Source organism: Triticum aestivum, chromosome 5D, assembly GCF_018294505.1.
Source record: "Triticum aestivum cultivar Chinese Spring chromosome 5D, IWGSC CS RefSeq v2.1, whole genome shotgun sequence".
NCBI classification, from domain to species: domain Eukaryota; kingdom Viridiplantae; phylum Streptophyta; class Magnoliopsida; order Poales; family Poaceae; genus Triticum; species Triticum aestivum.
The window spans coordinates 490,673,030-490,735,298 of NC_057808.1; the positions used below are offsets into that span (position 1 = coordinate 490,673,030).

At 44.8% G+C, this 62,269-nt stretch overlaps 3 protein-coding genes across 11 annotated transcripts; 1 reads left to right on the forward strand and 2 right to left on the reverse strand.

Annotated features, from left to right (window-relative positions):
• Positions 1 to 13,676: 13,676 nt before the first annotated feature.
• Positions 13,677 to 17,855, reverse strand: LOC123123093 (protein ARV 2). 8 transcript variants are annotated; one of them, XM_044543528.1, is made up of 11 exons: positions 17,693 to 17,855; positions 17,453 to 17,588; positions 17,311 to 17,358; positions 16,832 to 16,999; positions 15,961 to 16,006; positions 15,797 to 15,879; positions 15,616 to 15,710; positions 15,152 to 15,218; positions 14,994 to 15,069; positions 14,185 to 14,321; positions 13,677 to 14,051 (listed from the first exon to the last, which is right to left on the reverse strand). In XM_044543528.1, exons 2-10 carry the CDS (start codon positions 17,561 to 17,563, stop codon positions 14,224 to 14,226), a joined length of 792 nt encoding a protein of 263 aa, XP_044399463.1. In that variant the 5' UTR covers positions 17,564 to 17,588; positions 17,693 to 17,855; the 3' UTR covers positions 13,677 to 14,051; positions 14,185 to 14,223. The 8 variants fall into 8 exon arrangements, with proteins under 8 accessions (XP_044399463.1, XP_044399464.1, XP_044399462.1 ...); XM_044543529.1 differs by having other exon boundaries at positions 13,677 to 14,062; positions 16,910 to 16,999; positions 17,693 to 17,852; XM_044543527.1 differs by having other exon boundaries at positions 13,677 to 14,062; positions 17,693 to 17,852.
• Positions 17,856 to 18,001: 146 nt separating this feature from the next.
• Positions 18,002 to 23,276, forward strand: LOC123123094 (endoplasmic reticulum-Golgi intermediate compartment protein 3). Of its 2 annotated transcripts, none has more exons than XM_044543536.1 (12): positions 18,002 to 18,160; positions 18,475 to 18,570; positions 18,674 to 18,756; positions 19,163 to 19,238; positions 19,358 to 19,425; positions 19,829 to 19,913; positions 20,741 to 20,853; positions 20,962 to 21,045; positions 21,831 to 21,977; positions 22,312 to 22,420; positions 22,497 to 22,616; positions 22,812 to 23,276. In XM_044543536.1, exons 2-12 carry the CDS (start codon positions 18,483 to 18,485, stop codon positions 22,883 to 22,885), a joined length of 1,047 nt encoding a protein of 348 aa, XP_044399471.1. In that variant the 5' UTR covers positions 18,002 to 18,160; positions 18,475 to 18,482; the 3' UTR covers positions 22,886 to 23,276. The 2 variants fall into 2 exon arrangements, with proteins under 2 accessions (XP_044399471.1, XP_044399472.1); XM_044543537.1 differs by having other exon boundaries at positions 18,036 to 18,324.
• A 22,647-nt stretch (positions 23,277 to 45,923) lies between these two features.
• LOC123123095 (WPP domain-associated protein) lies at positions 45,924 to 50,617 on the reverse strand. Its single transcript, XM_044543538.1, has 6 exons — positions 50,116 to 50,617; positions 47,437 to 49,256; positions 47,105 to 47,231; positions 46,786 to 46,887; positions 46,515 to 46,606; positions 45,924 to 46,254 (listed from the first exon to the last, which is right to left on the reverse strand). The coding sequence occupies exons 1-5, from the start codon at positions 50,152 to 50,154 to the stop codon at positions 46,529 to 46,531; spliced, it is 2,166 nt and encodes a 721-aa protein (XP_044399473.1). The 5' UTR covers positions 50,155 to 50,617; the 3' UTR covers positions 45,924 to 46,254; positions 46,515 to 46,528.
• Between the last annotated feature and the right edge of the window lie 11,652 nt (positions 50,618 to 62,269).

Sequence of the window (62,269 nt, forward strand, 5' to 3'; positions counted from 1 at the left end):
GAGACGCCGCCACCGCCGCCATGCCCGCGCGAGAGAGGAGAGAGATAGACGGCTAGGGATGGGAGAGAGCGATGGGAGTGAGGGCCGGCCCAATCACTTCGGACACGGCCGTTAGTGCCTTGTCGTCACCGCTGTCAGCCCGCGAGTGATCGGCCATGTCAAAACGCTCTCAGAAAACGAATCAGTGTTTTTTGCCACTGTCAATTCTTCGCTGCGGTGCAAAGTGTCACATTTTGTAAAGTGGTGATTTCCCGAGAGCTATGACGCTAATGTGGTGGTTCTGTGCATTTTACTCAGATTCACTGCGCCTCCATGGCCCTAAGGCCACAAAAGACGAGATAGATCGACGGCGGCGCTGACGGGAGGCAAATAAACCCTACTCACCCTCACGAGAAGCAGAGGCGGAGACTTCGATTCTGTTGTGTTCAGAAAAAGGTGGTGTGATACTGGCGGCAGAGTTTCTCAGCCCGAGCTCAAATGAGTTCGAGTGAACAGTAAAATTGAAAAATAATCAAAAACAATTCAAAAAAATCTGAAATATTTTGTGAAAAGATTGACAAATGTTTCTAGTGCTTGCAAAGATTTGTCATGGAGTACCTAAAGGCGTGGCAAAAAAATTGATGATCCGAAAATGCTAATTTCGAAAGCATTTCAGAGCACTGATTTTACTTTTTTGCCATGACTTTCATAAATGTGATTTCATAATGAAATTTTGCAAGTTCTTAGACCATTTGTCAAAGTTTGCCAACCAAAAAAATTTAGATTTTTTTGAACTTTTTTCAATGTTTTTCGATTTACTGTTCACCCCGAGTTCATTTGAGCTCGGGTGTAGAAGAGAACTTTCGTGCAATGCTTTCATGCTTTGCTTTCTAGCATTTCGACACCATCTATTCAGCTAGCACGTGTGTGCAAGGGAAGGGTGATTAATTTTGTTGATTCCATTCATGTCACGTTGCCACTTTGCTTAACCTCTCTTTGCCATCAACTTTTTTATGATGGAAAATAGAATCAGGAACCTAGTTTAATTTTTTGTTGGTAGCTTACCAAGCAATCAGGAACCTAGTTAACATATGCATGTGCACCTCGCTTCAAACAAGGTCATGTGTTGGTAATTTGTGACCGCGATAGATAGCCATACCAATTTTTCCATCACAAAAAACTCGAACTGGGTCATTTGATGGTACTTCTAATCGACATGGGCTATCCATTTCAGTGGAACAATGGACCAGATCAACCAATAGTAGAGGAGTAAAACACATCTCTTTAGTATTTAGACTCGAAACAAATCTTGCGACCCTGAAGGGTATTATGGGGAGCAAAAAACATGGAGTTGGTACTACGAATGAAGGACAGTTGAGAGTCCAGCGAATTGCCAGATAATTTTCCTAACTAGACACCAACTCCACTAGTTGCGTAGCCGAGAGATAGGCAACATTTGGTTTCGTCATGGTGATGACATGGTGCCCATCTTCTTTGCGCCCATTGTCCTCCGTCTGGCTGAGACCGTCCCGTCCCGCATGCGCGGCTGGCTTGGCTCCTAGACCTCCAATGGCGAGAGCATACCAATATTTGGATCCAACAACATGAGTTCATAAGTAGAAGGAAGCTGATCTATAAAGACAAAGATCATTGCTTCACATTCACACATTCAAAGGAGACAAGAAACCTCATCCACATGAATCATTGAATCATGCTTGAAACAACTGAATCAAACCGGTTAATGGTGCTTCAAGAATATACTGATTCAAGCTACAACCTTCTTTTAGCACCGCAACAAATAAAAATAAATTGTGTGATTTAAATTATGTGAAATATCGACCAAGTTGAGGAAGGCAAACCATTGGCCGCATATGTAGATGGAGGTGAAGTAGAAAGTGGGGGAGCGCGATTGCAGCCAACGAACACAAGGAAGGATCAAATAAAAGAGCTCCAAACACCGATGGAAAAATTACCCCGACTGAACCAAACATAAATACCTAAACCTCTCGACAAAATCAACCGTTATACCAAACTAATAGTACACACTGATTTAGTAATAAGATGTACAGTAAAATATTCTCTTTTTGGATGGTTTGCCAAATTTCTGGTATGGACGCACCCTATTGCATACTAGTTTAGTTTTCTTGCAAAATATTGGCCCGACCATGGACCGACAAATCCTTCATTAAAATTCCGGTTGGCCACATGTCCTAGTCATTTGACTCAAACTAGACTCACCTTGAAATATAAATGTGTACTTCAAAATTAACCTTCTGTGTATGTATAGGCGGTTGGCTAGAAAAAGGCTGATCTCTATGTATATGTGGAAATGGAAACATAAAGCAGTGGTCCTTGAAGTTTGAGTGGTCCATGCAAGGATTGCTAGATTCCACCGTCTATTCAGCGAGGTGTGCATACGAGTGATTAATTTTGTTTATTCCATTCATGTCACATTTCCATTTTTCTTAACCTCTCTTTGCCATCAACGTTTTGTTATGGAAAACAGAACTAGGAACCTGGTTAACATATGTGTGTGCTTATCGCTTCAATGAGGGTTACGTGTTCGTAGTTGTGACTTTAATAGACTACCATACAAAAAATTCGGTCACAAAAAAATTAGGATCCTTTTACGGTACATCTAATTTGCATGGGCAATCCATTTCAGTGGACGAACGAACCAGAATAACCAATACTAAAACACATTTTGCGTAGTATCTTCACTCTTAAAAAAATTCTGTTACCCTAAAGGGAGAAGAACGTGGAGTTGGGAGACTCAAGACTCAAGACTCAGCGAATTGCCAGATCAATTTTTGAACTAGATACCAGCTCCACTAGTTGTGTAGGCAAGGGATATGCCACGCTTGGTTTCGTCACGGTGATGATGTGGCGGCCATCTCTTTTGCACCCTTTGTCCTCTGTTTGTCTAAGACCCTGCCATCCCTTGTCGTCCCTTGCTTTGCCCCTAGTCCTCCAGCGTCGAGAGCATACCAATATTTGAATCTGGAAACATAAGTTCTTATGTAGAAGGAGGCTGATATACAAATACAAAGACCATCACTTCGCCTCCACACATTCAGAGGACGAGAAGCCTCATCTACATGATTGATTCGCTTGGATAGTTCATACATCAAGTATGAATGAATCATGCTTGAAAAGACTGAATCAAACCAGTCATGCTTTAATAATATAATGATTCAAGCTGCAACCTTCTGTTAACACCGCAACTAGCAGGAAGACACTGCATTATTTCAATTATGTGAAATATTTTCCAAGAGTTGCGAAAGGCAAATGAGTGGCCGCGTATGCAGATAGAGGCGAAGTAGAAAATTGGGGAGCATGATTGCGGCCTACGAGCACAAGGAAGGGTCAATAAAAAAAACATCAAACACCAATGGACAAATTACCCCTACTAAACCAAACAGGAAATACCTAAACTGCACTACAAAATCAACCGTTATATCAAACAGATACTACACACTTATTCAGTAGTAAGATGTACCGTAAAAAATCGTGTTTGGATGGTTTGCAAATTTCAAGTATGCTCGCGCCTTTTTAATACTAGTTTATTTTTCTTGCAAAATATTGGGCCTACCATGGACTGACAAAACGTACACCAAAATTCTGCCTGGCCAGGCATCCCAGTCATTTGACTCAAATCATACACACCCTAAAATCAAAATATATACTTCTTAATTTAGCCTTTTGTGTATGTACGACCAATATATAGGCGGTTGGCTAGAAAAAGCTTGATCTCTATGTATATGTGGAAGTGGTCCTTGAAGTTTGAGTCGCCTGCGTAAGGATTGCTAGATTCCATGATGCTCCTACAATGTGCTACATGATAGGACAAGGATTTTTCTTTCAATATTTAGTATATTCGCGAGGCAATCATGCACAAGGAAGAACTCTTTGAAGCTAAGGTTGCGTGCTCTACACAATCATGGCCGTTGATCATGTAATTCGATGACTAAGAGCAAGATGCGTGAAATTCATGGTTAGGGAATTTCCCTCTTGCTTTATAGCAAAACGAAGAGATGCTTTAGTTCCATTTAGCTAGGCAATAGACAAGCACACACCAACTAGTCTAGTGATCCTAACACACCCTCCATCATCCCGATACTAAAAGAGATCAACTCAATGTTGTACCTCCATTTGTTGGGATATGACCGAAGGTGACAACACTTGTTAGAGGATAAGAAAGTTAGACAGCACAAGGGTCATTACTTTGGTGGATAATATAATACTCCATCCGTCCTTTCAAAGAGTGTACTTACAACTTTGCTGGAGGGTCAAACTATCCCAAAGTTTGATCGAGTTTGTGCAATCAATGTTTGTGAAACCAAATAGGTATATATGATGAAAATATATTTATCATGAATCTAATGCTACTAACTTGATGGCATAAATGTTGGTGTACTACTGTATAAATATAGTCAAACATAAAATAGTTTGACTTTTTAATAAAGTTAAAAGTACACTCTTTTAAGAACGAAGGGAGTATGTCCCTGCAACAAGAACCTTTTGAGAAAGTTATGGCCGGGTAGGCTAAGATTGATGTATCCATTTTGCATAATGACATGCACGATTCATGACCAGGTATTCATTGCATGTAAAACTAGTGGCGCAAGAGTTGTACCTGTGCGGATATAGAGAAACTGATGTGATAATAATCCAACCAAAGGCTGACAAGACTCTGCTGTAACTCCTCTAGTTCGTTCGCTCGCATAGGAAATTGCAGTTAATCTCTTATGAGGAGACCAGGGTTGGTGTGAGTAGGGTTCACCAACAGTACTGTAGACCGGTTGCAAGGACAGTGTGCACGGGCGGATGACTAATACAGTACAGTTGCAGCGTCCAAGTCAGTCTATGATTATCGTCCAAATTAACAAAGTGCGCACGGGTGGAAGAACCGGGCACTAGCTCTAGATCGGTCTTCTAAATTTTGGCCAGTTTAATTAATTACTAGGATATAATCTGTTGAAAAAAACGAAAAGGGAGAAACCAACAAAGGAATGCGCACGTACGCCAGCAAGAGTTGTTAATTGCGGTGGTGGTGCCGCGATGATCACGAGCACACGACACGACCACTCAATAATGCATGCGACCTCCGGCCACACGTACGTGCACTCGAGAGAAGATGAGCGAGAATTGCGTACGTCCGAAAGTGCGAACGTTCGTTAACAAATCGGAGCTGTCCCCCGTCTACCTGATCACGGTTCATGTATATGATTTTTTTATAGAAAGCAAAGCTTTATAGATTAACGATGCTCGGGCATATCGCCCGACACGCAAGCAGCCACTTTGGGCAGTACACTAGTGTCCCACTTCACACACTCGTTTGGTGAACAAGTACAACCAATTTGGCTTAACTCATGCGCAGCAGAGTTCATGTTGCGTCTACACGCAGTAACACTCCATTTGGAGAACCACATTTTGAGTTGAAACTTCAAATCTTCAATGATTGCTGCATATGGCGAGGAATCTACACGCCGGACGTCCATCGCCTCTGCCAGAAGTTCAGAGTCTGTCTCAAAGGACACCCTGACCATGCCAAGCTCTGTTCCTGTTGATATCGCCGCCGCCAGCGCATTGACCTCTGCTCCAAAGGCATCATAAACCTGTTCTTGCCGTCCCGCCCTAGCGATGATGACGTGCCCTGTGCTGTCACGAGCCACCACTCCCCATCCGCTGAAAGAATTTCCCGGTGTGAAGGCGCCATCAAGATTAACCTTGATGGTCTCATTCGCAGGCGGCTGCCATCTCTGAGCGGGCTGTTTAGACTTCACCTGCAACAAAACCTGCTCGTACTCGAGAGCATCACATCGCGCTCGTCTTGCTACCTCTGCAGCTGGCACAGGGTGTTCTCCTTCTCTGACCTTATTCCGGTTGTTCCACCAATGCCACCAAAAGGTTATGATCAGCACCCTCTTTTTTCATCCAGCCCCCATAAAGAGTCAAGCATTGCATGCACACTCCTGATACCTTCAAGGCGGCTTCGTTCCAACTCCAAGCCCAGATGTCTCCATACTTCCTTTGCAGCTTTGCATTTTATGAACAAGTGCCCTCCATCCTCCTCCCCTCTCCCATGTAGAAAGCAGTGCGACGACTCAAGCTGCATGCCGCGCCTCATCAAGTTGGTGCACAAGGCGAGGGACTCGTGGCGTATACGCCAGATGAACATCTGCAATTTTGGTGGGCAGAGTATTTTCCATATTCGTTTCCAGCTCTGGTCCGGCCATCTTTCCAGTTGGCCCGCTTCCTCTGTGCTCGTACTTGGGGCCCCATTCCTTCCCTGCTTGTTCAACTCCATAAGCAACTTGTAGGCACTTTTGACCGAATGATTACCCGTTGAGTCAAAGTGCCATGCGATGAAATCCTCCTCCCCTTCTCTTAGTGGAATCTGCAGTATGTGGCGGGCGTCCTCCGCACAAAAGGTGTCTCCAACTAGGCCTTCGTCCCATCCGCCCGTGATCGGACTGATTAGTTCATGCACATAATTCAGCAGACTGGAGCCCTTGGGTGTTATCACCTGTCTCGACCAGGGCCTAGGGAGCCATGGGTCTTGCCAGATATTGATCCTCGTACCGTCTCCCACCCGCCAGATGTAGCCCTTCTTCACTACTTCCAGCCCCTCAAGAATACTGTGCCATGAGTATGAGATTCCATCGTGTTCGACAGCCTATAGAGCAGAGCAGTTAGGAAAGTAGCGAGCCTTCAGGATTCGGGCGCACAAACTCAAGGGGTTCTGCACAATTCTCCATCCTTGCCGCGACAGCATCACTAGATTAAAGGTGTGCATGTCCCGGAACCCTAACCCACCCATAGCTTTAGGCTGTGAGAGCTTCTCCCAGCTAATCCAATGCATAGTGTTTTGTTTATCTTACTGGCTCCACCAAAACTTTCCCAACAGCGTATTCAACTCCGCACAAAACGTTTTTGTTCCTTAGCTAGCAATCTCTCCTGCCATCCATATACACGCCCACACATGTTCCTTTTGATGTACTGGAACACTTTCTTCCTGGACCGGCCCACATGGACTGGTAATCCGAGATACTTATCATTCCAGTCCTCGCTTTGTATCCCCAACTCAGTTTTCACAAAGTGCCTTTCGTTATCGCATGTGTTGGGGCTGCAGATTTTTCAATATTGATGCACTGCCCGGAACAAGCCTCATATAGTTGTAGTATCTCATGCAAGGCCGCTGCTTCCTGCCGTTCGGCTTTGATCAGGAGCATGGAATCATCAGCGAACAACAGATGTGAAACAGACGGTGCCCCCGGGCAAACCTTTACTCCGTGCGTGATCCCTCTTTCCTCCGCATCCAACAATAGTGCCGACAACCCTTCTGCACAAATGACAAATAGGTAGGGGAGATTGGATCCCCTTGCCTGAGTCCACGTGATGGGTTGAACTGATGGGTCAACTCCCCATTGACTTTAATCTGGTATCGGACAGTGCGGACACACTTCATGACAAGGTCAATCCAGCCCCTATTGAAACCCAATTTGGTTAGCATGGCCTCCAAAAAGCCCCATTCCACTCTATCGTATGCTTTGCTCATATCCGCCTTAATTGCCGCAACTCCATTCTTTCCCTTCCTCTTATTCATCAGATAGTGAGAAATCTCATAGGCTGTGATAACGTTATCTGTAATGAGCCTCCCGGGCACAAACGCACTCTGGTTTTCCGAGATCACCTCGGGGAGAATCAGCTTGAGTATATTGGCAATCACCTTGGAGATCAATTTGTAGACAACATTGCACAAGCTTATGGGGCGTAGGTCCTTGATCCTTTTAGGGTTTTTAACCTTGGGTATAAGCACCACCATTGTGTCATTCCACCCCTCCGGGATTTCTCCTCCATTCAACACATTCAGTACTTCCTCCACAAAACGGTCTCCCATGAAATGCCAATGCCGCTTGAACACAATCGCCGGCACCCCATCTGGCCCCGGAGCCTTGAGATCATCTATGTGGTCAAGTGCCGCTTTTACCTCTTCTCTGGTATACTCCGCCTCCAGCACTGCATTCATGGCATTTGAGACGCGCGGCTTCACCTTATCAATTAGCTCATTAAGCCGGTGAGGGTTAGAAGAGGTGAAAAGGTCCTGAAAAAATGAACGCACATAGTTAGTTAAAGCCTCCCCTTCTTCTACCACCGTCCCGTCCTCCCTCCTAATCTCCTTTAATCTGTTAGAGCGCTTTCTCCCAGATGCCACAGATTGCAAATACTTGATGTTTTTGTTTCCTCCTCGCAGCCACCACATATGTGCCCTCTGTTTTAGTTGTGTATACTTCTTTTCTTTCAGCTCCTCTAACTCGCACCTCAGCCTAGCCTCTTCCCTGGTTTTTTTGCTTCAGAGACTGGGTCCTTCATGCACCTCTCCAGGGCCCCGCGTGCTTTCTTAATCCTTCCATCTAGATCCCCCACTACTTCTCTACTCCAAATACTCATATCTCTAGCGACATTTTGTAAGGACTGACCAACACTTCTCCCTTCGCTTCTATTATTCTTCTCCCATGCTTCTCTCACAATATCTTCGCACCCTTCCTCCTGTAGCCACCTAGCTTCGAATCGGAAGCTTCTGTCTCCCCTCTTCCATCCTTTATCTATGCCCTCTAGATGAACCACCACCAGTCTATGGTCTGAATGCCGCGGCTCCCCATTCACTACCACATGGTTCGGAAAAGCATCACACCATTCCTTGTTGGCTGTGGCCCGATCCAATCTTTCACATATATAGTTCCACAGTTCTTTGCTGTGATTCCGCCATGTGTACTTGTCACCTTCAAATCCTATATCCCCAAGTTCACACACATCTAATGCCTGCCGAAAGGCATCAAGATAATGTTGTGGGCGATCTGCACCTCCCAGCTTCTCATCACTCGACAGAACTTCGTTGAAATCACCAAGGCATAGCCACGGTCGCCCATTCTGATGCTGCTGTTTCAAAATCCTTAGCATCTTCCACGTCTTCTTTTTCCTCTCCATAGCCGATTCACCATACACCCCTATGAGACGCCAAACCACTCCGTCCTCTCTAGTGATATCTACATCGACGTGTCTCCGTCCATATGACCGCAACGAAACGTCCAATCCTCTTCGCCAGAACAAAGCTATTCCCCTTCCACTGCTCTCATCCTTCCACGCTAACATGTTGGCGAGCCCCAACGACCACTGAAACCTCCCCAAATGCTTCTCCTTCATCCTTGTCTCACATAAGAAAAGAACATCGGGATCCTCCACTCTTCCCAGTTCGAGAAGAGACCGAACTGCCGGGCCATTCCCGAGGCCCCGGCAGTTCCAACTGATGATTTTCATTGTTCCCAGCGGGGCTGCTCCGACAGTCCGACCGATATGTTTGAAGAAGCAGCTTGCGCACCTACTTCTGCATCATCTCCCACCCGTTTCTCCTGTACTATCATCTGACCATCACCTCCCTCCCCACGACCCTTTTTTGCACTATATCCTTCTTCCACATCCATCTCTTCCCCTCCTCTCTTTCCCAGCTTCACCTCCAGACTCTCTTGCTTGCCCTGCCTCTCTGGGCGGTTCTTCCATTTGAACTTATTGCCACTCTTCCCCTTCACCAAGTTATTGTCCACTTCTCCTCCTCCATCTGCCCGTACTACACCTTCTCCCTCCTGTTTTCCTTTTATCACCTCTTCCTCATTCGCAGACACTGCCACAGTAACCTTCTCTCCCCCATCGGTTCCCACAGGTACTTGATCCACATCCATTTTGTTCTGCTCCGGGTCTTGTTGTATAGCCACTGGTTCAGTGAATTGTATGCTTTTTGTTGCTTTACTGCCTGCTATGTCTCCCCCCGGGCTTGAATCTTAAGGGGGCTTGTTACTTCCTTCTCTTCTCGGTTCTTGTCCTTACCACTGCTTTTTGACGCCGAATCATCCTTCCTCCATGATGCTCCATTACTATCTAATCCCCTCGACCCCCTACCCCAGCCATAGATTCTTCTTCTTTCTTGGCTATTTTCACTACCGCTCAGACTCCTGCTACCAAAGCCTTTCCCATGAGCGACGCCGTCCATCCTTCTGTGGTTCGTCTCCTCCGCCCTCAGCCATGGCCCATATTGCGGCGCCTCTCCCCTTGGAGGTTTCATCCTGCACTCTTTCTCTCCGTGCCCGATAACGGCACAGCTGTAACAAAAATCGGGCATATATTCATATTCAAAGCGGCACCATAGCAGCCCCTTCTTCTTCTTCTTCTGGCAGTCCTCCCTTTCTCCACCCTCAGCCTCTTCCACCATTTTCCCCTCCTCCTTTTTATCCCGATCTAACACAAAGCCCCTCGTCAAGGGTTCTCTGATGTTCAGTTTGACCTTCACCCTTAGGTATTTCCCAATGGCCTTCCCATCAGGTCCGACATCCACATCTATTAGTTCATGAAAGTCAGCGCCGATTCTTTCTCCCGTAGATCTATTCATTTGGCCCAGTGGTAGACCTAGGACACGGATCCACATCGGGATTAGCTTAAACTCGTACTCATCCACCGTTTTGTCCAGATCAAACTCCTCCATTACCAACAATTCCTTGTCAAACCACCATGGCCCCTCCTCCAAAGCTCGCCGCCAAACAGATGCCTGCCGGAACGTGAACAAGAAAATGTTTGTCTCCAACTCCTTGCACTCCAGACCTTTGATCGGGCACCAGATCTTCCCCAGCGTTTGACCTATTACTCCTGCATGCACCGGTTTCTCTGAGAATAGCTTCCCCACCGCCTGCGGACCCTCCTCTGCCCATCCACCATTCTTCTCCTTCTCTGCTTCCCCGATCTTGAGTACCCTCCTCTCCGCCGCCGACAGCTTCAAACCCCGCATCAGCCCCTCCACATCCTCCATCACTCCTAACCCCCTCCGATCTCCGAATAGGACCAGAACCCTAGGGTATGACCTTGGTGTACGACCACGATCCCTAGCTCGCGGAAGGCTTATGGTGGATTGGGATGGTTCGGTTGTTGTGGTGTTCCTCCAATCCCCACAGAGAACGAGGGACGGTGCAAGATCGGCAGGAGACGTCGACCACGGGCAGGAACCCTAGCGCGACCGTGATCGCCCTGAGATCGCCTCTCCGTAACTTACGCTAACCGCCACCGCTAAGGGGCGGACAATTGGGGGAGAGGTGTCGGGGTAAGGCGGAAAGGTTAGTTTAAAGCGGAATAGTTTGACCATGATAAAAAGTGTGGAGCAATCGCAACCATGGTCGATAAAAGTATGGAGCGTAGCAAAGGAGACGCAAAGTGCAGGTGCGTTGGAAGCAGCTTGGAATATATCATCTGGTAGAGGTGTCGGGGGAAGGAAGGCAGGGACGCGGCGGAACAGGGAAAAGAGGGGACAAAGAGCCGATGGGGTAGACCACAACAGAGCATCTACAGCCGGACATAGCAAATATGACCCCTTAAATGCCCGCGGACGCGCCCGGACAGTGATCAGACGTGTCCGATTTGAGCCCCTATTTATCCGTCCGCGCAGCCATACTCCTCATTTTCTGTGTCATATGCCCGATAACTTGCACGTGATTGGTGGAGATGAAGAGAGAGAAATAAAAGAATGAATAAGAACGAGAAAAGGTGGTCCGGGATGGGACCGTGTCCTACGTGACGGAATGTCCGGGCGTCCCCGGGGACGTCCGCGAGCCCTCATATCCTTTCCATATTTGAGATGGATATAAGGATTCGCGGACAGCCCAGACGTGTAGGGATGATATGAGGGGTCCGGTTGGATCACGTATTTTCTTCTCTCTTGTCCGATCACTGACCGGACGTGTCCGCGGGCGTACAAAGGATGATTTGAGGAGTCCGGCTGTACATGGTCTTAGCTCTTCCACGAAATATCTTAGGACAGCTCGTCGAGTGGCTGCAGACAGACGGTACTCCCGGTCGCATCTACATTTGTTCTCTGGGTGTACGCCGATGCCTGGGTGGATGAAACTCGAGGGATACCAATTTTTTTTAAAAAAAAAATCACAGCACTTTTAGAAATCCTAGTTCATTTGATGGAGCCAAGTAGGGTCAGAGCCTCAGAGGACAATCAATCAAGCATCGGTCGGCCTGTCAAGGACGAATCAAAGGCGAAAGCGAGCGTGGACGAAGAGACTGACTGATCAACCGCCTAGACGCTCGCGAGCAAAAATCAGTCAATGGAGGAGAAGGCCATATAAGGCTAAGCTGAGTTCCAGTAAGCCATCGCTTCACGGGAATCAATCTTCTCGACCAGAAACGACAGGCGAAAACGGCGACACCGAGCCCCGGCTCGGCCGTGCGGATGGACACGCGCGCGTGGCCCCAGCCATGGCGACGTTGCTACTGCCGCTGTGCCAGTGGCGCTGGGATTCACCGCCTTCATGGCGCCGATGTAGATCGATGGCGTGCGTGCGTGCGTTCGTTCATGTACAGTGCTGGCTCATCAAGAGTTCCCTTCCAAAGCCGTACGGTAAGCCTTCCAAAGCTATGAGCAGGGCACAAAAAGAGAGTGTACAGTGCTTGCTTGTCAACGGCGTGCGCATAAAAACGGCAATGTGCCGACAGACATACCAGATACCGCCGTCTCCTACCCACAACACTCGACTCAAATATACATATGCATTGACCCTGGACGCTCGACTCAAAAATACATATGCATCCACGGAAACGCTAAGGACGTGTTTGGTTCACATCTCTGTTTTAGCGCATTTTGCATACTTGTCTCAGTTGGGCCTGGTTGAGCAAATGCAGGCCAAAAACCAGCATCTGATGTAGTTCAGATTCGCTATCCTCTCTTGATCCCGGATCAACATCGGACCTTACGGATGCGAGGTCTCTCATTCCAACGAACAACTCTCTTATGGACCAACAGGATCCAGGCCTGTACCACAGCTATCAGCGCTGCCTGAACCAGAAGCTTCGCCTATTCATCCACAACCTAAGCGACATCCATGATGCGGTCAGCGATGGCGCTACCGACCCTAAACACTCCTATCGAACGACCTAACACATAACAGAAGAGGTGGAGGGGGGTAGCTTACCAGCTTCGAGGTCGTTGGAGACATGGCGGAGACGAGGAGGGCTGGACGGAGACGAAGAAGAAAGGGAGAAGCAGTTGCTGCCGCCGGGGAGTGCGCTTGCCGCCTCTTGCCGTTGCAGGGGAGTGTGGCAACCGCAGATCTCAGTCGCCGCCGCCGTCCCAGCCGCAGATCAGAGTTGCCGCCGCCGCCACCGGTACCAACAACAGAGGGTTTGTCCTACGGCTAGAGGCAAGTGAGGAAATTGGGTGGTGAGGGTATATTTGGCGCCACCACGCCTCGGCTGATTTTCCCCTCCCGCCATCTCCGCCCGCATCCTCCTGCACCGCGCCATATGCCGCGTCTTCGTTTTCTGCCCCACTCAGTCTGGCTCGTTGGAAACGACCGATTCGAGCTTTCCCTGCAAGCCAGGCTAAGGGGTGCTTTAAGGTCCGTGCAGATGCGAGCCAAGCCGGCCTGCAGGCAACCAAACGGCCCAAATTCATCCTGCTCGGCCCTGATTAGGCTGTATGCAGCCTACCAAACGCACCGTAAGCGACTATACGAACGCACACCTGATTGGGCTGTATGCAGCCTACCAAACGCACCGTAAGCAACTATACGAACGCACATACGTCAGTAGAGAAAGTAACCCGTGGAAACCCAGAAACCAAATTTTGTTGCTGGAAAAGGCTCAGGAACTCTGCGGAAGTGCGTCGCGTCGACCCGGAAGCTCTTTTTTTCTTTTCCACAACGGGTGTAAATAAAACCAGACTGAAAAAGAACGGAGACATGCAAACATACAGACACTGGAGTTGTGCGTTTTGCACGTGTGGTCGCAAGGTAGAGAGGCCCTGTCGGCTGACGCACTTCCGGGCGTGAACGGACAGGGCAAATACCTACTCCTACTTGGGCCATAAGTAGGCGAAAGGGACAGCCCATCTCCCCAGACCGCCTGCCTCTTCACTCTCTCAGGCGTACGCTCACCGGAGACGATCGCTCAACCTGTGGCGTCTCAGTACAGAGGCCAGCAGGACAGCTCCCCGCTCTCCAGTTCCGGCGTGGTCCAGATCGACTCTGCACGAACACTGAAAGGACGGTCAATCAGATCGTCAGAAATGAGTACATCCGCTGCGATAGGAGCGAGATCACAAACGCTGCACAGTATGCCTAGATGGAGTGAAACAGGGTAAATCTGGAGGCTACCTACCTTGGAGTAAGATGGCGGCAAGTCTTGATGAATTCATGTTCATGGTGTCCACATGAGCCACCGTTCCGTCAAGTGCTTTGCCGCGTGCGCCATGAAGCAGACACCAACGCAGTGGGCTTTTGGGAACCGCGTCACCACTGAAAAAACAGCAGGGATGCTCAGGTTTCACAGCATTGTGATCGGTTAGAAAAGAAAGTTGGTTCGGGTCCTTTTCAGTTTTATACAGTAGGCATGGGAAGAAATCTCAACTACAAACAATGAAAGGAAATTAACCAGTTTCAGTTTCAGCACAATCCGTCGTCTCTCGACACATTCAGTATTGAAAGCTAGGGCAAACCAACAGATGTAGAACACCTGCGTGCCCATATACCGAGGAATGTATTGACAGGCGCTCTGCATTGAAGGTGACGCTTTGGGAAATTCTAGAAGTTGGGCATGATCAAGCCGAGGCCTAGATCTACCAATCAATTCTGTAGGATACAATGAGAATGTGACACAACTCAATCATGTGCTGCAGAGCCTGGGGCATCTGTCTGGTCCAGTCGCAGGAGATGGTCACCACATAGATGCTTCTTTCACACAACCATCTTATAAATGTTCAAATACTGCCACGGCTACTTATTACCAGTCGATGCCATACAGGGCCATGGCATAACTATATGTTTATTTATAAGTTGATTTGTGCTCAACAACCATGAATCTTGTATTCTTATTGATGTGGAAGAAACCTAACAGCTAGAAATTATGAGGACTAAGAAAATACACATAGAAGGGTAAAAAAACTCATGACAGAAATAAGCAGTGCTTACCTCTCAGGGCTACAACATTTGATGAGAGAACAAATGCTTCGACAATGAATATAGCAGATGATGGAAACTCCCAAACCTGCAAATTCGGTAATCAGCTAGAAAGAAAATATTTGATAAATACATTCACAGGAAATTGTCGACATAAGATTCTTCTATACCATCATTGTCAGAAGAAATAACTTGAAATAGCTTGAAATGATGATGGCTAACAGAATCTGTCGATACCTGAGTAATGGAGAATGCAACAGTGAGCCAAGTATAACACACAGATGTAGAACTATGACATGATTTAACCCTCTTTTTATCATAGGAAAACTGTAGGGGAGGCCCCGACAGTAAACTCGTATATTATCTCATCCTCTTCGAAGATAGAAATATACTACTACAGAATTCCTACTGGATAACTACCTCTGTACCAAAATATCATTTTTGCAGTTCAAAGAACTGCAAAAACGTCTTATATTTTAGTACCGAGGGAGTACATTGACAACACTTCACACAGAATGAGATAACAACAGGTGTACTTACTAGGAACGATAATTTCATTATGAGAACTGAAAAATACTACTTCAGAGGTATTCAGATATTTTCTTTTAAAAAGGATACAAGCATGCAACGATACCTTGTAATGTCAAAAGAAAATTTGAGGATATATCGTACTCCCAGGAGTAACATGGCCGTAAATATGATGTTCCCTAACAATGCATCACCCAGAACCTGAAGAAAGGCAGGCCACCCAATACACTGCTTAGGTGACGAGAAGTGGAAACATTTGTTATCTGAATGCAGTCAACTTTAATCACCTCGCTGCAATTGCAAATTGTGGACAATGTGCTCCTGGACGAATCCCCATCAGCTTTGTTGTTTTTTGAAACTGATATTCTGACTACATAGTTATGGGCAGCTTAGGTTGAATGTTGGAAACTACCAGAATTAAAATAAAAAAATTATAAATGAAAATGGATACAAGCATCAAGAACGATATGCATCAGAATGAACTGGCACAGTATTCCCTGCAAAACAAAACCGCAACCAGGCACATAAGAGAAAAGGAATATTTGGACTTAGCCACTAAATAATTGTTGAAGGCAAAAAGCAACATATTATGACTTATGAGTAAGGAAAAAGTATACAAAGTCAGAAAATATTACAACATGAGTGCCAAAATGCAGTCTGAACTTAAACGAATTATGAATAGATAGCTATATTTTCCATGTCATCAGCTTATATATGCTCTTGTTGGATGGACTGCCAAGGCATAAAAGACTGAAGGTGTCATATGATACAGGCACAATATGAACAAGAAAAATGGAAGGCAGATCTAGGACAGATGAAACTTCAAATTCTGAAGCATTGGGACTCATAGGAAGTAGTGGGTAAATCGTGAAACTAGGAAAGTATTGATGATGCTAAATTGTAATTGTTATCGCCCTTTATTGCTTGAGTAAAACGAGTAAAGTAGATATGGCAAATGAAGTACTTGTGATGTTAATGCAAAGGAGGAGCAGATCCAGGACAGATGAAACTTCAAGTTCTCAAGCATCAGGACTCATAGCAAGTATTGATGATGCTAAATTGCTAATTGTTATCAGCCTTTGTTGCTTGAATAAAAGTAGATATGGTAAATGAAGTACTTGTGTTATTAATGCAAAAGAGGAGCATCCACAGCAATTCAGCTTCCATATTTAGATAGAGTACACACTGAGTAAATTGTATATTTTAACTCCAATGATCATGGTAGCAACAAAAAGCATCACATCTATAAATTAACTGCTCTGCATGCTTAGAGCGTTATTATTAAAAGCTCAGCAAAAAAAAAGTGGCGAAGAACGTTTTACAAGCTGAGTCGGCGTTAGGGAGTTTGAAAAGGTGGAACAGCATTTGCGTGAGGTTGCATGGTATCTTATGGTTCCAACCTTGTCAAGAGATGAACCAATGTGCAGCTTATTGAACAGTAGATGCCGGTAAGCCCTGGTCTTGTGTAGAATCAGATCGATCAAGATAATCTACAGTGGTGAAAGAAGAGTAAGCGTTAAGGCCACACAGCGCATCAGGCATGCAATAAATAGGTGCCCCGGACACAGACAAACGGTCGAATAAGGTGCAAGCGGCGCACCCGCATAAGCCCGCCAAATCGACCAGCCAGCATAAAGTGAACTAACTCCATGTCTCCATCACACTAAAGTTGCAACCGATTTGGCCGATTTAGGACTACAAAGCAGGCGTAAGCGGCGCGCCACTTGCACCCCTACGGTCAAATCACACATATGGCAACAGTTTAAACCCATGCATCATTGATCATCATACCATACCATACCATGAATTCACACTCGATGTAGGGATCGGCGACAGCCTTGCAGACATCCTACACACGAACAGCATCCAGGGTTAAAACGAGCTTGCTCGGATAAGCCAAATGGTGACGCAGACGATGCGGCGGGAGTGGGCTGGGCTCTTACGCATTTCATCAAACGGATGTTGCCCGGGGAGTACTGCACGAAGAGCGTCCTCACGCGCCGGCCGCAGCCGACGCAGCGCGGCGCCTCCCCTTCCGCCCCGTCGTCCCCCATCGCGCCGAACCCGTCCGCGCGAGCTCTGGAGACATCCAATCACAATTACAGCGAGAGCCGGGGACGACGGGAGTGGAGGCGGATCTAGGACGAGGATAAAGTCGCCGGGGGTAAAACAGCGTGGCGTACCTGCAGCGCGCAGTGGGGGCAGGAGCCGCAGCTCGTAGGCGGCGGCGGCGGCGGCGGCGAGCAGGGCGGCGCTCGGAGGGGGAGAGGCGTGGCCGGCGGCGTCAGTGAGAAGCAGAGTGTGCTGCCGTCGTCCAACTGCGGAATGCAATCGATGAGCGGCCGGTGGCGATGCCAAGCGGCCTGGTGGGCTGGCCAGCAACAGAGCCCGATTTGCTTCTCAAGATGGGCCTACGGGCCTGGATCTAGGGCTGGGCTGGGCCGGCCGGCCGACGGGACGGGTCCTACCTGGCACGCGGAGAAGATACTAGTCTCGGGTCGTTGGGTTTCGGTTCTGGTATCTCCGACCTGCTCCGCCTCCGCCTCCGCCTCCGGCATCGGCACGGTGTCCTAAGGCGACGAGATCGCCGCGAGATCCAGAGCCACCGCCGCATCTGCTAGCGCCTCACTCCCTTCCGGCCCCCCTTCCCGGTGAGCAACTCATCTCGCCCGCCCGTACCTTCCGTCCGATCTGGGGGAGGGTTGCCGTCACGGCCGGCTCGAATCCGACGGAGCTCGCCTCTTCCCCTCGCGCTTCGCGGCGGAGTCGCCGGGGCCTCTCCGCCGGACGCTTCGTAGGGGAGAATTTCGTGCTGGTCTGTTGCATACTTGAAGAATCGCCTTCTTCTTAGGACTAGGAGCGCTTGTTAATGGAGAATTCCCGTCAAATCTAGAGTCTTCCGCTAGATTTTGTGCTGCCGCTTGCTGTGGCGTCTGACTGAGGTTGGTATTCCTTTGTGCCGCAGCTGCAAAGATGGGGAGGATACCGTCTCTGAAGAACTTCAATGCGTTCCCGCACGCCGAAGATCACCTGCTGAAGAAGACTTACTCGGGTGCTATAGGTACATAGACTATGCTGCTTCGTGAACTGTTGTTCTCTGCTAATGGATGCTTGTGTTTTTGGAGATTTATGTTTAATTCGTGTCATCGTTGGTATGTTTGCAGTGACGATTCTTGGGCTGATTGTTATGGTTACACTTTTCGCGCATGAGCTCACGTTTTACCTTACAACCTATACGATGCATCAGGTAAGTTTCGTTCTTGTTGACCTTTTCTTGTAGTATTACTAGCATATGCAGCATGTCTATGCTGTTCTGTTCATTCTTCCCCAACGTTATGGTTATAGTTTGTGTTGGGAATATGCCTGTAAATGATAGAAATTTCTGCTGTTTAAGTTTATTAACTTCGACATAGAAACCAATCTGGCCAAGGAATTTGCATGATGGCAAAAGGATGCCTATGAATCGAACCAATCAACTACAGTTATATAAAATATTTTGCCCTTTTGGTAATCTGTTAGCTGTAAATATTTGCTAGTTGTTATTTTCATATCATGGAAAACTCATTTGAACTTGATAGCTTTATTTGCCTTGTTTTGGCTGCCAGCATTAAGATCATGGACCTGTCTCAAGTTTTTCTTTTCAACGTCTGCAGATGTCTGTAGATCTGAAACGAGGAGAAACTCTACCAATTCATATAAATGTATCATTTCCATCTTTACCATGTGAAGGTCAGTTATTGATTAAATATATCCAGTATCAGTTTTTGCACAAGGTTCCATTTGGACATCCCTTTGCTTAAGGTTCATGCTTTTTGATATTTATTTCACCATCTTCTGTTGTCATGCAGTCTTGAGTGTGGATGCAATCGACATGTCCGGCAAACATGAGGTTGACTTGCATACAAATATCTGGAAGGTACCATCTGATATCAAAAGTTTGTTAATTTCAGTGTATGCAATTCAATATGGTATCGGATGCATATGCATGTATGCTCTACTATGACACTAGCTGCAGTAATAATTAATAATTATCTCTATTGCTTGTGATTGAGAAACATTATGTAAATGCACATTCCTGGTTTCCTACCATCCGTGAAGCAGGCCCATACGCTAGCTTATTTTGGCCAGTTGTTTTCCTAGGTTAGTGTAGGTTGCAGGGAACATGCACTTTAAGCTGTGGTTCATGTCTTCATACTTCCAAATATATTTTGTCAGTAAAGTTGCATTGTAGTTTCTTTAAATGGTGCATTTTTTAACTATTCAGTATATGTCTGTCATGTCTAATTATACTTTGCATCCTCCTTTTCTGTTGTATGCAGCTTCGTTTGGATAAGTATGGCCACATCATTGGTACTGAGTACTTGTCTGATCTAGTTGAAAAGGAGCATGGAACTCATGATCAGGGTATATTCTGTTTCCTCTATAAAAGGAAAACCAAACGTAGCACTAGTACTAAGTTGTCATACAAAAGAGTCTCCTTTTCAATCCATATTATGCATCCTTTTTCCTCACTATATAGAAACCGTGGCTGCATACTAATCGTTATTTTCTGTTATAGTTATTATCCTTTGGAAGTACTACCTCTGTAAAGAAATATAAGACTTTTTAGGTCACTAAAGTATATAATTGAAATGGAAGAATGGATTATCGCTCACCAGTCTTGTTTATGATGAAAAAATGTCAATATAACAACATTGATTAATTTGATGGACGAACATGTTGTGTAGTTAGAAATTTTATTTGTTGCCAAGACATGCTTTAACTAGAAGCCTAGAATATTCGATGCGTGCTGGAATAAACCCACACATGGGAATATTAGTATCTCTGTATAGTTCTGGGCTTTGCCGCTATACTGTACACATGACCATGTACTGGAAAGATCAAAGATGTACCAACGAATAGAGAAATGATTGCTGCAATGATCTTTCTCTCAGGTTAGCATTGGTAGAACTAGGGCATCAGACATAGTTCCAGACAAGGCCAAAATGAGCAGTCAACTGAGTCCTGTATTTAGTAGTTGCAGCTTGTCGGCTTACTTCTTTGTTCATTCATAAAATCACAAAGCTAATTGCTTTCATAGATTATGGAATAAGTACTTCCTGGGTTTTATTTCGTTCTCAATGTGGTATCTGTTGTTCTTTTTTCCTTCTGGAAAATTGGCTTGTTGTAAGATTATATTGGTGTTTAGTTCTTCTGCATGTAATATGCTGATGCATTAAAGTTTAAATCAGACCATGGCCATGAGCATGATGTAGAAAAGAAGCCCGAGCACACCTTCAACGAAGATGCAGATAAAATGATTAAGAGTGTCAAACTTGCAATGGAAAATGGCGAAGGATGCCGAGTAAGTTTTTTCTCCAGCAGTATTAGTCATTTTACTAATGATATTAGTGCTGTGGTCATCAAGTATATTCTGGTGTTTTTAATGAGTTTATGGCTTCAAACTTCACAGGTGTATGGTGCTTTGGACGTGCAGAGGGTTGCTGGCAACTTCCATATATCGGTGCATGGTTTAAATATTTTTGTTGCAAATCAGGTTATTCATCTAAAACTGCAGATACTTTAGTGCTGTTCTTCAAACTGTATAATTTTCTGTTGTGAAGTATTTAAGCTTTTAGGAAACTAGCTAATTCGTAATGTATGAAACTGAGACAATTACTTACATTTTCTTCATAAGGTATCATTTAAAGTTTTTAGTTGAGCATATATCCGAGCTGTGGCTAGGTATAGTCGTATAGGGAATTAGGCATCTAAATCCCTACAGAAATCACTGAAACAGGGCGTTCTCAATCTCATGGTAATTTTGCCAGCTTGGTTCAGTATTTGTAAAATGGACGTCTTAAGGGGTCTTATTGTGTGCTATTTAAAAAGATGATAAGAGAGGAATGTAGGATGAATTGGCCGGAGAATAACCAAAACCGGTTTCAGGCACACCAGAATGGATGTGATTGGAATGACAAAGGAAATATTATTATATATCTGTAGCTAATTATCTGCCTATGGTGGCATGGCATCATATGGTATTTCCCATGGGCCTTTCATTGGCATATTCTGATGATAAGTTGGAATGGATCGATTTTCTTTGAGGTCTGTTTACATTTCTTTATGTAAGTGATTTCTTCTAATGAAACAAATCATTGTTGTTCATTTTGATCTTTAAAATGTTCACACGCGGTCTTTGTTTTCTTCTCTTAAGTCTTGGTGCTGAGAGGGCTCTCCCTGTGCTTTCTGTATATATTCTTGAAACTTTTCATTGCACCGTCCTTCAGTTTCCAGCTGATCATTTCCTATAGATGATTTTTATTCATCTGGTGCATGCAGATTTTTGATGGGTCAAGCCATGTCAATGTTAGCCATGTTATCCATCGACTGTCCTTTGGTCCAGAATACCCTGGAATTCATAATCCACTTGATGATACTTCAAGGATACTGCATGACACAAGTGGGACATTCAAATACTATATCAAGGTTAGTAGCCATTCATTCAGTAGTTTCCCCATTGTTGTTAATAATGTTCAGACAGCCGCTTGTAGTTGCAACATTTAGGGGAAATAATAAATAAGGCCCCTGCCGAAGAGAATATCCATGAAATAAAATTGTACAAATATCCTTTATACGCGAAGTCATAAGCATTCGTGACAACCTATATGAAGTTGGTTGACTGGATCTGATTTGTACACCAGATCAACGAAACATCATCTGCACCCCAGATGGAAATCTAACACTTGATATTCTCTGCAATCAGTTGCTTTTCGTGGGAGACAATGTTGCCATCTGTTATTCAAATTTGATTGATATGCAGGTTGTTCCAACCGAGTACAGATACCTCTCAAAGGGAGTGTTGCCAACAAATCAGTTTTCCGTAACAGAGTATTTTGTTCCCATTCGCCCAACTGATAGGTCCTGGCCAGGTAACCCCTCCCCATCTTGCTCTCGAAGTATGGAATGCTCATCTGGTTTTAGGTCTAATCTGTTTTCCTTTTGCAGCCGTTTACTTCCTGTATGATCTCTCACCAATCACAGTCACCATCAGAGAAGAAAGACGGAACTTCCTACATTTCATAACTCGCCTTTGTGCAGTTCTTGGGGGTACATTTGCAATGACAGGTTTGCATCCAGCACTACAAGATTTTGCTTTTTATCTTATGCTGGTGTTAGGATTGGCTTCAGTAATACTTCTGTCGTATGATTTTCCGAATTGCACACACGACGATCTGCATCTTACATGAACAAGCAGTAATTTATTTTCTACGGTTTAACGTTCTTCTAATTGACATCGACTTTTCTGCCTTCGTGGTACAGGAATGCTTGACCGGTGGATGTACAGGATCATCGAGTCTATCTCAAGCTCAAAACCTAGAAGTGGAATGCGGTAACCGGGCATCCCATGCCGAGCGAAGGAGGCTACTACGCCTGTGGCCAGTCAAGTCAGTCGTCGACGATGTTGTTGTCTCAACCAAGTGATCAAAGCACGGTCACCCCCCTGCGGGCTTTCATGTTTTGTCCAGTCCATGCATCTATAACTTAAAAGATATGGTTTTAGTCTTATGATTAATCATGTTAGATTGGTACTAGTGGCAAGTATACAGTTTTGTTATCAATGATGCAACTGGAGGGTACAACAATGTCGTGTGGCCGAGGAACATGCTATGTGATACTTTTAGTTTGTATACCATGGAAAAAAAGCATATCCTCAGTATGACAGTATGACAAATAGCATTAAGTCAACTTTGAAAGGGAATTAAAAGCGTAAACGTTCGAGCTGTATTGCTGTGTGACTGGATAATCTGTTAGCATTGGTCTCGTAATGTTTTTATTGCTTGGGTCACTCACATCCCCCTCTGTTACTTGGGGTGCGCTTGGTGGTTGGTCTAGGATAGGTTTTATTTTTCATTGTGTAAGAGCATCTACAATCGGACCTCTCAAACCCTCCTCATACGGCAAGGCGGGCCGCCCGGTCATGATTTGTTGACTTGGACGGGCCTCTCAAACGGCCCTCAAACACCCGGGTTGACCGACACCCTCATATCCAGCCCAAATATGGGGACACCTGGGCATGCCCGCCACGTTGGACCTGACAGCCTGAACTCACTCTAAATTGCAGCAAATCCACCAAACCCTTCCTCCTCCCACCGCACCCAAGGAAAAGGGCGGAGAAGAAGCTGGAAATTGAGAGGGAGAAGATCGAGTCGGAGAAGCAACAAGCAGCGATCAAAGAGCAATGCTACACAGATGACGATTGACGGACGATTTCAGCACGACACTCCATATCGCACCATCCATTCAAAACGCTAATGTACACGAAGTCGTTGGATTAGGCATCGGCCCAGGATCGTGCAAGCACATGTCGCCCGTGAAGTAGTTTCGGCGATCAAAATGGGAGCTTGAGAAGGCCAAGACATTTGGTCACATAGAGCTTGAGAAGGAGAGGTTGCAACTCGCACGGGACGCGGAAGATGGGAAGATCATGTTGGCGGACGAGACTGTCTTGGATGAGCATGCGAAGAAGTGGCTTGCGAACAAGAAGAAGGAGATCAACGACCGGAGGGACTACGAGGCGGCTGCGGCTCGGATGCAGTTGGAGTAGGCAGCCCGGATGCAGGCGGAGCAGGACGAGCAGGACACATTCTGCATGGAGCAGGACGCATTCCGCTCTGAGCAGGCGCCCAGCCAGTGATCCGAGGCCATCCGTCACACTTGGAAATTGAATTCATTTTGTCATGTCCGGTTTGTTGAACTATGATTTGCTTTGCTTTGTTCCGAACTTTGGTATTCGAACAGTTTGTATCGTATGATCGACGTACATGGATTGCATGGATTTGAGGATCAGAATTTACGGTATATGGACATGCGGCTCAACACTTGAAGGGTGCTTGGTCAATGTCCACGGACGCGTCCGGGCGCGTCCGCAGACGTTAAAGGGGCTGAATTTGTCAAGTCCGACTGTAGATGCTCTAACACCCTGGCCTAAATCCGCTTGATGCCCAACCCATCCGAGCGAATACCACATGGTACACCATGTCTTCATTTGCTCAAAGTCCAACCCATCTGTGGGGTGGGCCCACGTGTACATAGTATCTGTGTTAAACTTTCGTTTTCGCTTCATGTAGAAGGGTCGACTGGGGATCCTACTCCCTCTAATTTGGTTTATAAGTTTGACACACGATTGTAGGTCTTCAATTTGAGTAAAAAACATGTTTTATTTTATAGAAAATACTTAGATTCATTGTCAAATGAAATTTTTAGCAATAGATATTTTTGGGCTTATTATACTTGTTTTATTAGTCAAATAGGAGACCTAAAACCCGTTGCCTGACCTATAAACCCAACCGAAGGGACTATGTTTCGATCTCAAGGGCATATATACACTGGTAAAACTCACTTCCTCTGACGTGGGACCAAACCCATCGCACAACTCCACTTGAGCCAGGTGGGCTTCTGCACACCCCCACCTTGATGGTTAGCGACTCAACAGATTAAATAATAAAGGGATAATTAATTTGGTGCCCTTAGTTGTGTCCCCCTCGGCAGGTTTGCCGCTAGTTTCCGAAAACCATCGTTCTTGCCCGAACCAGTTTGGCAATCTTATGCTTTTGCCCTTCCGTCACGGTTCCGTCCAGTCAGCGCCGTTTGACCACTACCGCCGCTAGTTCATGGACAAGGCTTGCCCCCGGTCGACCTAACCAACTCATTCCCACTCTCACTCTTCGTTCCCCATTCTCACTCTCTTTCCCCCATCAGAAACCCTAGTCACCATTGGCGGCTCACCAGCAGATCCACAAACCATTCCTCGCACCACATCCATTTCCAGGCGATGGGGGAGGATGGAGAAACCCTAGGTGGCGGCCGCCACAAGAAGGGCACCACATCGGCACGGGAGGGCGACACATCGCAAAGCAAGGGACGTGGCTGCGCGCACGGCCAGACGGTGTCCCCATCACCACTGGATGGCGGAAATGGCGGCGGTGGCATCGTCCACGGTGGCAAGAGCACCGCATCGGCCCGGGGGAGCGTTGAAGGCGGATGTGGTGGCAGTCATGGCGGCGAGGGCACCACATCTGCACGTCAGATCCCGGCGGGGTAAGTTTCAGTCTCAGATCTGCTCATGCTTAGTATCGTAGGATGGATTCAGAGAAGTTTTAGGCTAGCTTTGGTTCAATTGCTCATGGGAGATGGTATGCTCATTATTGTAGGATGGATCCAGAGGTTGCATTCTTTCTGTCTGTTAGAATGGAGACGACAGTTATAATTTATGCTGGTACGAAAGGAAAGGAAAGCGGATTCACATTTCCATTAGTTGTGGATAGCAGCAGTAGGTTATTTAATGACTTTAGGGCTGCTATTTGTGCCAAGTATCCATGGGGATTGTTTGATGCTGTTGAAATGAGATATTGGGATAGTTTAAAGGAGTGTTGGAACCCTCTACAGTGTGATGATGAGTTAGGTGTGATGTTTGCAAGTAATGCAGAGACAAGGTCATGCAATCTGGAAATAACAGTAATTCAGAGAAAGAGAGGACAAAGGTGTGAAAAAACTGCTGGAGGGACAAGGGGTAGAAGAAGGGTAGGCCATGTGCATCCAGGACAGCTGCTGCAGTACTCCTAGTGCTCCTGGAACTAGTGCAGCAAGTACAAGTACCACTCCAACTGCTCAATGTGGCACTAATAGACCAGAGGATCAACCTGATCCAGTTGTGGAGGAGGCACTGCCTAATGCACCTATTTTATCTGATGAGGAGGATGAGAAACTTTATCCAGGTTATGTCCAGCACAACAATGATGAACATACAACACATGAAGAGTACATTCCTGCAGAGTTTTCAGATATTGCTGATGATGAGAGGCAAGAGGATAATGACATGGGAGCTTTTGAGGATGCAGATGAGGACAGACCTCTAATGATGTATGATAGAGATAATCCATCTATTGAGGAAGGTGTGGTCTTTCCTAATGCAGTTGATTGCAAGAATGCAGTTGGAACATTCTCAATCAAGTCTGAAACTGAGTACATTACACTTAAGAGTGACCCATCTAGGTTTACTGTAAAATGTGCCTATGAGAGGTGTAAGTGGAGGTTGCATGCATCTTTGATGAGAAGGAGCACTCTGTTTCAGGTACTAGCTATTGTTTTAGTAATGTTTTTTTAATAAAATGTGACCTTTTGTTTTACTAATGTTGTTCTGACTGACCATTTGTTTTTATTTTCAGATCAAAGTGAACCCCCACCCTCACACATGTCCTAGTGTGAACAGAACTCAGAGATTGAGAGCTTCAAAAAGAAGGTGGATTGCAGATGCTTCTATGGCTTGGATCAGAAAAAATCCAGGGATTGGCACAAAGGAAATTCAGGGTAGGTTGTTACAGAAGTATGGTCTTGAGTTGCCTTACAGCAGATGCTACTATGGTAAGGAAATGGCACTTGACAAGATATATGGTGAGTACAGTGACAGTTATCAGTTACTTTTTGCTTTCAAAGTAGAAGTAGAGAGGGCATCACCAGGCAGTGTTGTTGACATTGACCATCACACAGTGGAGTACAAGTTAAAAGGAAAGAAATTCTACGAAGAGTGTTTTAGAAGGGTTTTTGTCTGTTTCAAAGCTTGTCAGAAGGGGTTTCTAGAGGGGTGCAGGACATACTTGGCTGTAGATGCAACTGCATTGCATGGTAGGTTTAGGGGCCAACTTGTAGCAGCATGTGCTCTAGATGCTCATAGCTGGTTATTTCCTGTAGCATATGGTGTTCTTGAGGTGGAGTCAACTGAGAGCTGGACCTGGTTTTTCAAAAACCTGAAGGAAGCAATAGGACACCCTGAAGGTTTAGTCATACATACTGATGCTTGCAAAGGACTGGAGAGTGATGTTGATGATGTTTACCCAGGAGTGGAGAACAGAGAGTGCATGAGGCATCTTGCCCAAAATTTCAGCAAGAAATTCAAAGGGAAATTTTATGATGACAATCTATGGCCTTGCTCACTAACTTACAGCATCAAGAAGCACAACTTTCATCTGAACCAGCTGAAGAGCAGACCAAAAGTAAAGGAATATCTTGAGCAGCACCACACAAAAATCTGGGATAGAGCAGGTTTCACTGAGTTGAGCAAAGTTGACTATGTTAACAACAATCTTGCTGAATCATTCAACTCCAGAATCAAGAAATACAAGGGCCTACACCTAGTGGACCTACTGGACAAGATTAGGCAATACATTTTGGAGAAGTTTGACTTAAGAAAAATAATTTGCATTGACCATTTCATTGGCCACTACATCTTACCAGCAGTAATGAAGACATTAATGGAGAAAACTAAAGGTTTGGAGATGACCATTGTTAGGAGAAGCCCAACAGAAGCTGAGGTAACTGCAACAGATAGAGAGAAGAGAGAATGGAGGTACCCAGTGAACCTGGGAAAATGGACTTGCAGTTGCAGACAGTGGCAGGTCACTGGTAAGCCATGCATCCATGCCCTTTTCTTTATCACTGCTCTAAGAGGTGATGCTAGTGCAATTGACAAGTATGTCCATAAGTACTACTCTGTTGAGATGTTCAAAGAAAACCTACCAGCTTTGGAAGGCAAGCAACAGTGGGACATTGTAGATCCTGGATTCAAATTATGTGCTCCTGTTCAGAAGCAAGCACCAGGCAGCCCAAGAAAGCAGAGGATTAGAGCTAGTAGTGAAGGAAAGGGCCTTGGGCCTAGGAAGAAGAAGTGCAAGAGGTGTGGAAGATATGGACACCAAGCCAAGGGTTGCACACAATCTGTAGATCCAGCATTTGGAGAAGAAGAGCATTGGGGTGCTGAAAATGCAGATGATCATCCTACAGCTAATGAGCCAGCAGAAGCAAAAGTGCAAGATGAGGATGAGTATGAGCCAATACCTGATGTTGTCCAGCAGCAAATGCCACCACTAAAGGAACCATCGCATGAAGCATCTACACAAGCAAGTGTAGTAAGGTATGTCCAATTCCCAAATCCATTTATCTTAATGCATACCTTACAAATTGTGACATGTTTGCAATTGTTTTAGCCCTAGGAAAAACTATAAAAGAGTAGCAGATAGAGGAGCTTCTCCCAATTGTGTGAAAGAGAAGAGAGCTGGAGGGGTGCAACCAGCAAGTACATTCTGCTCAGCTACTGGAAGCAGTGTTGACAGTAAGGTTATTTCTCCTGCAAAGAAAGCACCAGTAGCATCTGAAGCTCCACCCACTGCCCCTAACTCAGCTAATAACACTAGAAGCAAGGCAAGGGAAGCTCCAAACCCAGCCAAGAACACCAGGAGCAAAAAATTAAAGTTCTAGATGTTTAAGTATTGTGCTCTATTTGTTTTGATGCTGTTATAAACCAGATGTTGATCTGTGTGCACTTGACTATGTGAACTTCTGAGTGCTTTATGCACTTGGTGTTTCTATGCTTAATGTTTGTTATGCACTTTTCTATGTGCTGCTTGCTTTTATCTCCTTTGTGCATCACTATTTTGTTGTTCAACTTCTTTCATTTATTACATATGATTTGTTTCATCACATAAGATTTGTCGTAATGACATCGACGACAAATCTTCATCTACCATCCACATTTGGTCTCATCACGTAAGATTTGTCGTCGACGACGTCGACAACAAATCTTCATCTACCATACCAGTACAACTTCAACTAGGGTTACATCAGATAAAGTGACATCAATTCAACTTCAACTACAAAGTTACATCAAACAAAGTAGGGTTCCATCAACATCTTCACTTCAGATACATCGATAAACTACATCTACCATACCAGTACAACAAACATAACAATTCCAAATAACAGCAATGCCCACACCAGCAGCATCTCATCTCTCTCTCTCTCTAAGTTTCTTCTTCAAAGCCATGTTCTTCCTTGCCAGCTCCATGTTTTCCTTCTTCAGATGGTGACATTTGATCCAACTGTCTTCAACCTCTGCGTGCAAGTCTTCAAAAGCAAGGGCAACACGCAATGGAGGAGCTGGGTCAACCCAAACCACCCATTCACACTCTTCTGGTAACTGATTGCAAGTCTGAGTAATCAATATTAGAGAGTACAAATCAACAAAAACTAAATCTATCTCAAATTCACAAAAACTTAAATCTAATGGACAACCTAAAAAACGGCGGCCACTGCTAGCTCCTCCCCATGATACACGGCGGGTAGGGACAAGGCCATGGCCAGGGCAGCGATGCTTCGACAAAAACTCCAAGCCGGAACATGACTCGTCGGGAAGATAAAACTCCGAGGAATGTTGCACAATCCCGACCCCATCGTCCTAAAACAAAGGTAAAATTTCCCCCAAATGTCACAAACCCTACAAATCCCTAGATTCAAGTGTGAAGGGGTTGGAGGAGCACGAAATGACACCGCGTTAGTTACCTCTCCGGTCGCCGGTGAGAAGTTGGACAAGCCCGAGCTCACCATGTGCACCGCTCCTTTCTCTCCCGCTTCCCCCTCCAAACTTGCCGCGCCTTCCTTTCCTCTATTTTTCACACGAGCTGGCTGAGGACGAAGGGGTACTGAGGGTTAGCAGCAAGAGGGGTAAAAATGTCCAAAAACTAGCACCGGTAGCGGTCAAACGGCGCTGACTAGACGGAACCGTGCCGGAAGGGCAAAAGCATAAGAAAACCAAAGTGAGTTGGACAAGAACGAGTGTTTTCCGAAACTAGGGGCAAACCTGCCGAGTGTGACACAACTAAGGGTATAAAATCAATTTTCCCAATAATAAAATCATGTCATTCGACGAACATCCAGTTTGTACCTTCATTTCACCACTGATTTACCATCATATCAAGCTGTGGCGAATCCAAGATTTCATGCTTGGGTGTTAAAAAATATTTGTGGGTTTAATTTTTTGATCTAATATTTAAAATGTTCATGTAGCAGTGACTTTTTCCCATCAAAATGACAATACCTGATAGAAATGATGAAAGAAATACAGAGTATTTAGTACATAATCATAAATTTGGGGATCACATAGCCATTATTATACAGTGCATCTGAAGACAATGAGCAAGAAGGATGCTAATAACCGGTGCAGACTAAGGCATAGCCTAGTGGTGGAAAGGGGTCGATGCCTTCCCACCTTCAATGCATGGTACTTGTAGTTTGGGTTTATTGCACCAATTAAACTCCCTTACAATCTTTCTGTCAATTTTTTTACATGTGCTGGTGACATGCGTAGGTGTAGACTGTTGTGTAACTCGTGCTATAGGTAACAGTCGTGATGCCATGGCACTAGCGTAAAAGGTCATTTGGGGGCTCAAAGTCTTAAAGTATACACCATGTATAAAAGTTTCTAGCCAGTTTTTTTAGTGTACATCTGTACACCCATGACCAACTGCAGATCCGCTCTTGATATCAAGACATATATGCACACTAAAACAATCATCAGATAGTTGTTATCTGTCTTCTGCACTTAAATCCTTGAGGTTCATGATCCACGACTTCACACGCATTTGCAACACCACCTTGATTCGTACTCGTGCGCTTTGTGAGCTCACATTTACAATCATATTCACCAGATAATGTTGATGCTTTCTGCGCAGGTGCCACTGTCTCAGCATTACGATGAACTATCATGGCGTTGTGTTGGATGCCATTGTCCTCAGGTCCGGGCTATATGCTGCGCAAAAAGGGTGACCACATCGAGACCCGAGGGCCATAAACCCCCTCTCCCTCCTCTAACTTGAGCCAGGTGGGAGCAAACCCACCACCCAACTCCACTTGAGCCACATAGGCATCCGCAGAACCCACATTTGATGGCTAGCAACACAACATATAAAATAATAGAGTCATGCCATTCGTTGAACATCCAATTTATACCTCCATTCCGCCACTGATTTGCCATCATATCAAGACATATATCCACATTAAAGCAATCACCAGTTGTGCCTCTATCTTCTGCACCTCAATCCTTGAGATTCACGATCCATGGTTCACACGTATTTGCAACACCACCTTGGCTCGTATCCTTGAGCTTGCTGAACCATTGAAATTCATACTCACGAGATAATGTTGATGCATTGTGCTCAGGTGGCACTGTCTCAACATACAATGAATTATCATGGTATTGCTCCACGGGCCAGCCATATGCCGAGCAAAAAGAGAGACCGCATTGGGCCCCGAGGGCCATAGCTCCCCACCCCACCACACACACCAAGAAAAAGAACATAATAATTGTGCATATCAATCACCACATTATTATCTCTTTGTTACGAGTACAAGGCTAGTAAATATAAATTAAATACATATCTAGAAAAAAATGCTCAATTTGCAGTAGTGTGCAGCACGTACAAACAGATCAATCTGATCACTGGCGGCTAGTTTAGGATTTTCCTGTTTAGTTAGGTTGCTAGCCTCTCTCTGGTGAATGCCCTACTAGCCATACTCAATACTCCCGCAACATAGCAAAATGCACTATATGCAAGACTTAACATTTCTTAAGTTGTTCCGAAGCTTATTTCGAAGTGCCTAATTTACATAGGAAAAAGAGAGACAAACTCCCTTAAACATAACAAAAGGTGCTACAGGCAAGACTTAATATAGTATGTCAAAATTTCTGAAATTGTTACCCTTCGCAATCTTGGATTTTTTTGAGGATCCGCAATCTTGGATTCTGACACAACCAAACAGGCTATAATGCACATACTCACCATGACACAACCAAAATTTCTGAAATTGTTACCCTCACCATGCACTAGTGCAGAACCGGGCTATAGCACCGGTTCGTAAGGCCCTTTAGTGCCGGTTCTATAACCGGCACTAAAGGGTGGGGGCTAAAGGTCCCCTCCCTTTAGTACTGATTCTGCACGAACCGCCGCTAAAGGGCCACCACGTGGCACGAGCCAGCGCCGGGGGCGGGGAGCCCTTTAGTACTGGTTGGTAACACCAACCGGTACTAAAAGATTTGGGGGATTTTGGGTTCATGATTTCTTTTTCCTTTAATTTTGTGTTTTCCATTTAATTCTTTTTCGTTTGCTGGTATTTTACGATACTACATATTGTACACGTTATGCATATATATAAATAGAATTTCTCGTAGAACCGATCATATATATATATATATATATATATATCATCAAATGTCTCACAACCACCATTCACACATACACATGTATATATATACAATTAGGTATATACAATTTCTCCTACATGTTGCCTTCGGAGCCAGTGGCATTTGCCTTGGTGCCTTCAGAGTACGATGACAATTGGGAGTGGTTCATGGGGGCGGTAGCTGGTAATGGTATTCTCCTTTGGGATCTATGACCTGGTCGAGCAAAAATCCTGCTATTTCCTCTTGAAGGGCTCGTATGCGCTGCGTTGGTAGGAGCTTATCCCGCATCTCATTGAACTTTTCAGAAGGAGATCAATATGCATGTATTAGTTGTGTGACTAGATATCGATAATGATGTAAAAATTCTGAATAGTTTTCTGGCAAATGTACCCATAGCTGTCTATCAGATTTGCTCCTTTCGGACTCCATCATGCGAATGTTCTCGCAAACGTAGTATGCACACACTTCAGTCCCCGGCGCCTGCTTTAGGGCCTTTACGAGAATATAATTTAATCAGATAATAATTAATCAAGCATGATAATTAATGGTATTGAAACAAGAATTAAAGAGATGGTAGCTAGCTAGTACTACTTAATTACTTACCTTGGGTTAAAACCAATACAACTTTTGTTTCCATTGGCCTGGAGTCACGTTGATGAACTTTTCCCAAGCCCTGCCGACTATCCCCTTCAAGATTGAGTAGTCACTTTGTTTTTTAAGTAGTGAGTCCAGTACTTCAACTGTTCCTTCTTCAACTTTAATGATTAACAAGATCCAATGGTAACTGTATGCGCACACGTTTGCATGTCTTAATTAAGCGGGCATGTGCATAACACTCATCAACTACCCTAAACCCTATACACTTAATTATTATCATCTAGCTAGCTAGTAAGCAAAAATAGAATTTGTAGTACAAGGCAGTGTGACTCACAGGAAGTTGTAAGGAAGTAGTATATCTTCATTGGTATTGAGGCGCTTCAAGAACTCTAGGATGTTTTTCTCTACATCTGCTTTATACCATTCCAATGTCCATGTCTCTTCATTAATGGTATTTGGGTCAATGAACCCAATGCCATAGCGTCCAGCTTTTTTCATTTCATACATCTTCATCCTGCATAATACCACAGAAAAGAATATAGTGCGGATAATTACAGGTAATGATCGATCAATGAGCACTACAGCTAGCTTGAGACTTAAATTACAGAAAGAAATCACTTACAGACAATAGCAACTGACGAGAGATTTGTCGAGTGCTTCTTGATTGAATAACTGAAATAGTTCTGAATACTCAACGGACAGAGCTAGCTTATGGAAGTAATGCTCTTCCTTGACGTTCACCATGAGGGACTCTCGATTGGAACTCTTGGTAATTTTCATGTACCAATCATGCAATTCATACATTCTCGTTGGGAGGTTCTTGACCTCCTCAGGCTCGACCAAAGGTTCGCCGCGGACATATTTCCGTTTTATGTCCTCCTCTCTAAGCGGAGACATGGGCTCAATCTCGAGGAGTTGTCCAACAGTGATACCGAGCTCTTTAGCATGCCTTCTATGCTCGTCGGTTATTACTGCTGACCGGCGTCGGTACTCTCATGTGTTGGTACAACAAGCGGGGGGATTGATTGCGCTGCCTGTTCTCCTAGCTGGGGAACGGTTTTCCTGCATTTTTTGCCAGCTGCTTGGCTCGAGCTCGAGCTCGACTCCTTCTTTTGTCGTCCTCGATGTGTCTTCCTGATTTGGCGCTCATAGTCTGAGTCAACAGGCTTGGGAGCTGGTGGTTCAGCCATACGAATAAAGTGGTCAATGACTTTATCATGCACTTTCTCCGTTGGCGGCGGTGGCGATTTCGGTCCAAAATGGGCGTCCAATTGGGCCCTCACTTCGGCTTCGTTTTCCGCCTCGGTCATGTCGTAAGGCCTCTTCGGAAGAGGCGCGAGGCTTGGACCATATTGAAATCTCTTGCCTCCGCATATACCTCCAGTACTACCTCGACTTGTACCGCTACGCACCATAGGTGCGGCGGCTCTCTTCCGCGATTGCTGAGGCAGCGGAAACGGCTGACGTGGCTGAGTTGGAGCAGGAGGAGTGGCCTGACGCGGTGTCGTACTTGGAGGAGGAGTGGCCTGACGCGTTGGCAGACTTGAAGCAGGAGGAGTGGCCTGACGCTGTGCCGGACTTGAAGCAGGAGGAGTGACCTGACGCTGTGCCGGACTTGGAGGAGGAGGAGTGGCCTGACGCGTTGGTGGACTTGGAGGAGGAGTGGCCTGACGCGTTGGCTGAGTTGAAGCAGGAGGAGTGGCCTGACGCGGTGGCGGACTTCAAGGAGGAGTCGGCTGACGCGGTGTCGGTGGCCTTCGAAAGATGATGCAATCCTTTCTCCATAGGATGATACGATGTATGGCCTCTCCTAGTGTGTGCTCCTCGTCACCTCCAGGAATGTCAAGCTCTAGCCCTGAACATTGGTCCACCACCTCATCAACTACGACACGAGCATAGCCGGCTGGAATCGGGTTGCAATGGAAGGTTGCTTCGGGGGGATTTGTATAAGCAACGGCGTCCGCCACCTTCATGGATATGTTCTTCATTTTGAAGTGTAGCTCACAGTTAGTGTTCTCCATGATGTCATCCATAGGGTATCTATCCAGCAGTGCGTCGCCTGGGGCGGAACCCATGTTGCTTCTCGGCATGGATGGGACGGTGGTATCCAATGCTGGATCATCCGCTAGCTGCTCCCGCTGCTGAGACCCCCTTTCCTGGCTAAATGAGTCAATCTGCTGCTGCTGCCGCTGGAATTTGAGTGCCAACTACGCATGCGCTGATTCTAGGCCTTGAAGGCGTTCTGCTTCCTGCTTCCTCTGCTCCTCCTCCAGCTTCCTCTTCTTCTCCTCGTCATTCTTCCTTCTCGCACGGCTTCTGTAGTCGGCGTTCCAGTCCGAAAAGCCCTCATACCACGGAACAACGCCCTTGCCTCGTGTTCTTCCCGGGTGTTCAGGATTTCCCAGGGCGCGCGTAAGCTCGTCGTTCTCTCTGTTGGGCGTGAACACCCCCATTCGAGCATCTTCTATTGCTTCAAGTAACTTATCTTCGGCTCCTTTAAGACATGCCTTCTTGGAAACCTGGCCTGTCTTCGGGTCCAACGCCCCCCATGCGCATAGAACCAAGTTCTGCACCTAGGGGGCCAGCTCAAAGTAACTGCACTGACCTCTGCAGCCAACATCTCTTTCACAGACTTATCCCACTTAGTCATTGCCACCGTGTAGCCACCTGGCCCCAGCCTATGGAACTGCTCCTTTTGCGGCATTGGCCTTGTTTTTTCTTGACCGTTCCTTAGATAATTCTGATTCCTTGAATTTCACAAAAGCGGGCCAGTGATCTGTTTGCTTCTCCAGTGTTCCCGTGAATTCTGGAGTCTTCTTTTCTCCTTCGACGTACTTGGCCCATATAGTTTTCTTATGGTTGCTGAATGCAATTGCCATCTTCCTAAGAGCAGCGTCCTTGACTTTCTGCACATTTGCATCTGTGAAATGATTTGGTTGGGTGAAATGTTCCATGGGAGATTCCTAAAGCCTATCTTTTGCTCTTTGGTCGACAAAAGTAAGATCTGGACATGGCTTTGCTGGCTCTTTCCATTCTTGAATGGAGATCGGGAGTTGGTCCTTCACAAGAACTCCGCACTGACGAACGAACTTGTTCGCAATGTTCTTAGGCTCGCTTGGTTCGCCATTAGGTTTGATGGCATCGATGTTGTACTTTACGCCCTCCTTCAACCATTTGGCCAGGCCTCGCACTGTCCTGCTGCCTGTAGAAGATTTGCTCGGTCCGGAGGGCTGAAAGAAGAAAGTGAAGGAAATATGCCCTAGAGGCAATAATAAAGTTATTATTTATTTCCTTATATCATGATAAATGTTTATTATTCATGCTAGAATTGTATTAACCGGAAACATAATACTTGTGTGAATACATAGACAAACAGAGTGTCACTAGTATGCCTCTACTTGACTAGCTCGTTGATCAAAGATGGTTATGTTTCCTAGCCATAGACATGAGTTGCCATTTGATTAACGAGATCATATCATTAGGAGAATGATGTGATTGACTTGATCCATTCCGTTAGCTTAGCACTCGATCGTTTAGTATGTTGCTATTGCTTTCTTCATGACTTATACATGTTCCTATGACTATGAGATTATGCAACTCCCGCTTACCGGAGGAACACTTTGTGTGCTACCAAACGTCACAACGTAACTGGGTGATTATAAAGGTGCTCTACAGGTGTCTCCGAAGGTACTTGTTGGGTTGGCGTATTTCGAGATTAGGATTTGTCACTCCGATTGTCGGAGAGGTATCTATGGGCCCTCTCGGTAATGCACATCACTTAAGCCTTGCAAGCATTGCAACTAATGAGTTAGTTGTGGGATGATGTATTACGGAACGAGTAAAGAGACTTGCCGGTAACGAGATTGAACTAGGTATTGAGATACCGACGATCGAATCTCGGGCAAGTAACATACCGATGACAAAGGGAACAACGTATGTTGTTATGCGGTCTGACCGATAAAGATCTTCGTAGAATATGTGGGAGCCAATATGAGCATCCAGGTTCCGCTATTGGTTATTGACCGGAGACGTGTCTCGGTCATGTCTACATAGTTCTCGAACCCGTAGGGTCCGCACGCTTAACGTTTCGATGACAGTTATATTATGAGTTTATATGTTTTGATGTACCGAAGGTTGTTCGGAGTCCCGGATGTGATCACGGACATGACGAGGAGTCTCGAAATGGTCGAGACATGAAGATTGATATATTGGAAGCCTATATTTGGATATCGGAAGTGTTCCGGGTGAAATCGGGATTTTACCGGAGTACCGAGGGGTTACCGGAACCCCCCAGGGGCTTAATGGGCCATAGTGGGCCTTTGTGGAGAAGAGGAGAGGCGGCCAGGGCAGGGCCGCGCGCCCCTCCCCCCTAGTCCGAATAGGACAAGGAGAGGGGGGCGGCGCCCCCCTTTCCTTCCTCTCTCTCTCCTCTTTCCCCCTCCACTCCTAATCCAACTAGGAAAAGGGAGGGAGGCCTACTCCCGGTGGGAGTAGGACTCCACCTGGCGCGCCCCTCCTGGCCGGCCTCACCTCCCCCCTTGCTCCTTTATATACGGGGGCAGGGGCACCCTAGAGACACAACAATTGATCATTTGATCTTTTAGCCGTGTGTGGTGCCCCCCTCCACCATAGTCCACCTCGATAATACTGTAGCGGTGCTTAGGCGAAGCCCTGCGTAGGTAGAACATCATCATCGTTACCACGCTGTCGTGCTGACGAAACTCTCCCTCAACACTCGGCTGGATCGGAGAACGAGGGACGTCATCGGGCTGAACGTGTGCTGAACTCAGGGGTGCCGTGCGTTCGGTACTTGATCGGTGGGATCATGAAGACGTACGACTACATCAACCGCGTTGTGCTAACGCTTCCGCTTTCGGTCTACGAGGGTACATGGACAACACTCTCCCCTCTCGTTGCTATGCATCACCATGATCTTGCGTGTGCGTAGGATTTTTTTTGAAATTACTACGTTCCCCAACAGAAAGATCGATTCATTAATATATATACAAATCATTTAAAACATGTGATGATCACCAGATGCCTGCTTATATAAATATACCTCGCCGGTCTCTGTTATTTCAAGATCAACATTTTCTTCATCATCATAATCATAGTTCATGACTTCATCAATTTGGTCGTCGCGATTGAATATCATATCACCCTCCCCGGTATTGTTCAGATATTCGAAGCCGTCATATTCTTCATTCTGATCATCTGGCCCGCGAGGGGAGTGTATGATCTGGAATAGGGCCTCTTCCCCCTCTCTTCCGGTATTGTCCGCCATAGCTTTTATTTAACTAATCCAGAAGAAATATAAAACAATTTAGTATTCAAATTACAATGCATGCAATCAATATGGAAAACTGAATCATAGTACATAATATGCATCATCGAATATAATCTCGAATACATCGTCTCGAATAATATATATAATCTCGAATACATCGTCTCGAACATTATATATCGAATACATCACTAGCTAGCTAGCTAATAAAGATTGAATACTACAGAATAATCTATGCCACTCGCGATTCCTGAGGCGCGGGCGGTGGACACCCAACGAAAAGGAACCATCACAGGATCATAGCTCCGGTCATCTCCCCAAAGAACCGGCCAGGTATTGGAGAACCTGACGTCCATAGCAGCCATGTAGCTACAGACGTGCTCGTCCTCCTCCCTAACACGGCGACGCACCACCTCCGGCGGGGCCGGCTCCCTCCGCACCGAAAGTGGCCCACGCGAACGCCACCAAAGGAGCTCAGGGTCGACGACGGGACCCGGGGTCGGGTTCCTCACCAAGCGGCGAGCCCCTGAAGGTAGCACCTCCCAGTGCCAGCCCGGCGGAGCCCAGTCCCGGACATGGGTCCTCTGAAGCAGGACGTCGTCGCGAACGGGTCGACGACGAGGATGCGGGCCGTGCATCGTCGAGAACAAATACTATATGCTGCAAAAGTAACATTTTTAAATGATTGGATTGTGATTTCTATATAACTAACATTTCTAACATTTCTATATAACTAACATTTCTATAACATTAATATATCTAAAACCTTTGACATTATACTATTTGACAGAAAACCTTTGTATAAAAAACAAAAAAACAAAAAAAACCTTTGAAATTACAACTAACATTTCTATATACTATTTGATATTAATCTAATCTAATTAATCAATTCATCTAAAACCTTTGTATAAAAACAGAATCTAGTGCAAAAGATGAACAAATTGTGTGTGTGTGTGCGCGCGCGTGTGTGCACTACCACCTACGGCGCCAGCGGCGCGACTTCGATTGGAGGGAGGAGAGGGGGGAGAGGGGCTCACAACACGGGCGAGGTCGAGGCGACGGCGACGGCGAGGTCCAAGGCGACGGCGAGGCGAGGGGACGGCGAGGGGCCGGTGCGGCGACGGGGACGGGCCGGCGACAGGGGCGGCGCGGAGTCTACGGGGACGACGCGACGCGGACGGGGGCGGCGCGGAGTCGACGGGGACGGCGACGGCGCGGGACGGGGCGGCGGCGCGATGTCGAAGCAGAGAGAAGTGGGAGAGTAGAAATTGAAATGTTTTGAAGTGTTTCTTATATAGGAGGCACCTTTAATACCGGTTGGAGCCACCAACCGGTACTAAAGGCCTTTTTTGGCCAGGCCAAGCGGCGGGAAGGCGCACCCCTTTAGTACTGGGTGGTGGCACCAACCGGTACTAAAGACCCCACCTTTAGTACCGGTTGGAGCCACGACCCGGTACTAAAGTGGGTGCGCTGGCGCAGTTGCGGTGCGGAAGTTTAGTCCCACCTCGCCTAGCGAAGAGCGGCCACACCTGTTTAAAAGCCCCGGCGCGGGCGAGGTATCGAACTCCTCTCTATAGCAGGCTTCTGGGCCTAACCCTGCCGTTCTGCCCTGTGGGCCTATTGGGCCTTGCGGGCCTGCATCCTGACTCAACTAGAGGTTGGGTTTCTAGTCGTATGCAGGCCGCTGTGGCCCAGTAGGCGGGCTTTATTTATTTTCTTTTTTCTTTTCTGCTTTATTTATTTTCTTTTATTTATTTCTGAGTTGTTTTCTGCTGTATTTAGAATTTATTTGTGAATATTTTTTCTTTAGGTTCAAAAAATTACAAACTTTCTATTAGTGCCAGTAGTTTTCAAATTTGAATAGTTTAAATTTGAATTATTTGAAATTTGTGTGAATCACTAGTTTGTGAATAACTTAACTTTAAAAATAGATTTTTCAGTGATTCTTTTTTTTGTATTTAATATTAGTGTGTTTTATCATTATATTCAATTTGGTAATACTTAGGTTATTTAAAAAATGAAATGCCTTTGTAACAGACGAGTTTTCGTCCGAAACCCTGATACTTTGAAAGCGCTTGTCCATTTTGTACACGGAGTGCATCCAGTTTTTGCCGTAACCCTCTCTACTTTTTTGCACATGCTATGTGGGTGAAATTATGATACCGTGCCAACTTTCAACCTTTTCAGAGTTCATTTGAAGTGTTTTTCAATTTCAGGGTCATTTAGCTGAAAAATCAGTAAATGCATGAAAAATAGCAAATAAAGTCAGAAAGGGTTGAAAATTGATGACGCAGCTTTGAATGGTGCATACTGAACAGACAAAATGTCTGGAGTGGTAATAATAATAAAAAATGAAATGCCTTTGTAACATATGAGTTTTCGTCTCAAACCCTGATACTTCAAAAGAGACTGTCTATTTTGTACACGAAGTGCATCCATTTTTTGCCGTAACCATCTCAACTTTTTGCACATGCTATCTGGGTTAAATGATGAAACCATGCCAACTTTCAACCTTTTCAGAGTTCATTTGAAGTGTTTTTCAATTGCAGGGTCATTTAGCTGAAAAAATCAGTAAATGCATGAAAGAATTTGTTTGCACATAAAATTTCTTCGCGTTTCAAATGCCAAAACACATAAGTACCCTAACTATTACAAAGATTCCCTCCGGTTTGTTCGAAGCTGCACTTTCCAGATATATAAGTCCGGAAACTCACTAGAGAAGAAAGTGATGACAGTGAAGCCGATCACATCCCAGAGTGGGATCTTTGGGTGTGAAACTTTTTCTTCGCGTGTGTCCCTTTGCGCCGTAACCATGGACAATCTTCATCATTTAACCGGATGCTCGGGTCAATATTCACTGTGAATGAAGCAATTTCATCAAACTTTTCATAATCTTCTGACATGTCTGTCTTGTCATCCACTCCCATGATGTTTCTTTTCCCTGAAAGAACTATGTGGCGCTTTGGCTCATCGTATGATGCATTCACTTCCTTATCTTTTTTTTCTCGGCTTGGTAGACATGTCCTTCACATAGAAAACATGCGCCACATCATTGGCTAGGACGAATGATTCGTCTGCATACGCAAGATTGTTGAGATCCACTATTGTCATTCCGTACTGTGGGCCTTTCGTTACCCCGCCTTGTGTCATATTGACCCATTTGCACTGAAACAAAGGGACCTTCAAACCACGTCCATAGTCAAGTTCCCATATGTCATCTATGTAACCATAATATGTTTCCTTTCCCATCTTGGTTGTTGCATCAAAGCAGACACCACTGTTTTGGTTGGTGCTCTTCTTATCTTGGGCGATCGTGTAAAATGTATTCCCATTTATCTCGTACCCTTTGAAAGTCATTATATTGGAAGATGGTAACTGGGACAGCAAGTACAGGTCATCTTCAATAGCGGCGTCATGCATGGCACGTGTCTGCAACCAACCGGCGAAAGTCCCCGTTTGTTCACGTGTAATCCAGTCGTCAGACTGCTCCGGGTGTTTGGAGCGTAGAAAATTCTTGTGTTCCTCCAAATACGGAGCCACCAAGGCGGAATTCTGTAGAACTGTGTAGTGTGCTTGAGTGAGAGAATGTCCGTCCATACATATTATTTGATCCCCTCCTAGCGTGCCTTTTCCATCCAGTCTGCCCTTATGCCGCGATTCGGGAACACCAATCGGCTTAAGGTCAGGAATAAAGTCAATACAAAACTCAATGACCTCCTCATTTTCATGGCCCTTGGAGATGCTTCCTTCTGGCCTAGCACGGTTATGAACATATTTCTTTAAGACTCCCATGAACCTCTCAAAGGGGAACATATTGTGTAGAAATACAGGAACCAAAACGTTAATCTCTTCCCATAGGTGAACTAGGACGTGCATCATGATGTTGAAGAAGGATGGTTGGAACACCAACTCGAAACTGACAAGACATTGCACCAAATCATTCTCTAACCTTGGTATGATTTCTGGATCGATTACCTTCTGAGAGATTGCATTGAGGAATGCACATAGCTTCACAATGGCTAATCGAACGTTTTCCGGTAGAAGCCCCCTCAATGCAACCGGAAGCAGTTGCATCATAATCACGTGGCAGTCATGAGACTTTAGGTTCTGGAACTTTTTCTCTGCCATATTTATTATTCCCTTTATATTCGACGAGAAGCCAGACGGTACCTTCATACTGAGCAGGCATTCAAAGAAGATTTCCTTCTCTTCTTTGGTAAGAGCGTAGCTGGCATGACCCTGATGTATGCCGTCTTTTCCGTGCATACGTTGCTGGTCCTCCCGTGCCTCCGGTGTATCTTTTGTCTTCCCATACACGCCCAAGAAGCCAAGCAGGGTCACGCAAAGATTCTTCGTCACGTGCATCACGTCGATTGCGGAGCGGACCTCTAGGTCTTTCCAATAGGGCAGGTCCCAAAATATAGATTTCTTCTTCCACATGGGTGCGCGTCCGTCAGCGTCATTCGGAACAGGTTGTCCGCCAGGACCCTTTCCAAAGACTACCTTCAAATCCTTGACCATATCATGTACATCAGCACCAGTACGGTGGCGAGGCTTCGTCCGGTGATCCGCCTCACCTTTGAAATGCTTGCCTTTCTTTCTTACGGGATGCCTGCTCGGAAGAAATCGACGATGTCCCAAGTACACATTCTTCCTACAATTATCCAAATATATACTGTCGGTATCATCCAAACAGTGCGTGCATGCGCGGTATCCCTTGTTTGTCTGTCCTGAAAGGTTACTAAGAGCGGGCCAATCATTGATGGTCACAAACAGCAACACCTTTAGGTCAAATTCTTCCTGTGTGTGCTCATCCCACGCACGTACACCTTTTCCATTCCACAGCTGTAAGAGTTTTTCAACTAATGGCCTTAGGTACACATCAATGTCGTTGCCGGGTTGCTTAGGGCCTTGGATGAGCACTGGCATCATAATGAACTTCCGCTTAATGCACAACCAAGGAGGAAGGTTATACAAACATAGAGTCATAAGCCAGGTGCTATGGTTGCTGCTCTGCTCTCCAAAAGGATTAATGCCATCTGCGCTTAGACCAAACCATACATTCCTTGCGTCACCTGCAAACTCCTCCCTGTACTTTCTCTCGATTTTTCTCCACTACGACCCGTCAGCGGGTACTCTCAACATTCCGTCTTTCTTACTGTCTTCTCTGTGCCATCGCATCGCCTTGGCATGCTCTTTGTTTTGGAACAAACGTTTCAACCGTGGTATTATAGGAGCATACCACATCATCTTGGCAGGAATCTTCTTCCTGGGGCACTCGCCCTCGACATCACCAGGGTCATCGCGGCTGATCTTATAGCGCAATGCACCGCATACCGGGCACGCGTTCAAATCCTCGTACTCACCGCGGTAGAGGATGCAGTCATTAGGGCATGCATGTATCTTCTGCACCTCTAACCCTAGAGGGCAGACAACCTTCTTTGCTTCGTACGTACTCTTGGGCAATTTGTTGTCCTTTGGAAGCATATTATTTATCATTAGCATCAACTTTCCAAATCCCTTGTCAGATACACCATTCTCTGCCTTCCATTGCAGCAATTCCAGTGTGGTGCCCAGCTTTTTCTTGTCAGCTTCGCAATTCGGGTACAACAATTTCTTGTGATCCTCTAACATGCGCTGCAATTTCTTCTTCTCCTTTTCACTTGCGCAGTTTCTCTTTGCATCGGCAATGGCCCAACCTAGATCATCAGCGGGCTCATCTGATGCCTCTTCTTCAGCTTCTTCCCGCATTGCCGGCTCAGCTTCTTTCCGCATTGCCGACTCAACTTCTTCCCCCATTGTTGTACCATCGTATTAAGGGAACCCATGGCCAGGATGGCTGTCGTCGTCCTCTTCTTCTTCATTGTCTTCCATCATAACCCCTCTTTCTCCGTGCTTGGTCCAAACATTATAGTGGGGCATGAAACCAGACTCAAACAGGTGGATGTGAATGGTTCTTGACTTAGAGTAATTGTGACCGTTCTTACAGCCAGCACATGGACAAGGCATAAAACCATTCACCCGCTTGTTTGCCTCAGCCGCATGCAGAAAAGTATTCACGCCCTCAACGAACTGGGGAGAGCATCGGTCATCGTACATCCATTGCCGGCTCATCTTCATTACACAGCACCGAATAGACCAAATTAATACAAGTTCATACATAAAGCTCATACACGAAGTTCATACAACACTTAAATGCAACATATATACAAATAACTCTCTAGCTAAAGCATTTAGATACAACAACAAATGCGATCAAGATCGCAAGTAAGGTAACAATTGATCCAACAGCATAATGATACCAAGCCTCACTATCAATGACATATTTTCTAATCTTTCTAATCTTCAAGCGCATTTTCTCCATCTTGATCTTGTGATCATCGACGACATCGGCAACATGCAACTCCAATTCCATCTTCTCCCCCTCAATTCTTTCCAATTTTTCTTTCAAATACTCGTTTTCTCTTTTAACTAAATTTAACCTCTCGACAATAGGGTCGGTTGGAATTTCCGGTTCACATACCTCCTAGATAAAAATATCTATGTCAACTTGATGGGCATAATTTGTCATAAACACGAAATGCAACAAATAGTTTTAAAAGAGAATATACCACATCCGAATCATAACACGGACGAGGGCCGACGGGGGACGGATATCAAAACCATGGCACTATGTATAACAAACGTATGGGTAAGACAATTATATGAGTAACTATATATCTAAATCACACAAACATGATTTTTTTAATATAAAAAAGATAAGAACAAGAGGCTCACCACAAGGTGGTGCCGGCGACGGGTCGGTGCGAACGATCCACGGTGGTTAGGACGGAGATGGGAAGGCACTAAGTAAACCACACCTACATATGGAAACTAAGAGTTATTTTGAGCTCAAATTGCATATAAATCAAATAAACTACCACATATAATTCCTCCCAAATTACTAAAACCCACAAATTAATCACTATATAAAGCATTGCAAGAGCTAATCTAGCAATGAGAGATGAAAGGACAAAGTTGCTACCTTTGTGATCACTTGAATGGATGGGGGCCTTCAAATCTTGACAAAATTTGGGCAAAATGTGTGATGAACTCGAGGAAGAGGGGAAGAACAGAGAGGAGAGGGGAAAGGGGAAGAACAGGGCGAGCTCGGGTGGATGAAGGGTTTATATAGGAGTACCTTTACTACCGGTTCGTGGCACGAACCCGTACTAAAGGTGCTGGAGGGGCCCCAGTCTGACAACATCCTGCCACCACTCTCTTTAGTACCGGTTCGTGGCACGAACTGGTGCTAAAGGTTCGCCACGAACCGGTACTACTGAGAGCGGCCCGCCTAGCCGTTGGAACCGGCACTAATGTGACCATTAGTGCCGGCTCAAATACAAACCGGGACTAATGAGCTGAACATTAGACTCTTTTTCTACTAGTGATGGAAAGCAGAAATTTCACATAATCCGACCTAACCATTACCCAACGGGGCCAATAATTCTAAATGATTATGAGCACCATGTGCACAATAAACAGCACTACATTCCCAACCTGTAACCACCCATGATCCACATCAAGGTGCTTATCTGGACCTATATATACTATATACAACTGCAGATCAGAAGTCAATCGCCGGTTCAATCGCTCAGAATAATATACAGGCATATGGAAAATCAAGTCTCAGGCAGTGCTGCTGATATACTAGTACATCTCATCTACATCTGGAGAGTCACATGATTAAGAACATGAGCCCATGCATCAGCTGCATCTACCTAGCATCTTATCTTCTTCGGGGTCCTAAGCCAGGCTCAAGCAAGTCCAAATTCCTGCATTGTTCAGAACAACACCAAAGTTATTCAATAGTCAACAACAATACACTATGATGTTCCACAAGGAACAATCTACGAAACTATTGCAAATGTCGAAACCAGGATGTAACTTTTTTTAAGAAAACATAACAGTAAAGTTTTGATGATTCTCAAAAGAAATGCTACTGACAGCAAAGGCTTGCACTACTCATTGTTTTGAAGTTTTTACTGCTTGTGAGTTTTGACTACATCTTTCGAATGAGGGTTGGTTATCTCACCTAGTTGCACTCATCTATGTTGTTTCGTCTTCATCATGTCGACTTCTCAAACCTGCGACAAGCTTGCATGTCTTCAAGAAAGCATCCAGCAACTGCATACGAAGCACCCATGTTAAAATTCATCTGTTCTGACTGTTGAACACATCAACACATGCAGGCATATGAACAACTTCTAGGAATGCCAAAACTTTCCAACATGCTGTCAAAAGGTTAAGCACCAGGCAACTTACGACAGAAAACAATCAACCTGCGACATGGACTGCGTACTTACCCCTGGGTATTTTTGCAATGTAGGAGAGTAGTGATCAAGAGTTACATATATCTTTTCGAGAAGGCTCAAATGCGTATTAACTTTGTCGCCCAAAATGACAACCTGAATCACGTAAGGAATAATGAGTTCATAATGATATATCGCAAGTTATTGCAAGCATTATACAAGTTTAATAAAATGAATGAACCTTTCATTCCTATGCATGTCTATGACTTAATCTGTAAACAAGGAATACTCCACAAATGCTACTGTACAGGAAGAAGAAAATACAGTGTCTGACAATATAACCCAGGAGATAGACAGTGTAAACAAGGAATACCTTGGCTTCAGCCTTTTGGAGCTCAGAGCGCCTTGTTTCAAGCATTTGTTTGTACCAGAGGCCTACTTTTGTTAGAACTACGGCTTGTTTGACCATGTGACTGCAATGATCAGTCAAATCCTCTGATCTGAAATAAATAAATAATAACCACATCAAGTTATAATGGGGTGTATTAAAAAGACATTTCTGTGGAAGTTGTTGCCATGATCAGTATTTGGTAATGCCCAGTCTGTAGTCTTCGCAAGCAATTTATGAAACATTCATGAGAATAAAATAAAAAGTAGTTAAATATGTTAGGTTGGATCTGCATTTTAAATGCAAGATGGGCTAACCTGTTTTCAGTTTTTTCCGTTGACAATTTTTGCTCAATCTCCACAAACTCCTTTGACAACTTCATGATAGATACCAAAATGCACTCCAATTGCTTTTCTTGCCCATTCTTAATGAGAGCACCATCGTAATCCATAACTGAACCGTTCAGTTTGAGAAGTTCATCATACTGCACATCTTGCTTGGGAGCCTCATGTGATCTTCCTGGTGATGTGTTGTTAGGCTCCACCTCGATGTCACGCAGAATCATTTCAGCACTCGCTTGCTTGATGACTTCAGGATCTTCCTGGTGCTCTCGGAAGAAACGCTCTTTCTGTAGCGCTGCTAGCTTCTCCTTCAACTTCCGCTTTTCTTCATTCGACAGACACAGGGCCTTCTCCTTCTCAGAGATCACAGCTTCAAGTGAAGACAGTTTTGCATCAAATCTCAGTGCAGCTTCATGCATGTCATCCATAGAATCATCAAGTAAACTTCTTGTAACAGTACGGTATAGCCCATCCCTCACATCACCTTCGATTCGGAGGTCCTCCTGCTCTTCTCTGCTTTTCTCAATTTGCCTCAAGAGCTCTTGTTCTGAAGATAACTGAAGAGATATGTCTTTGCTGGCTTCAGAGAGCTGAGATGATAACTCCTTAACATCCTTCATATTATCTGCAAGCAAACCTCTAAGATGCTGATTATCATAGTATAAGGAATCAATTTTGCTTGCCAGTCTGCACCTCTCATCGAGTTCATCGTGAGTCGTGTGAAGTGTGGGTGCCTTTATATTCTTGGACATGATTTGGTCCATTCTAGCAATGATCTGTGGAATTTTCTTTCTTAAAGGTTCAAACTCCACATCATTCTGAAGAGCAAGAGACCCCTTCTCTCGTTTCAATTTGAAGAGCTCCTCTGTCTTTTCTTGCAGGGCCAGTTCATGAGCCCTCTTCAATTTGCTTATTTCAGACTTAAAGTAGCTTATCGTTTCTTCCCTGGTCATAGCATTCAAATGGCGGAAGTCAGATTTTTCCGAGATAACCATGGATTTCTGTTTCCTGAAACTCTTGCTTTCCTCGGTGCGGGGTGAGGCATGATCCTCCTTTGTTTTCTTTCCAAATAAATACTTCCACTTATTGCTCTTGCTACCTGAACTTTCTTGCTTAGTGTGAGAAATGTGTGATTCTGGTACTGAAGGCAACAACAGCTTAGAAAGAGCACCCAGGTCCTCACGCATCGCGGCAAACTGAGATACTGCTTCCTGCCAATTCTTGCTCATAATGTTTGTGACAGAAATTTGCTCATACAACTTCCTCTCCAGCTCCTCCTGCAATCCAGCAATGCATTCTGCGACTGTAATGCCGATGATTTCCAGTTGCAACTCATGTTCCCACTGAAGATCAGTAACCGAAGGGTTGGACAGGCCAGGCATGTCCCTAGCTTGCCGGAACACGACGGCCAGCAGCAGCTTCAGTGCGTTGAACCTTTCATCTATCTCGATCAGCATCACATCAAGGGACATGCCCAGGTGCGTGCCGACTATGTAGCCATTATCCGGTAAAGCGTAGTTCTCCAGACCTGTTACATCCCCCTTGAGCTTATCCAGATGTGTATCTACTTCCAGTTTCATCATATCTAAGTACTCCAAGTAGTTGGTCTCCGCATTTGGGGCGCAAATGTGTCGGTTTGATCGCGACAGCGATCTTCCAGACCCTTCAAAGTAGCTCTCAGTGCTGGAGTTGGACTTGAAGGACAACCTCGGCGTCAGTGAATCTTCGGATGTTACAGACCAGCCGTCTGGAACGGTTGGTCTGTTGGGCAGAGAGGTCATTCTTTCACTAAACACCTGCAGACGGATTTTCAGATTTAGTTTAGCATCAGATGGGAAGGTTAACAGTTGGCACAAATTTGAATCTTGGAATTAAATTAAACTAACCGACAGAGGAACAGTCTTAAACTTGAGCATAAGAGTGATGATTTTACATTCACTGGAAGTAAAATTGATGATACCGATAAATGAATATACTAGCATCATTTGATTCTAGCATTACATTCACATGTGTAATCAAATGGTACGGATCACACATGAATTCTTTGTTTCAAAAAGGAGAATATAGCACTCTGTGAGTTCTGTTGAACTTACCAACAGCCAATCGTTGGACACAGTTGTTTGAGAATATACTCACTGGACACAACAGAAAACTGATAACTAATTGTCGCATATTATGACTGCGGCCCCAAGGCAGAGTGGGTGAAACTTGAAATACGTACTACTCAAACTGTATGGAAACTTTAAAATTGTTTGGTCCAAAGCACCAGATCACTGGACACAACAGAAAGCTGATAACTAAACAGTGGAAGACAGTCGCTAATTCGTCAAATACTTGCTCAAAATTCCAAGTTCAAATTCAGTTCCCGTCAAGAGAAACTGAAAACAGAAATCCCTGACATGATTCATGTTTATATAAGACAAACTGACGAAATGAAGCGTACACAGATGTTTGTTTGGTTGATTCAGAACAGAGGAAACACCTGAACCTGACCACGATATGTGAGAAAGAATACATTTCATGATGATTATATGCGGTGCTTGGAAGAAAATAAAGTGTTTAATCCTCGCCACCTTATGTGTGGAACGAGCAGGCAGGAATGGACAGAGAAACAGAGCATCGCCACGGACGGCACAAGACTAGAGGCGCGCATACCTTGGTGATCGGATGGCTCGCTGGCTGGATCGCCTCCATGGCCGCCGCGCCTGTGTCGCCGATGGCGGTTTAATCGGCTGACTTCCTGCGCGGGAGCACCGCAGCCTAGCGCTGATACGCGGCTGCTCCGGCGTCCAGGTAGTCACTAACCGGTACAGTACTAACGAACTACCCGGTCGTACAGGAGACAGGGGCCGCCATTATTGGACTGGAGACTTGGGGAGGAAGAGGATAGAGGGGATAGGCGGAAGACGGGAGGCGATGGCGACGGAGAAGGAAGGGGGTGAAGCCGGGTTAATGCGGGAGACAGCGACCGCCGCGGCCGGGGAGAAAGTGTATGAGGATAATACCGGGAGGGTGGGTAGCCCCGGGGGGCGAACGGATCGCCGGCGCGTCGCCAGGTAGGTGGTGACGACGGCCGGGGACTCGAGCGGGATGGGATGGTGGCAGCGGACGCCGGCGGGGCCCGCCTCCGCCGAGATGTGACGGGAGGGAAACAGTCCACTCAGTGGGGCCCGTTCTGATTGGCGGGGGTTTCGGTTCCGTTTTCCACGGGGCGCATCCGGTCGTACATCGCCACCACTTGTTTAATCGTTGGTTAATTAGCTTTTTAACCAACAATTAATCGTTAGTTAGAACTAGCAAATGAGCCCGTGCGTTGTAACGGGTGAAAAAAAACACTTCCTAATCTAATAACCATGAGTCCAAACCTTCAGTAGGTCCATATCCTTTATTTCAACCCATGGCATCCCATCTGTATTTCTATTTATATTTCTTCCCACTCTAGTTGACGCTGGCCTCAGTGTTGACATCAACACAACACGTTTGAATGTTGTCAATCTTAACACGTCTCCCTTTCGGCATACGATGCAAATGAGCCAGTGCGTTGCAACGGGTGAAAAAACACTCACTAATCTAATAACCATGAATTCGTAGGCCCATGTCCTTTATTTCAACACATGGTATCCCATCCGTGTTTCTATTTATCCTTGTTCCCACTCTCGTCAACGCTGGCCTCAGTGTTCACACCATCACAACACGTTTGAATGTTGTCAATCTTAAGACGTCTCCCTTTCGGCATAGGATGATAAATCTGTTTTTTCTGTGAAGTTTTTAGATATTGTTTTGTTCCCCATCCTGGTTTTGCCGAAGTGTTCATTTTCAATTCGGAGCGCACCGGTATGAAGGAAAGACTGATCATGCGCTATTGATTAAGGTTTCATTGTAAATAGCATTTTTTAAATGGTTAACAGTTAAAAATAATATCATAGTCAGATTCTACATGTTTTTCTAATCAAATTTCATATATAACATGTTAAATTTAGAGTTAGGGTTAAAAAGCTATGGATTTTTTTTAAAATCGATTAATATGTACTACGGGTTTATTACCAAAAACTTGAGGGCGTTTTCTGTAAAATAGCATGACGGACCAAGAATATCTATTTCTTTTATTAGTAGGTATAGATTGGTGGTATTTATTGGCCAAAAAACCAATAAAGGTTCACCATAGTTACAAAAATTGATGGTGTTTGGTTAATTTAAAAACACTAGTAAACCAATAAAAGTGATTTTGTACCAAAATAAATTGTATTTGTTGGTCCTGGACTCGTGACCCCCCCCCCCCCCCCCCAAAAAAAAACTATGTAATAATTGGTCTTCAACAAAAAAATGTTATTGTTGAGATAAGCATTTTATTATCACTACACACACAAAAATGTGTGAATGTGATACACTGTCTTTTTTGCAAAAATATCATATCTATTATAAAGATTCACCGGAGGTACAAAGCACCATAAACATAATAAAAATTACATCGAGGTTCACGGGCAACCGAACGACCATTGCCGTCGCCAGAACAAGCCACCGACGCGACACTGTCGCCGCTCCCATATCGGAACCAGTTTGAACTTGTCGATGACAGCCGGGAAAGTCTTCGTGCACGTGCCCCTATGGACCAACGTTCGGGAGCCGCACATTGAATCCTTGGATTGATCTGAAGAACCTGACACGAAATGTCATCGTTGCGAGCGCATGACGAGAAACCCTAACCTCACCGCTCTGAGGAGCTGGCAGGAATCTATGTTAGAGCTGCATCTAATCCGTCCTGACGAACAAACTTGAGAAGGATCGGAGCCCGAAAGACTAACTCGAAGAAGAAGCACCACAATCCGTCAGAGTGCCGCCCTTGTGAGAACCAAAAACCCTACCTATCTAAGCCGAGGTACCAGGAATACCCTCCCTGCCACCGGCCGCCGAAGCGACAGGCGAAGGGAAGGTGAATCCAGGGACTCGCAGGCGGAGATCAAAGGGAAGAAGGCTTTCCCTAATCACCTTAGTGTGACACACCATTGCATGCTTGATCCAAGGATTGAACCTGAGGCGGGCTCCGCAACATCGAGTCTTACCAATGAGCCACGAATCAGTTCGGGCAAAGATGATACCAACACATGGTGCCGCTACAAAAGATCGTAGAGAATCGTTCTACAATTTTGTGATAGTCATGATTTGACATCAAAAATAAAATACGATTTAACCATATAAGAAAGTTTATCAACATCTATGACATTGAATCGATGATTTCATCATGAAATATACTTATACGATGCGTGCTCATTTTTTATTTTTATTTTCTGAAAAGAAAGGTCATCCCTCTATATTTTTTATCTGACAAAGCATATTTATATAGAAATTCATGTTAAAGTGCAACTTTAAGAACTACTCCCTCCAAAACGACATGAGGTTTTGGACGAATGTAGGACATCATCTCCTGTTGTTGGATGTGGAGACACGTATGTTAATGCAGTGCTGGCGTTTAGGTGAGGGAACAATAACAGCCCATATAACCGATTCTACATGAGACAAAGCATGTGCGTAGAATGAAACGAACAGATATTCGTAATTTAAAAGGTTGGTAAGCTCGATCTGAACAGTTGGCATTCGTCATTTTGACAATGTGGCCAGTGAGTTGTCACCGGGGGCAATCATAGAGCAGCAGCAAGGCAAGTCAATGATGGGAGCATTCTTGTCTGAGGAGGGATTTTGTTAGGTCAGAGAGAGACGCAGCGCTGCTGGCTTCCTCTCGCTCTTGTGACGGCCGGAAAAGGGCCGTCTGCTGTTTCGAGGATTAACTGAAACTAGCAGCATGATGTACAACGATGTTGCATGGTTGATTGGTATGTAGAAAAAGTAAACCATAACCTTGCTCGGTTGAGCGTGAGAAAGGAGTGCCAAAATAATGTGGTACTAGCGCGATGCCCGAGCGTTGCCACGGAACCATTGGCTTAGAGGTGGTGAAATAACGCTAGTGTCGTTTATCAATGTCGTCAAAGAATTTTAAATGACCATATTAGGTTGGGGATAGAACTAAAATTAAGATCGATTTTGGGTTCAAGTCACATTTTTATCTTGTTATTTGTGCCTTTTACAAAAAGTTAGTCTCACAAGAAAGCAATGTATTTGTTTATTTATAATAGATCCTACGTGTGAGTAAATTACGTTTGTTTATATGTCTCTTGGAGTCCCTTCGAGGACATCCGATAAAATATATGTCTCTTGAAAGGTCGCTAGTTTCAGGGACTCATATGTGAACTCGCCACCAACTCCAATCTTTATGAATAGGAAAGAAATTGAATTCAGAATCTCGAGGTCTGTCTTACAACCTGGTTCGGACCATGACACAATGATATTCAGGGACATATTGGAAAAGTACAAAGAGGAGTTTTCTCATCCTTCGTCGGGTATTTCCTTAAAATAATCATGCAACTCAACTTGACAATGTATTATGTCCCTGTTTGACATAAACATTCATTGTGTAGGAAAACACTATCCGAAAATCCGCATCTGAGCCCGGGCTCAGATGCTCCCGCTCAAAAAAAATTCAAAACAAATACTAGAAATAATCCAAATTGGCCTTCTCCTATCCGAAAATCCGCATCTGAGCCCGGGCTCACATGCTCCTGCTCAAAAAAAAAATTCAAAACAAATATTAGAAAAATTCAAAAAAAATCTATTTTTTTGTGTGGTAGATAATTTGATGCTGAGGTCTGCTTCAAATTTCAACTCATTTGGATATCTGAGCAGCTCTCGGCAAAAAAGACAAATCGGGTCAAAACAGTTCGTGAACAGTAAACGTTTTTACAGACCCTGATTTTATCTTTTTGCAGAGAGCTGCTCAAATGTCCAAACGAGTTGAAACTTGCAGCGAACCTCACACATCAAATTATCTACCACCCAAAAAAATCGAATTTTTCTAGTATTGTTTTTGATTTTTTTCGTCGGAGCGGGTGCAGCTGAGCCCGGGAGCCAAATTGGCCTTCTCAACACTATCTTGTTATTTTTTTCTCTATCTTGAACTTTGTATCGCGGGCATGACTTAGCACAACTAGGAAAGCAAGAGAAGATAAAGATACGCAAGACTAGAAAAAGTATTCGCTAGCACCATTCAGAGGAACAAAGTACCATCTACTTGAGTTTCTACTTGGCCCTATTGCAAGTGGTAGAGAAGAAGTATTCAATTATCTCCATTCTTCACTCTGAAATGTCACATAGCGTTTCTTTGGTGTGTTGAAGCAGAAACGGTGCATTTCTCAAACAAAAGCCTAGCTATCTCCCCACGAATCAAGCAGGGATTATCGTTGCTCATATGACATTGAAAAACTTCATAAGAGACTACAGTAGTTTGTATGATTATCGGGCGATGATGATAACTACTATCCTCCAGACCATGTGGTCAACACTATGTGGGAGGTGAAACTACGACCATGGACACAACTTGGAACATGATTGCCGATGACGTGTCAGCGACAGAGAGTAGGATTGTCGTATAATTGACAATACTGAAAACCGTAGTACTCCCGATAGGATGGTGTCTAGGACCGGAAGTACCAGAGGGGATCGCACAAGGGGGGTTTACCCAGTTTTGGGTCCTCGTCATGGAGGTAAAACCCTACTCCTACTTTGAATTTGATTGATGAGGGAAAACACCCCATGTGAGGGGGTTACAATATCTGTGGAGATGTTGCTATCGATACTATGGCTATGATATCAGATGTCTCAAAGTGCCCCCTGATGGGGAACGTTGCATGAAAATCAATTTTTTTTCCTACGAACACCCAAGATCTAATCTGGGATATGCATAGCAACGAGAGGGGAGTGTGTCTACGTACCCTTGCTGACCGAAAGCGCAAGCGTATTTAACGCGGTTGATGTAGTCGTAATCTTCACGATCCAACCGATCTAGTGCCGAAAGGACGACACCTCTGAGTTTAGTTCACGTGCGGCTCGGTGACGTATCCTCCTCCTTGATCCAGAAAGGGAAGGCGAAGAAGTAGATGGGATCACAACGGCATGGTGGTGATGGTGATGGTGGAGTCGGAATACCGGCAGTGCTTCGCTAAGCGCTACACGACCGGGCGTGTAGTGTGCCGGAGGTAGAGAGGGGGCAGCGGGGCTTTGGTGTGCCTTTGGTGTGCCCCCTCCCCTCAATATATAGGTGTGAAGGGGCTAGGAGTCCAACCCTTATCCTCCAAGGGCTGGCGCGAAGGGAGAAGGGAATTGGACTCCAAGTCCAATCCTTCTCTGACTAGGTCTCTCCTTCCACCTCTTCCCTAGCCGCATGGGCCTTTGGGGGCTTGGTGCGCCTCCCCTCAGCCCATGTTGGCCCTAGGGACGTGATGGAACCTTGGTGAACTTCTGGACTCGTCCGGAAGTCTCCGGAACCTTCTGGAAGCTTCCTGGTACAATAACAGAAAAACCAAACTTTTTCCGGAACCCTGAAAATAACTTTTCATATATAAATCTTTACCTCTCGACCATTCCAAAAATCCTCGTGACGTTCGGGATATCATCCGGGACTCCGAACAACATCCGATTACCAACATCAAATATCTCAATACTACTCTAGCGTCAATGAACGTTAAGCGTGTGACCTTGTGGGTTCGAGAACTATGTAGACATGACCGAGACACCTCTCCGGTCAATAACTAATAGCGAAACCTGGATGCCCATATTGGTTTCTACATATTCCACGAAGATCTTCATCAGTTGAACCACGATGTCGAGGATTCAGTTAATCCTATATGCAATCCCTTTGTCCGGCGATATGTTACTTGTTCGAGATTCGATCGTCGGTATCTTCATACCTAGTTCAATCTCGTTACTGGCAAGTATCTTTACTTGTTCCGTAATACAAGATTCCGTGACTAAACTCATTAGTCACATGAAGCTTCTTGTGATGTTGTATTACCGAGAGGGCCCAGAGATATCTCTTCATCACACCGAGCGACAAATCCTAGTCTCGATCCATGCAACCCAACAGACACCTTCGCAGATACCTGTAAAGCACATTTATGATCACCCAGTTACGAAGTGACGTTTAATAGCACACAAGGTATTCCTCCGGTGTCCGAAAGTGACATGATCTCATGGTCTAAGGAACAGATACTTGACATGAAGAAAGATGTAGCAAATAACTAAGCGATACGATCTGTTGCTAAGCTTACGGTTGGGTCTATCCATCACATCATTCTCCTAATGGTGTGATCACGTTATCAAATGACAACTCATATCTATGGTTAGGAAACTTTAACCATCTTTGATCAACAAGCTAGTCTAGTAGAGGCTCATTAGGGACATAGTGTTGTCTATGTATTCACACATGTATTTAAGTTTCCAGTCAATACAATTCTAGCATGAATAATAAACATTTATCATGAACGGAAAATATGATAATAACCAATTTATTATTTCCTCTAGGGCATATTCCCAAGAGCCCCTTGGTCTCATCTTATAAAGGGGGACCAGACTTAGGGTTACATGGTTTGCTAAACGGCCTATAGTCCCGGTTGAACGAGGGCTTCTTGACTTGTACGCAAAGATGACAACCTTCTGGAAGAAGGGCTTCCAGCAGGCCGAGGGACCCTGGCCATACCTCGTCATGCTGGCCTTGAAGCCGGCACAGAGGCTAGCTTCCTGGCTACTCCTGATACCATACACTGTTAGTAGCCCCCTGATATAGTTGGGGTAGAAAAATGCCATGAGTTCAAATCTAGAATTAGTTTCTGGATTTGGGCATTTTTCTTTTCGGGCACATGTCATTTTACAAGCTAGCCCCTCACTTTTGTAAAATTCATAAGTATTTCATTCCTTGCTCAATTTTTACAAACTTGATATCGATTCCATATTAAATCTTGCATGGGCCCAAATATGAACTTGGATTTCTTATTTTGGAAATCTATAAATCGGTTACGTACTGTTTTGCTAAAAACAACACTAATGGTTTTATTTATAACTTAAGCTTCTTTTGTCCAATTCATATGAACTTTATATCCATTTTGACCAGCTCATTCCAAGTATTCAAAAAATGCACTTGGTTTTCCAGGTTGGTGACACAATTTTAAATTCATTCTTGTTTTGCACAAACCCCTCTAAAACTTGTTTCGATCATAACTTGACTTCCGTAAATCCTTTGTTTATGATGATCTCATGCTCATGCATCATAAATAACTTGAATATTCTGTTCTTTCCATAACCATTTTGATTTAATAAATGCACACGGGGACACAGTTGAACCATTTCACTAATGATTCAACTCCATTTAAAACCGCTAGATGTTTAGCTCCTAACATATCCTCTTTAAACTTGTCATGAATGCATATGTTTGAGCCTTTTCCATGAAGTCTTGTCTGTCGAGTCATTTGGTTCTTTCCATTTTGGTTAGTGTCCGGTAATGAGGAAGAGTACGAGGGTCAGAGCTACGACACTTCAGAGGAGCAACCTTCTCACTAGGATAAGGGGCAATCAGGCAAGGATGATCATACCTCAATACTAATACTAGCTTTGCTTGCTAGATTTCCGATGCTTTATGTCTCGTTACCATCCATATATTTAAGCCTACAATGTTGCCCTGATAAGGCCATGACTTCTACCTCGTAGCAAACCTTGTGATGGCTATGTTATTACTTGCTCCCTTTGCTTAATATCATCCATAGGGTTTTGCACAGTCCGTCAAAAGGAAAAGAAAGGAACAACAGTCAATCAGAGAAGGGGCGAATCAATATGCTCGCATGCATGTATGGGGAATAACACTTAGATGGCTTTACGTCGATTCGTAGATTCTAGAACCCGGCAAATGTAAGGCAATTTGTTTGAAACTGAATCTGAAGTACATACACACTGGACATGTGGCACATCTCAAACTATGCGTACCCGAAAAAGTAAATCAATATGCTAGTAACAGAAAATTGATTAATCTCCACTTGTTCTTGTTCAACCGTCGTGTCATCCCAAAAATCGGCATCCTAGGCTACTATGGCTCCTTAGCTAGGCGCCTTGCCTTGGAGATGCCGCTCTTTCCACCGGACACATCAACTCTCTCGGGAGGGTGGATGACCCCACCTCGGCCGCCGACACCTTCTGTTGGGGTGCCTGGCCGCGGCAACATGGGGGCGGCGAGTAGCGAACGGATCATCTTGCCAGTGACTTCCCTTGAGGTAGGTAGTGTTCTTGTCTTCCTCTGGATGAATTGGCTCGGGGGGGATGACAGACACATTGCAATGCATGGGGATGCATCCACGTTCGTGACCATCCCCAAGGCCAAAACTAAACTAATCACTACTGCTCTAATAATCATGCTAATGCAAAATCAATCAATGTGTGCCTCCATCCCTAGCGTACTAGCTCGAGGAGGAACAAAGGGAAGCCACTTGGAAAGAATGATTTGTGGTGAATTGCCTCATTGCCTTCTATTTATAAATAGGATCATAACTTGCACACCAAGACAAGATCATAACAAAATCAATCTACAAGATGCTAGAATCCCTATACAATCTGTTACGACGCAAAACTAATCATGTACTTTATAACAAAAGATTTTCCACAATCTCCAAAGATATTTATGTTCAATTTTCATAAATACTAACGATCTGATGTCAATTCAGAGTTTTTTTGTGAACTATGTTTGACATGTTCAATTCCTTAGTACGAATCTCAAAACAAGACATAGGGAAATCATCGTTCACTCACACACATCCTCCGAGCGAACTATGAGCTGAGGACATGAAATATTTTGCTCAGGAATCTGACCGATGTTGGAAATTTTCTTTTTTGGGTTGACAATTGATGTCTACTACGCAACCTTCTTCTTGTAGACGTTGTTGGGCCTCAAAGTGCAGAGGTTTGTAGGACAGTAGCAAATTTCCCTCAAGTGGATGACCTAAGGTTTATCAATCCGTGGAAGGTGTAGGATGAAGATGGTCTCTCTCAAACAACCCTGCAACCAAATAACAAAGAGTCTCTTGTGTCCCCAACACACCCAATACAATGGTAAATTGTATAGGTGCACTAGTTCGGCGAAGAGATGGTGATACAAGTGCAATATGGATGGTAGATATGAGTATTTGTAATCTGAAAATATAAAAACAGCAAGGTAGCAAGCGATAAAAGTGAGCGTAAACGGTATTGCAATGCTAGGAAACAAGGCCTAGGGTTCATACTTTCACTAGTGCAAGTTCTCTCAACAATAATAACATATTTGGATCATATAACTATCCCTCAACATGCAACAAAGAGTCACTCCAAAGTCACTAATAGCGGAGAACAAACGAAGAGATTATTGTAGGGTACGAAACCACCTCAAAGTTATCCTTTCTAATCGATCTATTCAAGAGTCCGTAGTAAAATAACACGAAGCTATTCTTTCCGTTCGATCTATCATAGAGTTCGTGCTAGAATAACACCTTAAGACACAAATCAACCAAAACCCTAATGTCACCTAGATACTCCAATGTCACCTCAAGTATCCGTGGGTATGATTATACGATATGCATCACACAATCTCAGATTCATCTATTCAACTAACACATAGAATCTCAAAGAGTGCCCCAAAGTTTCTACCGGAGAGTCAAGACGAAAACGTGTGCCAACTGATACGTCTCCAACGTATCTATAATTTTTTATTGTTCCATGCTATTATATTATCCATCTTGGATGTTTTATGGGCTTTACTATGCACTTTTATATTATTTTTGGGAGTAACCTATTGACCCAGAGCCCAGTGCCGGTTCCTGTTTTTTCCCTTGTTTCAGTGTTTCGAAGAAAAGGAATATCAAACGGAGTCGAAATGGAATGAAATCTTCTGGAGAAGTTATTTTGGAAGGAAAGCAACCCGGGAGACTCGGAGTCCACGTCAAGAAAGCAACAAGGGAGGCACGAGGCAGGGGGCGCGCCCACCCCCCTGGGCTCGCCCTCCACCCTCGTGGGCCCCTCGTGGCTCCCCTGATGTACTTCTTTCACCTATATATACCCATATACCCTAAAACGATCGGGGAACAGAAGAGATCGGGAGTTCCGCCGCCGCAAGCCTCTGTAGCCACCAAAAACCAATTGGGACCCTGTTCCGGCACCCTGCCAGAGGGGGGAACCCTCACCGGTGGCCATCTTCATCATCCCGGTGCTCTCCATGACGAGGAGGGAGTAGTTCACCCTCGGGGCTGAGGGTATGTACCAGTAGCTATGTGTTTGATCTCTCTCTCTCTCGTGTTCTTGATTTGGCACGATCTTGATGTATCGCGAGCTTTGCTATTATAGTTGGATCTTATGTTTCTTCTCCCCCTCTACTCTCTTGTAATGGATTGAGTTTCCCTTTGAAGTAATCTTATCGGATTGAGTCTTTAATGATTTGAGAACACTTGATGTATGTCTTGCCGTGCGTATCTGTGGTGACAATGGGATATCACGTGATTCACTTGATGTATGTTTTGGTGATCAACTTGCGGGTTCCGCCCATGAACCTATGCATAGGGGTTGGCACACGTTTTCGTCTTGATTCTCCGGTAGAAACTTTGGGGCACTCTTTGAGGTTCTATGTCTTGGTTGAATAGATGAATCTGAGATTTTGTGATGCATATCGTATAATCATACCCACGGATACTTGAGGTGACATTGGAGTATCTAGGTGACATTAGGGTTTTGGTTGATTTGTGTCTTAAGGTGTTATTCTAGTACGAACTCTAGGGCTGTTTGTGACACTTATAGGAATAGCCCAATGGATTGATTGGAAAGAATAACTTTGAGGTGGTTTCGTACCCTACCATAATCTCTTCGTTTGTTCTCCGCTATTAGTGACTTTGGAGTGACTCTTTGTTGCATGTTGAGGGATAGTTATATGATCCAATTATGTTATTATTGTTGAGAGAACTTGCACTAGTGAAAGTATGAACCCTAGGCCTTGTTTCCTAGCATTGCAATACCGTTTGTGCTCACTTTTATCATTAGTTACCTTGCTGTTTTTATATTTTCAGATTACAAAAACCTATATCTACCATCCATATTGCACTTGTATCACCATCTCTTCGCCGAACTAGTGCACCTATACAATTTACCATTGTATTGGGTGTGTTGGGGACACAAGAGACTCTTTGTTATTTGGTTGCAGGGTTGCTTGAGAGAGACCATCTTCATCCTACGCCTCCCACGGATTGATAAACCTTAGGTCATCCACTTGAGGGAAATTTGCTACTGTCCTACAAACCTCTGCACTTGGAGGCCCAACAACGTCTACAAGAAGAAGGTTGCGTAGTAGACATCAAGCATTTTCTGGCGCCGTTGCCGGGGAGGTGAGTGCTTGAAGGTATATCTTTAGGTCTTGCAATTGAATCTTTTTGTTTCTTGTTTTAGCACTAGTTTAGTTTATAAAAGAAAACTACAAAAAAATGGAATTGAGTTTACCTCATACGCTTCATCTTTTTAATATCTTTCGTGAGAGTGATGGAAAGGAAAAGTGTGCTCAAGTGCTAGAAGAAGAATTACATAGAATCATTGGCATAAAATATGTGAATGATGAGCATGATTGCAATGTTGTTAGTATGAAATCCTTGAATATCCATAGTACTAATGATGATTGCACTAGTCATGATGAAAATGTCTCCTATAAACATGTCAATTTTTGTGGGGTGTATTGGGTTTGCAAGTACACACCAAATAGAGAAGATAGATATTGCAAGAGGCATAAGCATTTAGAAACTAAATGGTTGCAAGAGAGGCTAGATGTTTGTGCTGAAAATTTAAACTTTCTTAGCCGTACTTGTGAACTTTGCAATGAACGTGATCATTTTAGTACCCAATGCAAATTGTTTCATGATCGTATCATGTCCAAAAA

Excerpts from the sequence above, each read along its gene's own strand:
- LOC123123093 (XM_044543528.1), bottom strand. The coding sequence starts at position 17,563 with ATGGGGGACGACGGGGCGGAAGGGGAGGCGCCGCGCTGCGTCGGCTGC. Across the intron at positions 15,880-15,960 it reads GCATATCGTTCTTGATGCTT|TCAGAATATCAGTTTCAAAA; the intron begins GTATCCATTTTC and ends ATAACTATGTAG. Across the intron at positions 15,711-15,796 it reads CAATTTGCAATTGCAGCGAG|GTTCTGGGTGATGCATTGTT; the intron begins GTGATTAAAGTT and ends GCCTTTCTTCAG.
- LOC123123094 (XM_044543536.1), top strand. The coding sequence starts at position 18,483 with ATGGGGAGGATACCGTCTCTGAAGAACTTCAATGCGTTCCCGCACGCC. Across the intron at positions 20,854-20,961 it reads AAAATGGCGAAGGATGCCGA|GTGTATGGTGCTTTGGACGT; the intron begins GTAAGTTTTTTC and ends CAAACTTCACAG. Across the intron at positions 21,046-21,830 it reads ATATTTTTGTTGCAAATCAG|ATTTTTGATGGGTCAAGCCA; the intron begins GTTATTCATCTA and ends TGGTGCATGCAG.
- LOC123123095 (XM_044543538.1), bottom strand. The coding sequence starts at position 50,154 with ATGGAGGCGATCCAGCCAGCGAGCCATCCGATCACCAAG. Across the intron at positions 47,232-47,436 it reads ACGGAAAAAACTGAAAACAG|ATCAGAGGATTTGACTGATC; the intron begins GTTAGCCCATCT and ends TATTTATTTCAG. Across the intron at positions 46,888-47,104 it reads TCCAAAAGGCTGAAGCCAAG|GTTGTCATTTTGGGCGACAA; the intron begins GTATTCCTTGTT and ends TACGTGATTCAG.